The 72,089-nt window shown below is 33.7% G+C and overlaps 2 protein-coding genes, 1 long non-coding RNA gene and 1 pseudogene across 3 annotated transcripts; 3 read left to right on the top strand and 1 right to left on the bottom strand.

Annotated features, from left to right (window-relative positions):
* Positions 1-4,106: 4,106 nt before the first annotated feature.
* LOC120164848 lies at positions 4,107-5,333 on the bottom strand. Its single transcript, XM_039174490.1, has one exon. It carries the CDS (start codon positions 5,331-5,333, stop codon positions 4,107-4,109), a length of 1,227 nt encoding a protein of 408 aa, XP_039030421.1.
* Positions 5,334-46,549: 41,216 nt separating this feature from the next.
* On the top strand, positions 46,550-47,201 carry LOC120164828 (snakin-2-like). Its single transcript, XM_039174476.1, has 3 exons — positions 46,550-46,686; positions 46,772-46,814; positions 46,906-47,201. The coding sequence occupies exons 1-3, from the start codon at positions 46,609-46,611 to the stop codon at positions 47,085-47,087; spliced, it is 303 nt and encodes a 100-aa protein (XP_039030407.1). The 5' UTR covers positions 46,550-46,608; the 3' UTR covers positions 47,088-47,201.
* Positions 47,202-48,413: 1,212 nt separating this feature from the next.
* Positions 48,414-48,874, top strand: LOC120164829 (annotated as a pseudogene).
* Positions 48,875-50,048: 1,174 nt separating this feature from the next.
* Positions 50,049-66,217, top strand: LOC120164830. Its single transcript, XR_005519765.1, has 3 exons — positions 50,049-50,362; positions 50,487-50,537; positions 65,910-66,217. It is a non-coding gene; the product is annotated as an uncharacterized LOC120164830 (long non-coding RNA).
* The last annotated feature ends 5,872 nt before the right edge of the window (positions 66,218-72,089 follow it).

The raw sequence follows: 72,089 nt of genomic DNA, 5'->3' as shown, positions 1-72,089 counted from the left end.
ATATATATATATATATATATATTATTCAACTATTATGGGTTGATGGTCGAAATAATTAAAGCATATAAACGAAATTAAAACAAATAATTTCATGTTTGAATGAGTTAAAGTTTGTTTTATTTCAAAATCAGATCTTTTTAGATCATTAATTGAGTTTTTTAAATCATATTATTTAAATTTATTTTATTTTAGAATTATATCTAAATTAAATTAACAAACTTAAACTCAATTTTAAAATTGTGAATATTTTTAAAAGGTTATAAATTTCACTATTACTTAAAATTTATAGAATTTTTATATTTCAACAAATGATGAGTGAACTTAATTAGAGATGGATAAGGGGAGTGTTGGGGATGATGCGTCCTTAAAAATCTTTTAATTTAATCAATTAAAAAATAATATATGTTTATAATACTGTTTATTCATTGATAATACACACACAATATAAATATAATTGCTGGAAAACGAAATCTTCAAAAAAACTCTTTTATTATTAAAATCATTCAAAAAAATTTGATTTCGGTTAAAAAGTTTTATAGGAATCTCATATTTTTTAAGGTTTGGTTCGGTACTTCACTTTGAAATGATAATATTCCCAGAGACAAAGAGAAAAAAAAAAGGAAAACGATATTACATATCGAGACTTAGAGGATGGGGAATTTATTTAGAAGGCGCGTGGAATTGATAATGCCCTGCCCGAGTAGACTCATATTCTTATTTTTAAAACCTTGTTTTTTTTCCAATGTGAGCAGAATCCCCCAGTCTTGTTAGGATGAGCCAAGTTGAGTCAGGTTTTTGTTCTACCTGAATTGATCTGAGAATAAAGAGTTTTTCACCTGATACCTGATCCGATCAAAATAAGTTTTCACTCGACTCAAACCCAACTCGATATATAACTTAAAAACTCGATTTGACCCGAAATAATAAAAAAATATTTTTATTCAATAAAATCATTGACCTAATTGAAAAAAATAATACATAGAGGGGTATTATTGTAATTATTCCTAAATATATAAGGTAAAATTAAATATTTTTTCGAGTCAGGTAGGGTCAGGTATTTTTCACCCTAAACCCAAACCCGACCCGACCCAAACACCACATAAAAAACCCGACTCAAATCTTTTTCTTTTTTAAAGAAATCCGACCCGATCAAACCGAGTCGAGTTGAAACTCCTCGAGTTCAGGTCTAATCCCCATCATGCTAAGATCGCCACTCGTGCGTGAGTCCAAGGCCCACCCACCTTGGTGTCACGGACTTAGCCTAGTTGGTTCGGTTGCTAATCCGTGTGGCACTCGAAAGGGACGCTTCCCAACCAAGTCAGCCTTAATCTCGTAGATCTGATCAAGCATAAACAAACATCGCGTTAGATCTTTATAGCCACATGGTCCTTCGACCAATAATCCGAGCCCGTGGGGCATAGCGGATGCACACCTCAACCCCCGGACTTCTCCGAGAGAAAAATGTTTTATTAATAAAAGAAACATCGGGTTACAGAAGACTCACCCACACCACCGATTAGGCCGTAGGGGCGGCCCTCGATGGTGTTCACAAGACACGTACCTTTACCTGTGGATCAGCCCAAACTCTACTGGCTGTCCACCCCCTACATATATGCAAAAACAAAATAACAGAAATGCTACCTATAGACGTTGAAATGCTCGAACAGGGGACAGTAAGTCATACCCTCACTCCCTACCTAAAACATTAAAATGCTTGAAAAGAGGACAAGCTTATTCTACCCTGCCATTAGGCCCTATACATGGTTGGCCTTGGCGTACCTACCCGGTTGTGGCCCCATAAAAGGGACGGTCACGACAATCTCCCCACCTAATTTGTCGACGTCCTCGTCGACTGCTTGGCCTGAAACTCTTCAATCTTTTGCTTGAATGCCCTGAGATCATACTCTCTTTCCCAAGTGTTCTCTTCCTGATCAAAGCCTCCCCACTTGACTAGATACTCCCGTCTTTGCTTTCCACCCACCTTAACAATTCTCCCTGCTAGAATCTCGTCAACATGACGCTGTGAGGGTAGTTGTGTGCCGATTGACTCCCTGGCAGACATACTCTGATTATCGATATTGGGATCGGTGTGAAACGGCTTCAAATTGCTCACATGGAAGACAGGGTGAACTCTCATCCAAGTAGGAGGGTCAACTTTGTACAAAGCATTCCCCACCTTTGCTACTATTGAGACTGGACCCTGTACTTACGCACCAAGCGACGATCCTTGGCGTAAAAATCTAAGTTGTTCTGGCATCAACTTAACTAGCACCAAATCTCCAACCTGAAAGTGTAGGTCTCGCCTGTTACGATCTGCGCATTTCTTCATACGCTTCGTTGTTTTCTCTAAGTAAGCCTTGGCAATCTCCATATTCTGCTTCCACTCCCCCACAAAATTTGAGGCACGAGGGCATCTACCTTGAGAGGTCTCATCCACAGTGTGAGGAAGTCTTGGCTGCTGACCTGTCACCAGTTCAAAAGGGCTTTTATTAGTAGACGAACTCTTTTGTAAATTAAAACATAATTGCGCCACATCCAATAATGGAGGCCAGTTCTTCTGATTGGCCTGAATAAAGTGCCTCAGGTACTCCTCCAAGAGTCCATTAAATCGCTCAGTCTGACCATCTGTTTGAGGGTGGTAACTCGACGAAAAGTTGAGTTGTGTCCCCAATAACTGGAACAATCCTTTCCAAAATTTCCCAATAAATCTTCCATCTCGGTCACTGACTATGCTCTGAGGAATGCCCCAATATTTCACCACATGTTTGAACACCAACTTAGCAGTCTCTTCCACCGAACAATACTTTGATGCTGGTATAAAAGTGACGTACTTCGAGAACCTGTCCACTACCACCAAAATTGATCCAAGATCTCCTACTCGAGGCAAGCGTGATATAAAATCCAAGGAGATACTCTCCCAAGGTCGGGCGGGTACGGGTAGTGGCTCGAGCAACCCAGCAGTCCTCTGTCGATCTACCTTATCTTGTTGACAGATAAGACATGTCTTGGTGTAATCCATCACATCTTGGCGCATTTGAGGCCAATAATACCCTTGTCCCAACAAAGCAACAGTACGCCTCCAACCAGGATGCCCGGCCCATGGGGTATCATGACATTCCTTCAACAGCTTCTGTCGTAGATTTACAGCTCGAGGAACAAACATTCGTGGCCCCTTTGTCATCAATAAGCCATTTTCTATCCAAAAACATTTCAAAACACCCTTTTTAACCATCTCCATAAGGGCCTCCACTTGTGGATCTTGCTTGGAAAAGTTCACAAGGAGCTGACGAATTTCATTGGACACTCTACTAGCGGATATAGGGGCCACACATCGGAGTGCTTCCAAATCTGCCCTGCGACTCAAAGCGTCAGCAACCTGATTCTTTTTCCCCGCCTTATGCTCAAAGTTGAAGTCAAACTCGGCCAGAAACTCTTGCCATCTAGCTTGCTTTGCTGTTAGTTTCGGTTGTGTAAGGAAGTGGCTAACTGCTATATTATCGATCTTTACCACAAATTTGGAACCCAACAAATAATGCCTCCAAATCCTCAAGCAATGAATTACTGCGAGAAGTTCTTTCTCTGGAGCCGTATATCTCGCTTAAGTTTCATTTAGCTTTCTACTCTCAAATGCCACGGGATGTTTGTCCTGTAAGAGTACGCCTCCAATTGCATAGTCGGATGCGTCTGTCTCTACTTCTAGAGGTTTTTCCAGGTCTGGCAAGGTAAGCACTGGTTCACTGATTACAACCTTCTTTAAATCGTCAAAGGCCTCTTGACAGTCCTTGGACCAAACCCACTCGCAGCCTTTCTTTAGCAAATCGGTGAGTAACTTTACTCTACGAGAATAACCTTCTACGAATCGTCTATAATAATTGGCCAAACCAAGGAAAGATCTAAGCTCACTAACATTTTGTGGGGTCGGCCACTCTTGGATAGCCTTCACCTTCTCTTTATCCATACGAATGCGCCCTCGTTCAATGATGTGGCCCAAAAATTGGACTTGCGTTTGGGCGAAAGCACATTTCTCCTTCTTCACAAACAACCGATTTTACCGTAATCTCGTCAGCACCAACCGAAGATGCTCCAAGTGCTCTTCTATAGAATTGCTAAAAAATCATTATATCGTCCAAGTAGATGACTACGAATTTATCGAGATAGTCATGGAACACCTGGTTCATCAAAGTACAGAAAGTAGCGGGAGCATTGGTTAGTCCAAAAGGCATAACAAGAAATTCAAATGCTCCATACCGAGTTACACATGTCGTCTTTGGCTCATCCCCTTCGGCCACTCTCACTTGATGGTATCCCGACCTGAGATCCAACTTCGTGAAATACTTAGCATTACTCAGCTGGTCGAACAAATCGGCAATCAACGGAATGGGATATTTATTCCTGACAGTCACTTTGTTTAATGCTCTATAATCAACACATAATCTCAAACTCCCATCATGTTTTCTCTGGAATAACACAGGCTCCCCGAAAGGTGACTTCGAGGGTCGAATAAATCCTGCTTGGAGCAACTCATCCAATTGTTTCCTCAACTCTGCCAACTCCGGAGGACTCATCCGATATGGGCATTTCGCAGGAGGTTTTACTCCCGGAATTAATTCAATCTCATGGTCCACCAACCGTCTAGGGGGCAACTCTTTCGGCAATTCACCCGGCATTACATCCTCAAAGTCTCTCAGCACTTCTTGAACATTCCTGGGCACCATGCCAAGATTGTCATCCTCTTTGGAAATTGGAAAGACTAAAAAGGAGGGCTCCCCCTTTTTCACCCCTCTCTTAAATTGGATAGCGGACAATATCTTCTTCCCAGGACGAGGGAGAATCATAGCTGGTACCACACATGGCTGCTCCCCCATGAACATTAAACAACTTGATGCCGGAACAGGAATCACCTGGGCTGCCATCATAAAATCGAGCCCTAATACCACATCAAAATCATCCATATGGGAAACAGTGAAATCTACACTTCCTTCCCAAGACCCAAGCTTGATACTGACCCTCTTCACACCTCCACATATCATTGAAGCGGTAGAGTTAACTGCTTTCATTTGTCCCACCTCCTTGGTGACAATCAACTTACATCTCTCCGCTTCCTCAGGAGAGATAAACGTATCTGTGGCCCCTGTGTCGACTAGAGCTTTAGAGGTTTTCCCATTTACTGAGATGTCCACATACATCAATCCCCTCTCTGGTTCTTTCCTCAAGTTACTCAACTGAGACTGTAATGCAGTTATGAATCGGATGGAGCCCATTCTAGCCGGCTCAGGCTCAGTATCTCCCATCGGAGCGTTCACTCTTTCTCCGTCCTTTGTTGTTGCAACCATGGCATTAAAAGCACTTCGTTATGGACACTCTGCAACCCGATAGGGTCCATTGTAAAGAAAACACCTTAACAAGGGTCTATTCCCTCCATTGCTCGATCCAGGACCAGTAGGGACTTTATTTTGAGCTGGGTCCCTTCCAGGGACTCTTCTATTTGCTCCCCAACTCGATGTCTTCTCCCCTCGAGCCAACTTGTTCCCACTAACCTGTTGGGTGTTAGCTCCACTCACAGAAGGCGTCTTGCGCTTTCCAGGATGATCGTTATAATCATTAAGGCACTCGGCAGCAGCTATCGTTACTGTCAAATCTTGAACCTTCTGTCTCTGCAACTCGAGTCTAGCCCATGGCTTGAGCCCTTCAAGAAAATGAAACAACTTATCTCTTTCTGAAATATCCTTTATATCCAACATCAAGGTTGAGAACTCTCTCACATACTCCCGTATAGTCCCAGTGTGGGATAATTCCCTTAGCTTCTTACGAGCGTTGTAATCAACATTCTTGGGGAGGAATGAGGTCTTCAACTCATTCTTTAACGCATCCCAAGTCGTAATGGAGCACACTCCATCTTTGAACTTGGACCGCCACCATAACTTGGCGTCACCACCTAGATACATCGAAGCCATTGCCACCTTATCTTCCTCAGACTCCGTGCGCATAGCTCGAAAATACTGCTATATGTCAAATAAGAAATTCTCAAGCTCTTTAGCATCCCTCGCTCCATCAAAGCGTTGAGGATCAGGGATCTTGGCTCGTACGCCCACTCTTTCAATAGGGTTTGCGGTCAAACTAGCTACTGCTGCCTGAAGCACACTGACTTGAGCCTTCAGCTCATTATACCCAAGTTGTATCACGCCTATGGCATATCTTACCTCATTGCCCAAATCAGTCACTGTCTCGAGCAAATCTTCTTGGGTCTCCTCTACTCTCCTCATACGATCACCAGATATCATATGAGCTCTAAGGGCAGCTAGTGCAGCTTCGATCTCTTCTAGGTTCCGTCGATCAACCGAACCAGTCTCTTGCACAATTGGCTCGGTAGCTTCCTGCTCTACACCTCTGTGAGAGCTTGTCGATCCGCCATTTCGTGTGCGAACCATTCTCGGTGCAACCGGCTCAGTAACTTCCTGCTCTACACCTCTGTGAGAGCTTGTTGCTGCGCCATTTCGTGTGCGAACCATTCTTTGTAACTCGCTGGCACCTATATGCCTGCAACACAAATAAGCACAATCGTGCCTAAATTAGGAAGGAAAAGAGCACCGCTGTACTGAATCCATAGCACCTCTGTGCTAGAATTAACGATTGAGCACCTCTGTGCTTCAATCGAGAGCTGACACCTCTGTGTAGCCAAAAGTGATTGAGCACCTCTATGCTTCAATCGAGAACTGACACCTCTGTGCAGTTAAAAAAAATGACTGAGCACCTCTGTGCTTCAGCCGGGAGCTGACACCTCTGTGTAGCTAAGATGATTGAGCACATCTGTGCTTCAATCGAGGACTGACAACTCTGTGCAGCCAACTATGACTGAGCACCTCTGTGCTTCAATCTAAATTCTGGCACCTCTGTGCATTGGAATGATTGAGCACCTCTGTGCTACAATCTAAAATCAAGCACCTCCGTGCTTTTACAAATGACCGAGCACCTCCGTGCTGCGGCCTGAGACGAAGCACCTCTGTGCTAGGTTTAGCACTTGCGCACAGCTGTGCCACAAGCAGGTAACAAGCACTATCATGCTTTACTCAACAAAATGAGCACCTCCGTGCTTTTAGTAAATGAACACGCACCTCTGTGCTCTGATACCAAGTGTCACAGACTTAGCCTAGTTGGCTCGGTTGCTAATCCGTTGTGGCACTCGAAAGGGACGCTTCCCAACCAAGTCAGCCTTAATCTTGTAGATCTGATCAAGCATAAACAAACATCGCGTTAGATCTTTATAGCCACATGGTCCTTCGACCAATAATCCGAGCCCGTGGGGCATAGCAGATGCACACCTCAACCCCCGGACTTCTCCGAGAGAAAAATGTTTTATTAATAAAAGAAACATCGGGTTACAAAAGACTCACCCACACCACTGATTAGGCCGTAGGGGCGGCCCTCGATGGTGTTCACAAGACACGTACCTTTACCTGTGGATCAACCCAAACTCTGCCGGCTGTCCACCCCCTACATATATGCAAAAACAAAATAACAGAAATGCTACCTATAGACGTTGAAATGTTCGAACAGGGGACAGTAAGTCATACCCCCACTCCCTACCTAAAACATTAAAATGCTTGAAAAGATGACAAGCTTATTCTACCCTGCCACTAGGCCCTATACATGGTTGGCCTTGGCGTACTTACCCGGTTGTGGCCCCATAAAAGGGACAGTCACGAAATAATCTCCATCATGCTAAGATCGCCACTCGTGCGTGAGTCCAAGGCCCACCCACCTTGGCTCGCTCATTTACCAACTCCGAACCCTTGGCCTCGCTCCATTTCCCTACTGTTTGTAAATTATTTTCTTTATCCAGTTTACTTAACATTTATCCGCCTGGATAAACTTCACAATACCTTGATTTACATATTTCTTTTTAAATTTCTCAGGAATTCAGATAAGATTGAATTAAAATATTTTAATTATTGTATGATATTAAATATGACTTTTTTTGTTGTTGATAAATCCGTATACAGAAAACATTAAGATTTAATGAGAAAGATAAAGGAATTGGTGGGCCTAACACCAGTTACACCAAGGCCAGCCTATCCATCAAAGCTGATTGGTTCGTAAGGAGGAAAAGAGGCTCGTCAACAAACCCCTTTCTTTTCTCTTTTGTTTGATAAATTAGCTAGTAGGGATCTAACCCGACCCAAACTCAAAATTTTATATCATTTATCCGACCCGTCCACCTGACTCGAATCAGAACTGATTTTTTGAGATAAAATCCGAACTCTATCTGATCTGACCCGAAATATTATTTTTATTCAATAAAACAATGATTTAATTAAAAAAATAAAATAAAAAGGGGCATTATTGTAATTATTTATAAATATATAAGATAAAATTATATTTTTTTTGAGTCAGATATTTTTCATCTTAAACCCGAATTCGAATCCACCCAAATTCGATTTTTTTTAAAAACTCGCCCCGATCGAGTTGGATCGAAACTCATCAAATTCGAGTCTCACGTCCATCCCTATTAGGTAGTGGGGAATCGAAATTATTAGGTGGTGAATGAGTAGTTAAACAAATCGCTAAACCGGGACATTAAGTTAACGAAAAAATCATTATATGGAAATAATTTTTTAAATTGTATTATCACGTTTGATTATTATTTGGTAATAACTCATTATTCATAGTTGCAGTTTTTAGTTAAAATAATGCGGATGTTATTACTCTTAATATTACATAATTTTCACCGCTTTTGATAAAAATATTTTAAAAATAATGAATTCTTTTCCTATGAATATTTTTATTTCTCTTTATAATGTGTTTTACTCAAAATTATAAGCATAATAATAATACTATATAAATCGTTTAATTTAGTAAAATATTATTAAATTTGAATAATTAAAATTATTTTTATTTTTTAATATTTGATATATTTATCATTTATAATTTTATGAGGGAAAATGATATTATTGTAAAAAATATAATAATTTAAAATAACATTTAATTTTGAGTTATTAGAAATGAATTTTATACACATAAAAATAATATATTTATCCAATTGATTCCACAATATTATTTTTTATATTATATTATATTTAATATAAATAAATATGATACTTATGAAAATTATTTAAAAATATAAATTTATACTAATTATATTAATCATATGCTAAATTTATTTTTTTTCTCAAAAGCTAGTGTACCAATTAAAATATTTGTATGAATTTTTAGTAAAATATTTATAATTTAATATCAAAGTTTAACTTATTGAAAATATATATATCATAAGGACATTTTAGTAAAATATGCATTCAAGTAATCTTATATTCTTCAAACCAATCATTATAATTTACATTCCTACAAAACAAATCGAATAAAATAATATAACATTCCCAAGAAAATATAATATTCTAATAATCTTATTTCCAAAAAAATAATTTTACATTTCTCAAACCATTCTTAAAAATAAGGGTAAATTATACCATTCTTACTAAATTTTATTTTATCTCCTATTTTTCTCACTACACTTTTAATTTTTTTTAATTTACACATTAAACTTTCGAATTACTCCTATTTTGATTACTTTGAATTATTTTGTTATTATTTTCTTATGACATGGCATTTTTTATTATTTAAAATAAAAATAATTTAAAATATAAAAAAACAAAATGTGTCCTCTATTGTTCACCCGTGTTAGACGCCGTCATCGGTTATTGTAAATGGTGACTGTTCAATCCTAAATTTTATGGGTTGCTTCGTCTCGATACTGTTAGGATAGAAGGGGCTGAATTTGATCAACCAAAAATTGCACAAAGGGGAAAATTGGCTAAAACTTGTTTAGGGAGTAAGGAGAAATAAAAGATAAAAAGTTTTACATTGCGATTTATAGTGGTTCGACTTCTCAACTAAGTTTACCTCCACTACCTTAGCTCCTCACCAAGGATTTTCTAACATATTCACTAATTTATTTTTCCTTTTTACAGGATCAAGAGATAACTTTTACACTCCCTAGTTTTTCGCTTGGCTAAACTAGAACCAATTCCCTTTACAAAAGGTAAAAAGAAGTGAACAAATAAAACCACTTAAAGGTATGGTGTTTACAAATTAAATCTCACAAGACAAAAATATTTTCAGAAGAAAGTAAAATAGGAATGACAAACTCTTCTCTTGTGTTTGATTGCTTGGATAGGTGTTTTAACCCTTCTTTAAGTGTCTTGAACTTGTATTTATATGTTGGAATGAAGTTGTGGTCGTTTTTAGCCGTTGGGAGTCTTTTAGAGTTGTTGGGGATGTTTTTCTCTGCAAAATAAAAATGCCCATTACAGAGGGTATCAGTACTCTTATAGGGAGGATCGGTACTACCTTTGTTATTTTTAAATAAAACTAGTTGTTAATAGCCGTTGAGCCTGATGGTATCGATACTAAGTCTATGGTATCGATATTAAGCCTATGGTATTGATACAACTATGTAAAGTAGTATCGGTACCTCTTTGGGTATCAATACCATTTTTGCATTCTGGAATTTGAGCAAAGATGATAGTATCGATACTACTTAGTGAATATCGATACTTCCCTTATATTTGGTATCGGTACCATATAAACAATATCGGTACTGTTCAAGAGGTATTGATACTGTAAGAACAGTATCGGTACTGCTTGTCCAGAAAAACATTTTGTGCTCAATTCCAAGTTAAATGAACTTTGAATTATTTTTGAAAACTTTGAATAAATTCAATTCAAGTCGAAAAACATTTTGCCTTAATAAAATATTTAATGAAAAAAATATCAATTGTTGGAAAATGTATGAAAGTGTTCAGCTCCCCTTTTTCATTAAGAAATTGAATTTTTCAAACCCATACTTCTCTCCCCTTTTGTTATATCAAAAATAATTCAACTTTAAAGTTCAAAAATAACTTTGGAGAGTAAATGATAAATTTGTCATTAAAAGTATTTGAAAAATCAAAGCCCCCCCTCAAAAATAACATTCCAAGAAAATTTGACTTTAAAAGCTACACTTAAATAAAATTGAATTTCAACAAAGAATAACAAATATGTTAGTAGCACATGAAATTCAATATATCCAAGTCTAAAATACTTTATGCAATACCAAATGTTGAAATTAAGTGCATATGCATAAAACTTTCCAAAAATGTTGTGTATTTGAAAATTTTGATATTAATGTTAGAGAGGTATCATTTGCATTTTAAATTACATGCATAACATTTAAATTTAGGTAAAAAAATTAAATTTGTAAAATCAAAGTATTTGAAAGTAGATATCAATTGTTAGAGAGATATCTTTTGCATTTAAAACCAATCTTGACCAAAATTCATTATAATGAACAAATATTTATAAAAAATTATTAAACTTTAAAGTGTCCATCATAACACCTTTTTATCATACATTAGATAGAAAACATACAATCATTTAAAATCAAAACTCATGCATGCTTAAACCTAAATGAGAAACCAAATAATCAAAAACAAAAGCATTAAGCTTAGAGGTTACTCATTCATTTTCAAGTGTGGCTAAAGCATTTGAGTATCTTCATTTTCATCACCATTGCTCCCACACACCTATAAGAGACATTTAAGTAGATTTTGATATCCAGATTTATTTGGATCCTTGGACATTAGTTTTAATTCCCCTTATTCCCTTGGTAACCTATACTTGTCTAATTTTAAAAGATTTTCCTTTCTTTATGGGACAAGTATGTTCCAAATGACCATAAAAATGGCAATGTGAGCATTTTGCCATTTTTAGACATAATGAGTTGTTTTTAGAAATTAATTTTTATTCTTTCGTGAAGCTTTCAAGCTTAACTTTCAAATCAAAAGTTTCTTTTTCTAAATCATTGATTTTGACTTTTGAAAGCTCTAAATCATTTTTCAAAATCAACTTTTGCTTTCAAAACCAAATCATTTTCAACTTTAAGTTTTGAAATTAATTTCTTATATTTGGAATTCATGGTCTCAAATTCCAAATACAACTCATTATAAGTATCTTGTAACTTATCAAAATAATATGAATTTGATTCATTTGAGTTAGAAGATACCATTGAATCTTCTCCGATGGCCATGAGGCATAGGTTGACAACTTCATCTTCATCATTGGAGTCATCTTCATCACTCGAAGATGCCACAAATGCATTTTTCTTGCTTGATCCTTTCTTCTTTAGGAGGGGACAATCATACTTGACATGCCCCGTTCTTTGACAATTAAGCACACCGGGGTACTCTTCTTCTTACTCGATTCATGCTTCACTTCCTTGGAAGTCATGAATCTTTTGAAGAGCTTGACCAGCTTTTCTTCTTCACCATCGTATTCATCCACATCTTCATTTGAATATTGATAGCTCTCATTAGTGGATTTGAAGGCAATGTCTACCTCATTCTTCTTCTTGTTTTGCTTCTCTTCATCTTTTTCCTCTTCCTCTTCATTCACCATCAACTCAGGTGTGAGAAAAAAACCAATTAGCTCATCAAGAGTAAGAGACTTTATATTCTTAGTGTAAAACCCCAAGTTTTGTCTAGTGACTAAAATATAAGTTTTGAAAGTTTAGTTGCTAAAGTATAAACTTTAAAAAGTTTAAGGACCAAAAATGTAATTTTAAAAGTTATATATTTTAGTATGTAAATGAAAAGTTTCGATTAAAACAGAGATTTTAGTGAGAATCATATTTTTGATACGGGAATTATGTTAAAAGCTAGGAAGTAGTAAAGTTCAGTATTGAAATCGGATAATCGGATCAAGTCAAAATTTTACGAAAATTTGAAGGATGATAGAAAATGGTTGGAAATATTATTTTATATTTTATATCAGAAAATTTGGGTCAGAACAGTGTAATTTTTTAGATTTGTCCGAACAATGGAGTTTAGGGACTAAATTAAAATTTTTGGAAATTTGAAGGGTAAACTTGGAAAGGAAAGATTTGGATTTTTTAATGGGTAAGGTGATGTCATGGATGGTGTCATGTAATGGTAAAGTCGTAGTTGTGAGTATTTTTAAGGGTAAAACCATCATTTTTACAAAATGAATATTTTATTCATTTTAACCCTTTTAATACAAGTGTAAAGTGTTTTAGGTTTTGCTGGAGAAAAACGTGAAAGGCTCTCATCTTCCTCCCCATGACCGTGAACTTCATTAGGTAAGAGGAAAAATTTTAATTTTTAATTTTTTATTTTTCGAGCTATTTTCTTGAGAATTAGACTTCGGTGTTGTTAGTAAAAATGTTCTACGTTCAATTCACTACGTTTTGACATGAATATCACTAGGGTTTATGTTCAAGTTCATCTTGAGTTGATGAAGGGGATGTTGATTTCTTGTGTTTTAGAGGTTATGAAGAGTTAAGTGATTTTAAAGAATTGGTTGTAAGAATTGATGAAAAACTTAAGGATGAAGTTAATGAAAACAGTTTAGATTTTGTATCTAACAGTGAGTTTGAAAATTCACCAGAAATTATATAAAACTTATTTGGAGGTTAATTTTATATATTTATGTTTATATATCAATATAGTTTTGTTTAAAACAAACATGGATCAATTTCAAGGCGTTTAAAAAAAGATATGAATTTTTAACCGATGAAAAGTCAGAAAAACGGGCAGCAGATTATGCACAAAACAGATTCTGTCGATCAACTTTGAAAATTCACCATAAATTGTAAAGAATGAATTAGAATAAGTTATTTATATGGATAGATTCGTATTCAAGTATAGTTTTCAACAGAAGAAATGGAATTAAGTTCTAGCGTGTATATCAGTACAAAATATTGATTCTTTAAAGGTAGTGCAAGTTATCTGAATATGGAAATTTTAGAATTTAAGTTGAAATAGATTAGAAGATGAAGAGTAATTTTTGGGTGAGTTAGAATAATTCTGGAAATTCTGGAAAGTGTGCTGATTTTGGAGTTTAAATATTAAGTTGGGATTAAATTTCAAGTTTATCAAGTTGAAATTGAAAAAGTCTAAGAAAGTAGGATGAAATTGTAAGCTTTTGAGTGTTGAAGTATTGATTTGAACTTTTATTTTTGTTGCTGGAAATTTTATATATTTAATGGGAAATGATCATAATAGTGAAGAGCTATTATGAAATTAAAGGAAAAGTTGAGTTTAATTCTAGAAAGAATTTAGAATATGTGGTTTGATTTTATAATTGGTAAAAGTTGAAGATCATGTTGGGACTAATTATTTGTGAAATTGAATAAGTGTTTCGAGAAGTTTGAAGTTATAATGGAGTTATGTGTTAGGTTGATATCGATTTAGTTATCCATTTTATTTTGTAGATTTTCAAATGTCAAAATGAGCTTATGTTAGAACGATACTAATATGTAATTTAAAAATTTTGTGTTATAATTTGGTATTGTCATATTACAATAAAACTAGCAATCCGAACGATCTGAAAGGAAAGGACAAAGCTTGTGACTAGTATTATCGTATACAAGCTCTGTAGTGAGACAAATGTGAATGCAGTTTATTTATTTAATTGTTTTGATCGAGAATGACTTGCGATAAGTCAACCTCACATTATTTATTTCAAATATATGAATTATGTTTTGACTATGGAATTATATCTGTGATATTGTTAATAAGTTTTATGAATGATTTTGGGTATGAACTGCCCATGTCATATTTTATGAATGTGAATTAAATATATTGTTGATTCTGATATTGTGTTTATCAAATGATTACGAAATGAAATGAAAGCCCACTATATGTTATATTGAGAGTTAAAGGTACAATTGGCATGCCATGAGGTGGAGTGATAATATGTTCTGATCCTGATATATTGTGGTGTACCGGAGTGTACACTAGTATATATATTCTGATCTGAATGCACTTGGTGTGCATCTTGTTATTTCCGATGTGATAGCATTGTGTGTGCTTATCTGTTCCGACTCTGATGATCTGATATATGTATTGCGCACACTCGTCTGACTCATATTCTCTTAAAATATACTCTAGGCTATAAAAATAAAATAAGAAAGTTCTGAAAAGTGTTTGACTACAAAGGAATATGGATTGATTATTCTGTCTGATCTGATTTATTATGGTATTGTGAAAATTATCAGATGATTCTTTTCAGGTTTATGATAAAGTCTAGCATGAGATATTTGGTGTGAACATTTTGAAAAATTTAGTATGTTTTATTTTAATGATTTTATATATTTCGATATTTTATTTATTTGTTCTCACCATTAGTATTATTGCCTCACTAAGTTATACTTAGCGCGTAATGATTTTCTTGCGTTGGTTCTAATAAGGATAAGTATGATCAGTAAGGAGCTATCCGAAAATCATTTTGGAAAGATATACATATCATCAGTATCAGTAAGACATCTATGATGTTTTCTTTTGACTTATAGTGGAATGTATAATTATGTCAGTGATTTCTATTTATCGTATTTATTTTTAATATTCTATAATAGTAAACTAGAACTATTTTAGTTTATTTTACTTAGTTTAGTTTTATCAGTATCTATGCATGAAAAGAATATATTATGATATTATGTTTTTAAAAGATTTCACAAAAAAACATGGTTTAGTAAAATTACTGATTTACAAATGAATTTATTTTCGTGCGACAAATAAATAAATTAAAGGTTGATATATACTTTAAAATATATTTTTAAAGTTAGAATATGAGTGTTTTCAAATTAAACAAATTTTTAGGTAATTTAAGTTCAGTAAATATTTTTAAGTTGAAGTGACATCTTTGACTCGTATATCGAGATGATACGGGTTAAGGGTGTTATATTTATTGGTATCAGAGCTACAGTTTTAGCCGATTCTCGGCTTAAACCGAGTCTATAATATATCAGAAATATGTACATGCCATTGGGATGTCAAAATTACTGATCTGGTATGGTCTGATGATTTTATTTATGATGATACTCCTTACTAAAGTAAATTTGTGGTTTTGTTTATATGTCGGGTTCGGAAGACATAAGATAGGCCACTGAACAAGACGTTCCCTCGGAAACTGTTAGTGGGAGTAGTAACGAGGTAGAGCACATACCTCACGTCAGGGAGAGCATGTACATCAGGGAGTACCCGCTCCAGATCAGGGAACGTTCTTACAAGTTCTGGAGGTTATACTGGCTCGATATCAACCAGCAACAACACCTCCTCTTCCTCTTCCTCTTCCTCCGCCTCCACCTCTTCCCCCAGTTCTGAGAATATCGGTTTCGAAAGAATTAAAAAGTTTAGGAGTTTCATAATTTAAAGGTGAAGCAAATGAAGGCCCAGTAGAAGCAGATATGTGGCTGAATGATGTGAAAATAATGTTGGATAGTCTTCACTGTTTCGAGGATGAAAGATTGGAGGGAGTAGTTTCACTATTACGAGGCAAGGATTGTATATGATAGACGAGCGTTACGACACGTGTTCCTCTAGATTAGATCATATGTCGATTTTTCTTAGAAGCATTTCAGAGTAAATATATTTGAGAGCAATTTTATTACTCAGATGAAGTAGGATTTATTTAATCTGATTCAGGGTGGTAAATATGTGTACGAGTATGAATGTAAGTTTAATAAACTTGCTCGATATGCCTCAGAGATGGTTCACACTGAAAGAGACATATGTCAGAAATTTATTCGAGGTCTCTGTCCCAGACTCAGGGAACTTTTGTTGGCTGCGAACTTGACCACTTTTCAGGAAGTGGTGAACAAAGCAAAAGATTTGGAAATGGCGTAAAATGAGAATTATCTGATAGAGTAGAGACGACAGTCTAAAAGATCAGGAGCATCATCCTTTTTTCAGTCTAAAAGAGGTCGAGGTTCCGGTTATCGATATCAAAATAATTCTGAAAGTGGTGCTTCTAGTCATAAAGGATCTGAGGCAAAAGAAAAAGGCCGAAAGACTCAGATGATAGCTTCAGGAGCCAGTAGATCAGCTCGATCACAGGATCAGATGTTGCCATGCCAGTATTGTAGTAAAAATCACCCTGGAGTTTGTAGAATAAAGACTGAAACATGTTTCCGTTTTGGAGATACCAATTACTTTGTCAGAGATTTCCCTTTAGCTGAGGAGAGAACAATACAGAAAAAAAGGTCTATAGCAGTATCTCAGAGAGGCGGTAGAGGCAGAGGTAGAGGGAGGGGATATTCTGAGCCAGTCTCCCAGTCCGACGTTCGTGCTCTAGCGAGAATTTTTATAACATCAAGACTAATGAGGTATGTAACGACCCAGAGATCATAGCAGGTACTTTCTATCTTTATGATGAGCCTGTATTTGTTTTGATTGATCGGGGTTCTACGCATTCCTATGTTAGTTTAGAATTAGTTAAAAATAAGAATATTCTGTTAGAACCCATCAATAGTGATATGATAGCTATAAATCCACTGAGCCATAGTGCTAGAGTCACACAGATTAGTAGAAATTGTCCGCTAAAGATTCAAGAAGTTATATTCCCAACGAATCATTTGGAGTTATCATTTGACGAGTTTGAGATTATATTGGGCATGGATTGGTTATCTCGACATTATGGTTGGGTAGATTGTCGCATGAAGCGATTATTTATAAATGATGCATAGGGTACTGAGATAATAGTAATTGAAGAAAAAGTAAGATCTTTCCCTAATGTTATATCAGCATTTAGGGCAATGAAAATGATTTAAAAAGGTTGCACAACTTTCTTAGCAAATGTGATCGATACCCGGACATCTAAAATTCTATTGGAGGATATTCTGACAGTTCGAGAATTTCCAGATGTATTTCCTGATAATTTACTCGGATTACCCTCCTGATCGAGAAGTGGACTTTAAAATTGAAGTTTTCTCGGGTACTTCTCCTATTTCAATGGTTCCATATAAGATGACTCTAACGAAACTCAGAGAATTTAAGGCACAATTACATGATCTATTAGATCGAGGTTTTATTAGACCGAGTGTATCTCCGTGGGGTGCACCAGTACTTTTTGTTAAAAACAAAGATGGCTCGATGTGATTATGTATAAATTATCGTAAACTAAATAAGGTGACGGTGAAGAATAAATACCCTCTTCCAAGGATCGATGATCTATTTGATCAGCTCAATGGTGCTTCAGTATTTTCGAAGATCGGTCTTCGGTTAGGGTATCATCAGTTAAAGATAAAGGAGGAAGATATTCCGAAAACGACTTTCAGAACTCGATATGGTCATTATGAGTTTGTTGTGATGCCTTTTGGATTAACTAATGCTCCAATAACATTTATAGATTTGATGAATCTAGTCTTTTAGTTGTATTTGGATCAATTTATGGTTGTGTTCATTGATGATATTTTGGTGTATTCTAAAACTAAGGAGGAGCATGACGCAAATCTCCGTATCGTACTACAGACGTTGCGAGATAAAAAGTTATATGCTAAATTGTCAAAATGTGAATTTTGGTTGTCAGAGGTCGCCTTTCTGGGTCACGGGATTTCAGAAGAAGGAATTAGAGTAGATCCCAAGAAAGTGCAAGCGGTAGTGGAGTGGAAACCTCTGAAAAATGTTTCTGAAGTTCGAAGTTTCTTGGGGTTAGCTGGATATTATCGGATATTTGTGAAGAATTTTTCAATAATTGTATCTCCACTTACCAAGCTAGTTCGAAAGGATGTACCATTTATCTGGACTAAAAAATGTCAAGAAAGTTCTGATATGCTTAAAAAGATTCTGAAATAGGCCCCGATGTTAGTGCAGTCAGAGTCAGGAAAGGATTATGTAATATACAGTGGTGCGTCTCATGGTGGTTTGGGATGTTTTCTAATGCAAGAAGGTAAAGTGGTAGCCTATGCTTCAAGGCAGTTAAAGGTACACGAACGAAATTATCCAATACATGATTTGGAGTTAGCAGCTATGGTGTTTGCTTTGAAGATATGGCGTCATTATTTGTATGGTGAACGATGCTACATATATACATATCATAAGAGTTTAAAATATTTGCTCACTCAGAAAGAATTAAATCTAAGGCAAATGAGATGGATTGAGCTTCTCAGAGACTATGATGTGATTATTGATTTCCATCCTGGAAAGGCTAATGTGGTAGCTGATGCACTTAGCCGAAAAACCTTTGCTGCTATGAGAACGTGAGATGCACAACTATCAATGGAAGAAAATGGTGCATTAATTATAGAATTACGATTGAGACCTGCCTTATTGGATCGCACCAAAGATCTACATAATAAAGATAAAAAGTGTTTGAATAGAATGGAGTAGTGAAGAAATGAGAAATGAAAGACTTTGAAATTAAGCCCGATGGATGTTTATATTATCATAATCGGATTTGTGTGCCAGATGACGAAGAATTGAAGAAATATCTTCTTACCGAAGCTCATTATAGTCCTCTGACTATGCATCCAGGAGGAAATAAAATGTATCAAGATTTGAAGAGTCGATATTGGTGGACAGGTATGAAAAGAGTTTTCACTGAGTTTGTTTCTAAATGTCTAACCTGTCAGCAGGTAAAAGCAAAACACCAGGTACCTTCGGGGTTGTTGCAACCTATCTTTATTCCTTAGTGGAAATGGGAACGAGTTACCATGGATTTTGTGACAGGTTTACCTTTGACACCTAGTAAGAAAGATTCGATTTGGGTGATTTTGGATAGATTGATAAAGACATCGCACTTTATTCTAGTTCGAAAAGATTATTCTATGAACAAATATGTTGAATTATATGTCAGAGAAATAGTACAAATTCATAGAGTACCCATTTTGATAGTTTCCGATAGAGATCCAAGATTCACTTCGAGATTTTGGAAGTCTTTACATGAGGCATTACAAACCAGACTAAATTTCAGCACATCTTATCATCTTCAGACTGATGGTTAATCTGAGCGAACTATTCAGATACTTGAAGACATGCTAAGGACGTGTGTTATTGATTTCAAATGATCATGGGAAAAGTATTTACCTTTAGCAGAGTTTGCTTATAACAACAGTTATCAATCAAGTATCAAAATGGCTCCTTTTGAAGCATTGTATGGAAGAAAATGCCGAACACCACTGAATTGGTTTGAACTAAAAGATCGAGATGTAATGGGTCCAGATCTGATTAAGGAGGTCGAAGACAAAGTGAAGATCGTCCAAGATAATCTCAAGATAGCTACAGATAGAAAGAAATCTTATATTGATTTAAAGAGAGAAGAGATTGAATATCAAGAATGTGATAAAGTATTTCTTAAAGTGTCACATTGGAAAAAAATTCTGAGATTTGGACAGAAAGGGAAATTGAGTCCAAGATTCATTGGGCCATACGAGGTTATAAAGATAGTTAGACCAGTAGCTTATCAGTTGGTGTTACCTCCAGAGATGGACAAGATTCATAATGTTTCATGTATCGATGCTTCGAAGATATTGATCAGATCCTTCACATGTGATTACATCGGAGCAAATTGAGATTCAGCCTGACTTATCATACGAAGAGGAGCCAGTAAAGATTCTAGCACATGGAGTCAAAGAACTGGGAAATAAGACGATTCCACTGGTAAAAGTTATCTGGCGGAACCATAAAGTTGAGAAAGCAACTTGGGAACGAGGAAAATATATGAAGGAAAAGTTTTCTCATCTATTTAATGCAGGTATATAGATACGTATAGAAAATTTGAGGACGAATTTTATTTAAGGGAGAGGAATTGTAATACCCCAAATTTTATCTAGTGACTAAAATATAAGTTTTAAAAGACTAGTGGCTAAAGTATAAACATTAATAAGTTTAAGGACCAAAATTGTAATTTTTAAAAGTTTTATATTTTAGCCTGTAAATGAACAGTTTGGATTAAAACATGGATTTTAGTGAGAATCATATTTTTAATACGAGAATTATATTAAAAGCTATGAAGCAGTAAAATTCGGTATTGAAATCGGATAATTGGATCGAGCCGAAATTTTACAAAAATTTGAAGGATGTTAGAAAATGGTTGGAAATAGTATTTTATATTTTATATTTTATATCATAGAAATTTGGCTCAGAACAGTGTAATTTTTTAGATTTGTTCGAATAGTGGAGTTTAGGGACTAAATTGAAATTTTTGGAAATTGGAAGGGTAAACTTGGAAAGGTAAGATTTGGATTTTTTTAATGGATAAGGTGATGTCATGGATGGTGTCATGTAATGGCAAAGTGGTAGTTGTGAGTATTTATTAAGGGTAAAACCATCATTTTTGCAAAATGAATATTTTATTCATTTTTAACCCTTTTAATACAAGTGTAAAGTGTTTTATTTTTTGATGGAGAAAAACGTGAAAGACTCTCATCTTCCTCCCCACGACCATGAACTTCATTAGGTAAGAGGAAAAAAATTTATTTTTATTTTTCGAGCTATTTTCTTGAGAATTAGACTTCGGTGTAGTTAGGAAAAATGTTATACGTTCAATTCGCTACGTTTTAACATGAATATCACTAGGGTTTATGTTCAAGTTCATCTTGAGTTTATGAAGGGGATGTTGATTTCTTATGTTTTAGGGGTTATGAAGAGTTAAGTGATTTTAAAGAATTGGTTGTAAGAATTGATGAAGAACTTAAGGATGAAGTTAATGAAAACAATTTAGATTTTGAATCTGGCAGTGAGTTTGAAAATTCACCAGAAATTCTATAAATATTATTTGGAGGTTATTTTTATATATTTATGTTCTTATATCAATATATAGTTTTGTTTAAAACAAACGGAAATCAATTTCAAGGTGTATACAAAAAGATATGAATTTTTAACCGAGGAAAAGTCAGAAAAACGGGCAGCAGATTCTGCACAAAACAGATTCTGTCGGTCAACTTTGAAAAATCACCATAAATTGTACAGAATGAATTAGAAGTTATTTATATGGATAGATTCATATTCGAGTCTAGTTTTCAACAGAAGAAACGGAATTAAATTCCAGCGTGTATATCAGTACAAAATACTGATTCTTTAAAGGTAGTGCAAGTTGTCTGAATATGGAAATTTTAGAATTTAAGTTGAAATGGATTAGAAGATGAAGAGTAATTTTTGGGTGAGTTAGAATAATTCTGGAAATTCTGGAAAGTGTGCTGATTTTGGAGTTTAAATAACAAGTTGGGATTGAATTTCAAGTTTATCAAGTTGTAAGGTTGAAATTGAAAAAGTCTAAGAAAGTAGGATGAAATTGTAAGCTTTTGAGTGTTGAAGTATTGATTTGAATTTTTATTTTAGTTGCTGGAAATTTTATATATTTAATGGGAAATGATCATAATAGTGAAGAGCTATTATGAAATTAAAGGAAAAGTTGAGTTTAATTCTAGAAAAAATTTAAAATATGTGGTTCGATTTTATAATTGGTAAAAGTTGAAGATCATGTTGGGAATAATTATTTGTTTAATTGAATAAGTGTTTCGAGAAGTTTGAAGTTATAATGGAGTTATGAGTTAGGTTGATATCGATTTAGTTATTGATTTTATTTTATATATTTTCAAATGTCAAAATGAGCTTATGTTAGAACGATATTTAATATGTAGTTTAAACATTTTGTGTTATAATTTGGTATTGTCATATTAGAATAAAAATAGCAATCCGAACGATCTGAAAGGAAAGGACAAAGCTTGTGACTAGTATTATCGTATACAAGTTCTGTAATGAGGCAAAGAAGAGTGCAATTTATTTATTTATTTATTTTGATCGATGATGACTTGCGATAAGTCAACATCACATTATTTATTTCAAATATATGAATTATGTTTTGACTATGGAATTGTACCCGTAATATTGTTAATAAGTTTTATGAATGATTTTGGGTATGAACTACCCATGTCATATTTTACGAATGTAAATTAAATATATTTCTGATTCTGATATGATGTTTATCAAATGATTATGAAATGAAATGAAAGCCCACTGTATCTTATATTGAGAGTCAAAGGTACAATTGGCATGCCATGAGGTGGAGTGATTATATGTTCTGATTCTGATATATTGTGGTGTACCGGAGTGTACACTAGTATATATATTCTGATCTAAATGCACTTGGTGTGCATATTTTTATTTCCGATGTGATAACACTGTGTGTGCTTATCTGTTCTGACTCTGATGATATGAGATCTGTATTGTGCACACTCGTCTGACTCACGTACCTTATATTCTCTTAAAATATACTTTGGGCTGTAAAAATGAAATAAAAAAGTTCTGAAAAGTGTTTGACTACAAAGGAATATGGATTGATTATTCTGTCTGATCTTATTTATTATGGTCTTGTGAAAATTATCAGATGATTCTTTTCAGGTTTATGATAAAGTCTAGCATGAGATATCTGGTGCGAACATTCTAAAAATTTTAGTATGTTTTATTTTAATGATTTTTTATATTTCGATATTTTATTTATTTGTTCTCACCTTTAGTATTATTGCCTCACTAAGTTATACTTAGCGTGTGATGATTTTCATGCGTGGGTTCTAATAAGGATAAGTACGATCAGTAAGGAGTTATCGGAGCATCATTTTGGAAAGATATACATATCATCAATATCAGTAAGACATCTATAATATTTTCTTTTGACTTATAGTGACATGTATAATTATGTCAGTGATTTCTATTTATCGTATTTATTTTTAATAATCTGTAATAGTAAACTAGAACTATTTTAGTTTATTTTACTTGGTTTAGTTTTATTAGTATATATGCATGAAAAGAATATATTACGATATTATGTTTTTAAAAGATTTCACAAAAAGACATGGTTTAGTAAAATTACTGATTTACAAATGAATTTATTTTCGTGCGACAAATAAATAAATTAAAGGTTGATATATACTTTAAAATATATTTTTAAAGTTAGAATGTGAGTGTTTTCAAATTAAACAAATTTTTAGGTAATTTCAGTTCAGTAAATGTTTTTAAGTTGATGTGACATCTTTGACTTGTATATCGAGACGTATTGTAACACCCCCAACCCGTTATCCAACCCGGATACGAGTTTGAGGTGTCACATTACTTTACAAACTTTGACTTTTAAATAAAACCAAAGAAATTTTAAACTTTCCTTAAAATAACATTGTTACTTTACATAAGTTGACCAAAACAAGACACAACTGATCAGAGCATTTGTAGCTAACATATATCTTACATGCCAACACACTACATACAACAAAATATATACTGTGACTTTACTTCTGATCTGGTCGTTGAGTGGAGATATCTTGCTCTGCAAATTTTTATTCTTGATCCTCTTGCTCTTCAGAACCTACGTGTAAAAACACTTACACGCTAAGTCGTAGACTTAGTGAGGCATAATTACATAATAAATAATTACTAAAAATATAAACATGCAATCTACTATCCAATTGCAATTATACTATCATATCATCATTTATCATACCACATATGAAATAATGTAAATTATAATAATAACATATTAAAATATAATCATACATATACTCTTTATGTCATGTTTAAGCCCATATACACTATTGAGAACTCAAGGTATATGAGTACAATGAGGTTGTGCACACATACGCTGTCACCACAGCTCAATGATTATCCCGAATGACCTATCCAGAGGTCATAAAAAACCTTGGCAAATGTCCATAGGTCCCGAAGAACCTAGGTAAACTGTCCATATGTTCCTTAGAACATAGGTATATTGTCCATATGTCCCAAAAGACATAGGTAATTCTGTCCATATGTTCCGTAGAACATAAGTAAACCCTCGACTCTTGGCATGCCAACTATACCCCTAGCTCTCATATCACATAACATGGGCATTATCATTTATAACATTTCATATCATTTTTTCTTTCTCTTCTATCACATACCACATATATGTGTAACCATATATTTCATATCATATCACATGTATCACATATTTCATATTCATGTAATCCAATAGATCATGTCATATAGCTTATATCATTTCTCATATTCATATATATAGTTCACTTTCACATATCACATTTTCCTTTTCTCCTATTTTTCACATCATGTCTCTTATAACCACATATGTCTATCTTATCTCATATTATATAATTCTTTAGCTTTTATCTTATATCACATGTTTATATCATATAACCTATGTAATCACATATACTATTTATACTAATTCACATAGCTTATTTCACTAACATGTATTCACACAATTCATGTAACATATGAAATAATATATATATATATATATATATATATATATCACATACACTCATGTATATAAGCTATAATTTGGAAAATAAACTTACCACAATTCACATAGTATATCCCATAAACATGTAACTTTTCATGCATGTTCATTTCAAGCATATCACATAATGCATATGGTATAAATTCATATCATGTTTCATAATATTAAATGAATCATGTATCAAGATATTAAATCTAGACTTATCGCAAGTCTAGAACTGAATATACTAACATAATCATGCTATGCATATGTACTCACCTTAGCCTTTTTTGAATTGAATAAATTCTAACCCTTCGATTACTTTGAAGCAAAGTCACGCTCAATATCTACATAATTATACATTGATGCATATCAGTATTCCACTTGATATACGTTAATCGTTTATTCCTTAGACCAAAAGAAAGGCTAATTTCATCTCTTAATGAAGGTATGTATCAATACACCCTACAGTGTATCGATGCATTCCTTAACGTGTGCATCGATGCACTACCAATGCATCGGTGCACAATTTACATTCGATATTTTCTTCTTAATGGAGTGTATCGATGCACTACCTGTGCATCGATGGACTCATTGCATTCGATGTTTAATTATTTGAGAGTGCATCTGTACACATTGAAGATGTACCGATGCACACAACCCATAATTTCCATTTTCAACACGAAATTCACTCTCTTTTAAACTCAACTCTTATTATTTCACTTCCTTTAATATCCTTAACTTGCATACATATACTTACACTCATCACTACTCAATAACCACTTCTTTAAACCCAAAATTCAATCCTCCACATAGAATTCAAGAATCTCACTCAAATTTCAACTTGTTCCAAATCTAATTCTAACTCTTCATCTTCCTTAATTAGGTTGATGACAAGTCAAATTCAACTTCTTATTCCAATTATGAACTCTATTTCTAATTTTCATTCAAGAACTACAAATCTTTAAATCCTCCTACACTCTTCATCTTGTTGTTTTAAAGCAAATTAAGCTTTCCTTAAACTTACTTAGCATCTAATAATCAAAACCAAACTTAAATTTCAGCACATAATCAGCTCAAGAGAAAACTCACCTTTGTTGGCTTCACACGTGAAGAAGAAGAGAAAGGAAGAGAACTCTGGAAACCTCTAAACTTTGTTTTTTTCCTTCCACGTGTATCTATATATACCATTCATAAATATTTTTATTTGCAAATAACCATACTATCCTTTCATTCCTCCTCCTTTTCAATTTGATCCTACACCACATTTCTTATATAAGTCTTTAAACCCTTCAATTATTCTAATTAAATTACCAAATTTTGAAACCTTACAATTTAGTCACTAACCCAGTATTGAGAATGTTACACGTGTACGGGTTAAGAGTGTTACACTTAACCTCAATGACCATTGTATTCCTCGATTGTCAAGACTTTGAAAAATAGTAAATCATCTTCCTCACAAGTTTCTCATTAAGGATTGCTTCTCCAAATCAAGGAAACTCTATTCGTCATAGATCTGATGTCTTCATCAGGTTTCATCTTGAAATTCTCGTAGCTATGGTTGAAAAGATTTATCTTGGTTTCCATCACTTCGTCGGTTCCTTCATGAGTGACTTGGAGTTTATTCCATATCTCATTTGTATTTAAACAAAAGAAGACTCTTCTACATTCATTCGGGCCTAATGCAAAAAAGAGGATGTGCATAACCTTAGTATTGAGTTGGAACTTCTTCTTCTCTCCATCAATCCAATCATCCATCTCACCGGGTGGAGTGGAGTAACCCTTCATGATTGAGTTTCAATCTCCTAAATCATTTGCTTGAATGAAGAGCATCATCGTATTCTTCCAATAGGCATAATTTGCTCCATTGAAGTAGGGTGGCTTGTTGACCTATTAAGAATCTTCCATGTAATAAGCACTGGAGGTTGAAGCTATCTCTTTGTCGGTTGCTTCGGGTATCGGTAGAGCTTCTTCGAGGATCGTTTCAAGGATGTGAAGCATTCTAACGAGTCAAGCTCTAATACTAATTGTTAGGATCGAAGAGGCTCAATTTGATCAATAAAAAATTGCACAAGGGGGAGGAAATTGACAAAAACTTATTTAGGGAGTAAAGAGAAATAAAAGATAGAAAGTTTTTCATAACAATTTATAGTGGTTCAACTTCTCAACTAAATCTACATTCACTACCTTAACTCTTCACAAAGGATTTGTAGACACCCGTTTTTGATCGGGATTAAAAATATATATTATATTGATTATTATTATTATTATTATTATATTAATATATTATTATTAATAATATTAATAATTTATAATTATATATTTTGTAGCTCAAGTCCACTACAACAAAAGTAATCCCGGAGCCCAATGCAAATCCAATAAAAATCCAACAGCCCCAAAATAATTACAAGTAAATCAGTTTAAAAACAGGAGCTGTTCCATCCATGTGCATGAGCGGCAGCCAATCACGCCAACATCTCAAGCTATCACCATTATTGGAGCCAATCTGCAACAATAGCCAACTATTATCTCCAAAGTCAAAGAATCATTCATCCACCACCGAAAGATCAAGCAAATGTCAAAAGCAAGTTACCTACTTTCACTATTCCTACCAAATAAAGCAATGAAGAAAAAAAAGGAAAGAAAGACAAACGGATTTGGTGAAGAAAAATGGTAACATGTGAGTTTTCTGCTACCTAGAAAAGGGAGAGGAAACGGGGGCTCTAGAGGAAAGAAAAAACAAAAAAAACTCATAATACAGGGAGGGAGAAGTAAGCGATAATACGGAAACAAAGGAGGGATTCGAAAGCAATGGTGTAAATCCTATCTTTACACATTCGAAAAATCAGAGAACATTTGTAAGAGGATATTGGATCCTCTTTTTTCCGAGAAGCAATAGAAAGCAAATAACATTTCATTGGTATTTTCCATCTTTCTTTCAATGCTTTATGTCTGCCTTTATTTCGAAACAAATAGAAAATAAGAGATAGGAAAGAATTTCATTTTGTTACCTTCTTCGCTTGCTATCCCATCCTTACCAGAGTATATGTCACCGGGAGTAACGAGTTTATCCGATTTGTGAGTTCGGATTAACGTCAGGGGAAGGATTTGGGAGTCCTTAGGTTCCTATAATTTTACAGGTTAGTCTTGGGGTTATTTAAAGATGTAGAAAGTAAAAAAAAGGTTTTAATCGGCTTACCTTTATTCTCGCCTGTGTTCGTCACCGGAATAGAGAGTTTTAGAACTCTCGGTTTGAGAAGGGGAAGGAGGGTTTGAGTGAGTCTTAGGTATATTATAGGCTTACCTTGTTGATGTGGTAGTCGTAGCGAGTAGTCACCGGGGAAGTTGCTTGTGCCGAGAGTCAAAGCCCTTAGGACTCTCGGTGGAAAACGAATGGGAAAGAAAGAAGAGGATGAACCATGGGTTCTGTGAAGAAGATAGAAAGAGGTTGAGATAATGCGGCTATAGGGTTTAGTTTATGTTTAAAATAATATATGTATTAATTAATTAAAATGGCAATGATTCAGTGTTCATCAACCCGTGCTTTTATGAACAAGGGTAAATAAGTTAGAAGATCCCTCTTATTTTGTCTCCATTTCACCTTAGTCATGCCTTCATTTATTTTTCCTTTTAATTTTGGTTTACTTTTTTTGGGAATTTTATTTTAGTCTTATTCGAACCTTTAATATTTATTTGAAAATTTTTCATATGAGCCCTTGATTTTTTTATCATGCTCTTTGTTTTTTTTTTAATTCGTTTTAGTCATTCCATATTTTTATTTAACTTACTAGATCCATTACATTTATGCCTATTTTCATTTATTTATTTTCTTTTCAGCATTTATGTGTGTACCTTTTAATTTACCATTTATTGTATTACATTTTGTTTCACAGTTCGGCATTTAATTAATTTAGCCTTTAATTTTGTGTGTAAATCATTAACTTTGTTTCTTTTTTGTTCATATTCTACGTTGATTAGTTTATTATCTCCATATTGTGTATTAATTTTGAAATAATTAGGTGTCAAAATGGAATGTTGTAATCTGCATTTCCTTTATAAAATCTGTCCTTTTATGTTTGCATGTATGCATGGAAATATTTTGTATGTCTTACACCATTTGTTTCCCTATTAGCTTGCATTTCCCCCTTAATTTCAGTGTTTATTTGTTTGGTCATGATGTGCATTTCTTTTTACTATGATTTATTAGTATGTTTTCCATATTTTGTTGTAATACACTTAGTCTTTATATGCATTCCTTTAGTTCGCATGTTCACATCATAACTCATAAATAGGTGTACAAATAGTTTGCCATAACGATGTATAATAGTTTGCATGACATATATTTTTTATTATTAATTTTTGCATGTTAAGTATAATATAGTATAATAAAGATTTTTTTTATGAAAAACAATATCTCTTTTATATATATATATAAATATATAATGATTTCTTTATTTTATTTTATTTACCTTTTATATGTATATTAAATATAATTTGAACAAAACATTGAAATAATCTTTTGAATGGATGATCCATAAAAAATGCGCCTTAACTAACAAGGAGTGTGTTTTTTAGGATTGTCTGTATAAAACAATTTTCTTCTTGAATTTTTTGTTCTATTAAGGGATCAAAAATTAAATTAAAATTGAACTTGTAAAATTTATTGCAAAGACGTTAATTAATCGATTAGGTACCGATTTAGGGCATTGTGGGGGTGCTAATCTTTCCCCACATGTAATCGACTCCCATACTCATTTTCTGGTAATGCAGACTCCAATTTGTTGTTTTAATTAAAATTAATTTTTATTTAAAATGACAACGTTTTTTGGGTGCCCAATCACACCCTAATCAAGGATTGGTGGTGACTCCTCGAACCGTATTTATTTAAGAAATCCCAAAATTTTTAAAACGAGGGGTTTTTTAAAATCACATTGTTTTAATTAAATATTTATCATAAAGAGAATTATTAAAAATGACGTGGTTTTCAAAATCTCGCTCCCCACGTCAAAAATCGTTCGACAGCTTGGCGACTCCGCTGGGAACTTTTTTTAGAGAGTCAGGCCGATAGTCGATTAATTAATTATCTTTACAAATGAAAGTTATAAGTTCATTTTAATTTGGTTTTTGATCCTTTGTTTGTTTTAAATTTTTTGTTTGCATTTTAATTTGTAATTTGATTAACAAATAAATAGTTGTACTAACGTGTGATTTACATGTTTCAGTTTTCTGACATTCACTTTAGTCTGTTGTTTTTCTTGGATCAAGGCAAAGGATTATGGGTTTCCCCTTACTTTTGTTACAACCTTTCAATATTTAGAGCCTTCTTATTGTGCTCTGTCCTGTTAGGTAGGGGTGAAAGCTACGCTTACGTGAGAAAAACTATTTTTCTCCGCACGGGCTTTAGCTAGTAACCTCTGGGGTACATGCCTTATGTCTACGAGAGAACATTGAGTTTCCTCGCATGGATATAGGGAAATGTATCCCCTCGAATTGAACTTGATTCGTTTTAAGCCTATAATGGGTGAGAATTGAGGGTCTGGCAAGCCCAAGGGGGCACCAACAAAGGAAAATTCGAGGACCCTGTTAGTGTTACCAAAGCTCTACTGAACCTCTGTCCGTAGTTCTTCAGAAGTCACAGAGGGGAAACTCATTCTAACATTTTCCTCGAATTTATTTATTTTTGCAAAAAGTATGCGAACTAGAGATCATGTGGTTAGGTTTATTTTTCGAACAAGCATGTGAATTAGATACCATGCGGTTAGGATTTTTTTTTTCTTTTTTTTTTTGTGAATGACAAAACATGTGGGTAGATATCATGTTGGGTAGGATCTACTAAAGCATGATTGGGTAGCCAAAATGTGAGGGTATGTTTTATTTGATGTTTACGGTACCTACTACCTTGTTGTTTATCTTATGTGTACTAACCCGTTTTTGTTCTATGTCTGTTTTATTTTGATTTTATTGCATTTGCATCCTCATGTCATCAAGGGGTTTTAATTCGCAAGTGATTGACTAACAAGAAGGCTGACCATATTGAGGCAAGAAATTCTCCACCGTGTAGTCAAAATCGGGAGATCCAGAGATGTTCAAACGATACATGAAGAAGGACCCCCGATGAATGAAGAGATCTGAAGCTGATTGAAGAAAAGGTGCAAAGGCCAAGATGTTCCCTCAGAAGATAGATATAGTCATACCAACGACGAGAAGACCCTTCACAAAGACATGAAGACCACTTCGCATTGGAGGTAAGAATGAAGATTTAAAGATTCAATTTAAGGACATTTGACGTCATCAAAAGATGATAAAATATGCCGATAATTTTGGGGGTGCAATACTAGATTCCATGAAGAGTACGGCTTAAGGAAATGAAGAGATAAAGAATCACAATTGTATTTTGACTACATGGTGTACTTACTGAATTCTTGTTGTCTAAATGAAAGGTTGTTCTATAAGTGGTCACTTTTGGGATTAACACCTCGTGCATTTGCATTCTTATTTTTGCATTTGCTTATTAATTTATTTATTTTGCTATTGTTATTTTTTGTCATTTTGTTATCTTATTTTTACTAACTTGTTTTTATGTTGTTTTTCTCTTTGTCTGCATTGCATGATCATGACATAATCAAAAGGTGTTGATTTATGAGTGGCCATTATAGTAGAAGGTTTTCATGATGGACAAGGGGTTTTGTGATCAAATAGACTATAACACAGATGAGAAATGGCATCCTAAGAAAGCTTCAAAAATAGTGGAAAGATATGCACCCGAAGATCACATAGCAGATGTCCAAGATGATGGATATGATAGATGCTTTGTCCAAAGGAAGAGAGACTTCTACAAAAGAAAAGAAAGAGCTCAATTAAGACAATCTCGAGGTGTCAAATACGCAAGGGACTACTTTAGAACCTGCTGATTCTAGCCAGTACAAGAAGCCACGCACAATCATTGTTCGTATCAACAAGCTATTTGGAAACACCAGGGAAATAGTGGCAACTCTAGAAATTCAGAAGGATGAAAAGAAGTCGTGCAGTCATAACTCGTTGGTGTGTGATAGTCTACTCCCAACATCAGAGGAAGTAAAACTGGAAGCTCCAGTTCAATCCAAGTCGAAAGGTGGCTCTCATTTTGATTCTATCCCAATATCATATAAGGAGTTATATGATGAACTGATAGAAGCCCGAGAAGTGGCTCCACATTATGTGAAACCTTTGCAACCTCCATATCCAAGTTCGTATGACGTCAATGTTCGTTGTGAATATAATGCTGGAGTTCTAGGACATTCTATTGAGAATTGTTCTACCTTCAAGCGTCGAGTCTAACATCTTCTAAATCATGGAGTATTGAAGTTCGAATTAAAAGATCAACCTAGTTTGATAACAGATTGTCCTGTTGAGTTTGAGCCAAAAGAGACCAAAGATAAGGGTATCAGTGAGGATGTCTAGGAGGAAAATTGTTTACCAAAGTACGAAGTTCAGATTCGTCATCTAGGAAGTGAAAATGATAAATTGAGTATAGAGATGGAAACCATGCAAGATGTTTTCCAAAGGATCGGTCAAGCTTTTAAATTTGCCGGCATATGAAATGTCCCAGAGTAGTGGATAGTAGGGGTCGCTAAATTGAAGAATGACGCTGAACAGTGGAAAAACAATTTCAAGATGCACGAAGATCAAGCAGAGAAGTTTTATCATGATCTACAGATTGCAGAGAAAATGCGCGATACATCTATCAATGATTTGGGTAGATATCAAGTTGAAAATCAGACGTTGAACATGTCCATTTCCAATATGGAAATTTCATATCAACGCCATAAGTGGGAGACTGACGCTGAGCTAGAAGTCACTAGAGCCAAGAATAAGAAGTTGATGAAGATGGTCGATGACTGTAGTGGTCTTATGAAGGAGTTTCATAACAACAATGACTTTCTTACAAGGAAAAGTCAACAGCATTATCTGCAACTCCGAGAATTGGCGCTCAAGATACAGAAAAAGGAAAAAGTCATGTAAGAAGTTATGACCCAAGCAAGCAGTGCGGCTCACAAATTGGTTGATTTAGTTGGCTTTGCAAGAGAATTGAAGTAAATTGACAACTCAACCCCTGAGCATGAGTGGAAGTTAAAATGGCTTTTGAAGGAGATAAAAAAACTAGGAATGGAAGCTGTCTATTATCTGTAAAAGTTTGTTTGATGTACCGAAACCTTTGTGTTCAATGAAATTTATTTTAAGATGGTCACTCTAGAATGACACCTTTTGTATTTGCATTTTGCATTTGCATTTTGCATTTGCATTTACATTGCATATGTTTATTTAAGCATTTTATATTCATTAATTATAAAAACATGAAAATAACTTATGGAAGATTATATGACAGTAATAACAAGATCATTCATTCATATTGTTCCTCATCTTCATTAACAAACAAATGGAAGCGATGGAGCAAGTTAATGAGAAATCACAAGATCAGTTGCAAGAACAGTTGGTCGAGTCACAACAAGATACGAGGAATCATGCATCGGGTTCTCTACAAGGCGTATAAAATCAAATGATTCAGGTATTGGTACCACAAGTGGCTGGTAAAGAGAAAATGGAGGATAAAGGAAATCAATATCATCAGATTGGTACATCAAGAGCGATAATTTGCCCTGTAGCATCTAACTCAGACCTAGGGATGAGCCTCGTCAATTTTGAGCAATTTGAAGACGAATTCAAGTGGTTGAATTAGGCCATTAAAGATATAAAGGTTGTTAATGCCTCTCACAAGGAGTTAGAAGCTAAGGAACTCAGTTTGGTCCCTGATTTGGTCATCCCACATGAATTTAGGGTGCCTAATTTTGAGAAATATGATGGCACCAGTTTCCCCCTAATTCATATGAAAATGTTTTGTAGAAAGATGGAATGGTACTTAGATGATGATAATCTGTTGATTCATTACTTCTATGATAGTCTTGCTGTTCCAGCTGTGGTATGTTACAATTGTTTAAACAAAGAGCAGATCAAGACATGGATCAACCTAGTTGATGCTTTTATGGGGCAATATCAATATGTTAAAGGCTTAGCCCCAAAACGCTATCGCCTTCACAAGATGAGGATGAAATCTACTAAGAGCTTTAAAGAATATGCCCTAATATGGATAGGAGTGGCAGCACAAGTTCAGCCTCCTTTGTCAGAAGAAGAAATATCATGTATGTTTCATGATTCTCTCCCTGCTCCTTTCTTTGAGTTAATATTGGGAAATTCGATGAATGACTTCAAGGATCTTATGATGGCTGAAGAGTTAATTGAAGATGCAATCAGCAAAGGAAACTTGAAAGTCACTTCCAAACGTCTAACTGATCAAAAGGGAAAGGATGATGAGATGAATGAATATCACATCCAGAACTCTTGCAACCGTAAAAGAAAGGGGGCAACAAAGTACTTGAGTAATCCGAAGAAAGTCTCAAGATCGAAAAATACTTTGAAAGTGTTACAAACTTCTATCTCGAATTTGTATCCCCATTTGGTTAAAGGTCAATACCTCACACCAAGGTCAGTGAAAGTGCAACCAGACCCTTCTGCTCACAGCTATGATAAAGTTAGTGTTTGTGATTTTCACTTGGGGGCATTGGGGCATTCTACGGGAAATTATAGGCCGCTGTTAAAGGAGATAGAGATGCTTATGGAAAAGGGGACATTGACTCAGGAATTGGTGAAACAATGGATGACGAGCTCGAGTGGGGCACCAGAGCCAAATGTATAACACCCGATCTAGTTAAAGGTTGCTGCATCAGAAGAATAATGGGACATCCTAATTATGCAAAAATCATTTTGTTCATCAAGAAATTTTTTGTCATTTGCAACATCTTGTTTGAACATGTTTTTGTCGTTTTTCTCAACTTTTTGAAAGGATTTTTAAATGAACTTACGTCATTTTCCAAAGGTCATGAGCAATGAATCAAGTTTTAATCTTGCAATTCTTTGAATATCAAATGAGTTAAAGGTTGTTTTGCTACTTCATTAATTATATGCTTTTGACAAGAGGCAAGATTATACCTTTTATATCCCATCTAAAAGCCGAAAGAACCGTTGTTGGGTTCCTTACCCAAAATAACACCGAGACTAAACATTGACATCACTTACCCAGCCTCAATAAATCCTGGGGGCATGACGAGGACCTTTCCTGCAAGAAAGACAAGATGAAGCGTAACAGATCAAGGGAATGCTAGGACCACACAAAAAAAGAAATAAAGAAAATCATTGAAATAATTCTATCATGCATTAATTATATTGTTTTCACGTAAATAAGGTTAATCCTGAATATATGTCCCCCTGGGGATACCTCTTTTACGAAGACTTTCATGTATGATATGATGAACAACTCTGTTTCATTTATCCCTTCAAATATATGTATATATACCCCTTGTTGTCCCTTTTTGAGCCTATATTATTTTTCTTCGAATTTAACCCAAACCAAGGATCACCCTCCACACTGGGGGGCAAAGGTGAATAACATATGCTCGCACGAGTGAAGATTATCAGTCCGAATTTTGCTATAGAAGCAAGTCATGACACCATGAGGCAGACCAAATACAAAGCGCTCCAAGATCAAATTGAGTTGACATCATGAAGAGAAAGAAGAGAAATATAGAAAGATAAAAAATTAGAAATGAAAAATGAAAATAAAAAAGGAAAGAAAACTCACCTAAAACTTCAAGACGAGCGGTTCAAACATCTCAAGTCTATCGTGAAACATTGAAGTAAAAAAGAAGAATAGAAGATGCACGAGCAGATTCAAATTAGGCAGAGCAAGGTTGAAGACTGCAAAACGAATTGATCATTGGTTCGATCACCCTTAAACACTTGTTTGAGCCTATTTATCCATTTCTTTCATAACCATGAGCCATGACCTACATTACATGCCTGAAAAGCCCCTTCTAATCATACATGGATTTCTAAGTGGAGAGACTATCTTCAGATTTCATTTTTCCCCTCAGGTTCAATTGTATTTGTAAATAGTTTTTTTTTCAAAAATAAAATCTTTAATGCATGATAGGAAAAAAATATAAAAGGAGGGTTCAAGACGTAAAATTTTAGATGACGTCTTGAAACCAAAGGAGAATTCGAGTTGAAAACCTAAAAAGGCAGTTTGAACACAAAGATTGCCAACTACTGTACAAAAGGGTGATCTAATACATCTCCTGATAAAGCATCACACAGTCCAAAGGCGCTCACGAATGCTGAAAACTAGTGAACATTTCCAGAAGAGAAGCAAAATGGTTGCCTCATCAGATCAATAAAACGCCATAATCAAGGATACAAGAAGCTAACCTGAAACACGTTTCCTTCCCAAGTTAGCCTAAGCCTTTTGTCAGCATTAATCTTTACTCTTTTCAAATGTATATAATTTTTGAAGGATAAAAAGAGAATTTGACTTATTTGATATTCATTGAACTCTTGTTTTACAAGTTGTTTTGATTGCGAGTATGAAGAAAATGACAGTATTTTTGAAATTTATTCATAAATTTTTTACATTCTCTAAAAATAAGAGAAATGATAAAAACATTTTCAAACAGGACAAGTTTCAAACGTGAAAAGTCCTTGCAGATGGTGAGGCTCATTATGCCTCTATTGGAAGAAAGAGAATAAGCGGTGCTAGAACATGAAGCATTCCACAACCTTGAAGCAAACGGTCCAAGAGATCAGAATGGATGAAGGAAGAAATTATAGTATTTCCTTGTGACGTTGTCAGTAACCCGTCAGGAAGAATAAGCGATGCCAGAACATGAAGCATTTTGTGATCGTAAAGCAGATGGTCTAAGAAATCAGAATAGATGAAGAACACTTTCTTGGGTTGTCATCAGTAACTCATCAAGAAATAGATGCTACCATATTTGAAAGGAGCACATATCTCAGCCCGAATGAAAATGCAAGACATTGTGTTAGAAGGGTTGATCACTTCTTAAGTAGCATGAAGAAAAGCCTTCAAACTATTTGACAACACTACTGTGTAGTGACACCAGAATGAGAACATTCAAGTTATGATATGTTGGGGCACGACTGAACCCACATCAGGTTGAGATGACAAGATTCAGACCGAGGAGGCATGAAGAATGAGCCTTACAATTTGAGGTGATGGGGTATTTTGAAGGCCCGTACCAATAAAAGACAATGTTGGGGCACGACTGAACCCACATCGTGTTGAGATGACAAGATTCAGACCAAGAAGGCATTGAGAATGAGCCTTACAATCTGAGTTGTTGGGGCACTAGTGAAGTCACGTTTCAGCTAGAGGTATTAATGTGGGGCATCTTTGGAAACCCATGATTATATGTGGATAGATCATTGAATTGAACAAATAATTCCAATGGGATAGGAACAGATGAAGAGTGAAAATGGTGAAACAGTGACAGTGGGGTTTATTGTATATGATTATTTTGTCCATCATCAGTTGCATTACTCTTGTGATTTCCGCTGAGTTTTGGTATCCTTGTAATACCATACAAAAACTCTGAGCGCTATGCAAAAGAGCTTCTCCGGTTGAAAGATATGGGTAGAAGCTGCAATAAAAAATGAATATGTTGTCAAATGATATGATGATGAATCAATGTTGCGATCATGTGTTGTTCCATTACCCTGGATGAAGGTTATCTTATGCAACTCCAAGGTTAAAATGAGAAATGATGTGGTGACATGAAGAATTAGGATAGAACCTCCTTGGGATGTGCTGTAAGAGTCAAATCAGAAAGGATGCTGATATCCCATTGATCTTTATGAAGTTTGGCGTAGTCATATACATAGTCTCCAAAAATGGGGAAACAGGATCATGTTTATGACCATAGCAAGAAGTTGAGAGAGAACAATTTCTCTGAAATGAAGAAAGTAAACAAAGACGGCAAGAAGATAAAAGAAGATCAGAGGGCTCTTCCAAAATGCAAATTGAAAATTATGAGTTTCTACACGAGGTATATGAAGCAAACCCAGGAAAAGAATGATCAAGTATAAGAAGACTGAGTTCACCACTTTGAGGGCAAATGAAGATTAAATCGACATTTATGCATTCATGAGAACATCATTTGCATAAAAGATAATGCATTACACTGATACATTTAATTGCATTAGTGTTTCATGCATAAACACATGATTTTGACAGGTCTTCCATTGAAAAGAGAAGATGCAGGATGTTAAAATCCCAAGTTAAAATGAAGATTTCAAGCCTCAAAGGCAAGGAGTTACGTTTAAAGAGGCATACCCTGAAGAACAGAGAGGTCTAATCCACATAAGAAGCATTGCTTTGAAGTGAAGACCATCAGATGTAGAAGAAAAACAAAGATTTTCGTGTATGAAGAGAGACTTGCACACATGAGATTGGAGCAAAGTCAATCTTAAGCCTTCACCGAAAATGAGGGAAGCAAATCAATTTATAAGCCTTCACTGAAGAATAGTAAAGCACCACCTTGAGCCTTACAGAAGAATAGTGAAGCAAACTCATCAGTAAGTCTTTCGAGCATGATGCTTAAATCCTTCGGGTCATCTGTAAGCCTTTAGAGCAAGATGATAAGTCCTTCGGGCCATCCATAAGACCTTCAGGTAGGATGTTTTCACATGAATTTGGAAATAAAAAATGATGTTTTAAGAAGATGGAATTTTTGAAAACGAAGAATGCGATTTTCAAAATTTCACAATTTATAAGTCCTTCGGGCCATCAGTAAGTCTTTCGAGCATGATGCTTAAATCCTTCGGGTCATCTGTAAGCCTTTAGAGCAAGATGACAAGTCCTTCGGGCCATCCATAAAACCTTCGGGTAGGATGTTTTCACATGAATTTGAAAATGAAAAATGATGTTTTAAGAAGATGGAATTTTTGAAAACGAAGAATGCGATTTTCAAAATTTCACAATTTATAAGTCCTTCGAGCCATCAGTAAGTCTTTTGAGCATGATGCTTAAATCCTTCGGGTCATCTGTAAGCCTTTAGAGCAAGATGACAAGTCCTTCGGGTCATCCATAAAATCTTCAGGTATGATGTTTTCACATGAATTTGAAAATGAAAAATGATGTTTTAAGAAGATGAAATTTTTGAAAACGAAGAATGCGATTTTCAAAATTTCACAATTTATAAGTCTTTTGGGCCATCAGTAAGTCTTTCGAGCATGATGCTTAAATCATTCGGGTCATCTATAAGCCTTTAGAGCAAGATGATAAGTCCTTCGGGCCATCCATAAAACCTTCGGGTAGGATGTTTTCACATGAATTTGAAAATGAAAAAAATGATGTTTAAATCCTTCGAGCCATTAGTAAGCCTTTCGAGCATGATGCTTAAATCCTTCGGGTCATTTGTGAGTCTCTCGAGCAAGAGAGTAAATCCTTCGGGTCATCCATAAGACCTTCGGGCAGGATGTTTTTCACCAAGATGTTGGAGCAAACCATCAGATTATTAAATGTGGAAGGAAATCGAAAAGTTCTCAAGTACAAGGAAGACGATCAAGTGATTAAAAGGAAACGCTCGTGAAGAGTCATTAACCGATTCAAGGTCCTAGAAAGGAAGAGGTTCAAATGGCAGTCAAGTCAAGGAAGACTCTGGCATTTAGTTGCGGCAAGACAAGCTCGCACAAGAGAAATGGATTCGAAAGGATTCTCTTAAATTCTAAATTTTTGAGTATAATATTTTTCAAATATTCAAGCATATATTCATGATTGATAATGTTTGATTTTCAGGTTCGACCTTCGAAGCAAATCAAACTTAAGCCTTCACAAAAGAGTAGTGAAGCAAATCATCTATAAGCCTTCATAAAGAAGTAGTGAAGCAAGAAGAAGATGTTCGAGTTCCATACTCCCTATATAAAGGGGGAGCGAACCCGTTTGAAAAAGATGTCCGAGTTTTATACTCCCTAGAGAAAGAGGGAGCGAACCCATTTGAAGAAGATGTCCGAGTTCTATACTTCCTGAAGAAAGAGGGAGCTAACCCGTTTGAAGAAGATGTCCGAGTTTTATACTTCCTGAAGAAAGAGGGAGTGAACCCGTAAGAAGAAGATGTTCGAGTTCCATGCTTCCTAGAGAATGAGGGAGCGAACCCGTTTGTTGAAGATTGTTCGAGTCTTATACTCTCTGAAGAAATAGGAAACATACACGATTGTTGAAGATTGTTCGAGTCTTATACTCTCTGAAGAATTAGAGAGTAGACACGATTGTTGAAAATTGTTCGAGTCTTATACTCTCTGAAGAAATAGAGAACAAACACGAATGTTGAAAATTGTTCGAGTCTTATACTCTCTGAAGAAATAGGGAGCAGACACATTTGTTGAAGATTTGTTCAAGTCCTAAACTCTCTGAAGGAATAGGAAGCGGATACGTTTGTTGAAGATCTAGTTCTATACTCCCTAAAGAAAGAGGGAGCGAACCCGTTTTCAAAAGATTTCTCGAGTTCTATACTCCCTGAAGCAATAGGGAGCGAACCCGTTGGTCGAATATTATTCAAAGAAGAGGGAGCAGATCCCTCAGCAAGTTTTAAAACACGAAGATGGAACTAGACAAAAACTGGTTGTCATTTTTGTCTTTACCCTATTCTTGTTAACATAAGAATACGCAAAGAGGGACAGTTGTAGACACCCGTTTTTGACCGAGATTAAAAATATATATTATATTGATTATTATTATTATTATTATTATATTAATATATTATTATTAATAATACTAATAATTTATAATTACATATTTTGTAGCTCAAGCCCACTACAACAAAAGCAATCCCGGTGCCCAATGCAAATCCAATAAAAATCCAACAGCCCCAAAATAATTACAAGTAAATCAGTTTAAGCACAGGAGCTGTTCCCATCCATGTGCATGAGTGGCAGCCAATCACGCCAACATCTCAAGCTATCACCATTGTTGGAGCCAATCTGCAACAATAGCCAACTATTATCTCCAAAGTCAAAGAATCATTCATCCACCACCGAAAGATCAAGCAAATGTCAAAAGCAAGTTACCTACTTTCACTATTCCTACCAAATAAAGCAATGAAGAAAAAAAAGGAAAGAAAGATAAACGGATTTGATGAAGAAAAATGGTAACATGTGAGTTTTTTGCTACCTAGAAAAGGGAGAGGAAACGGGGGCTCTAGAGGAAAGAAAAAACAAAAAAATCTCATAATATAGGGAGGGAGAAGTAAGCGATAATACGGAAACAAAGGAGGGATTCGAAAGCAATGGTGTAAATCCTATCTTTACACATTCGAAAAATCAGAGAACATTTGTAAGAGGATATTGGATCCTCCTTTTTCCGAGAAGAAAGCAAATAACATTTCATTGGTATTTTCCATCTTTCTTTCAATGCTTTATGTCTGCCTTTATTTCGAAACAAATAGAAAATAAGAGATAGGAAAGAATTTCATTTTATTATCTTCTTCGCTTGCTATCCCATCGTTACCAGAGTATATGTCACCGGGAGTAACGAGTTTATCCGATTTGTGAGTTCGGATTAACGTCAGGGGAAGGATTTGGGAGTCCTTAGGTTCCTATAATTTTACAGGTTAGTCTTGGGGTTATTTAAAGATGTAGAACGTAAAAAAAAAGGTTTTCATCGGCTTACCTTTATTCTCGCCTGTGTTCGTCACCGGAATAGAGAGTTTTAGAACTCTCGGTTTGAGAAGGGGAAGGAGGGTTTGAGTGAGTCTTAGGTATATTATAGGCTTACCTTGTTGATGTGGTAGTCGTAGCGAGTAGTCACCGGGGAAGTTGCTTGTGCCGAGAGTCAAAGCCCTTAGGACTCTCGGTGGAAAACGAATGGGAAAGAAAGAAGAGGAGGAACCATGGGTTCTGTGAAGAAGATAGAAAGAGGTTGAGATAATGCGGCTATAGGGTTTAGTTTATGTTTAAAATAATATATGTATTAATTAATTAAAATGGCAATGATTCAGTGTTCATTAACCCGTGCTTTTATGAACAAGGGTAAATAAGTTAGGCGATCCCTCTTATTTTGTCTCCATTTCACCTTAGTCATGCCTTCATTTATTTTTCCTTTTAATTTTGGTTTACATTTTTTGGTAATTTTATTTTAGTCCTATTCGAACCTTTAATATTTATTTGAAAAATTTTCATATGAGCCCTTGATTTTTTTATCCTGCTCTTTGTTTTATTTTTTAATTCGTTTTAGTCATTCCATATTTTTATTTAACTTACTAGATCCATTACATTTATGCCTATTTTCATTTATTTATTTTCTTTTCAGCATTTATGTGTGTACCTTTTAATTTACCATTTATTGTATTACATTTTGTTTCACAGTTCGGCATTTATGTAATTTAGCCTTTAATTTTGTGTGTAAATCATTAACTTTGTTTCTTTTTGTTCATATTCTACGTTGATTAGTTTATTATCTCCATATTGTGTATTAATTTTGAAATAATTAGGTGTCAAAATGGAATGTTGTAATCGTGCATTTCCTTTATAAAATCTGTCCTTTTATGTTTGCATGTATGCATGGAATATTTTGTATGTCTTACACCATTTGTTTCCCTATTAGCTTGCATTTCCCCCTTAATTTCAGTGTTTATTGTTTGGTCATGATGTGCATTTCTTTTTACTATGATTTATTAGTATGTTTTCCATATTTGTTGTAATACACTTAGTCTTTATATGCATTCCTTTAGTTCGCATGTTCACATCATAACTCTAAATAGGTGTACAAATAGTTTGCCATAACGATGGATAATAGTTTGCATGACATATATTTTATATTATTAATTTTTGCATGTTAAGTATATAGTATAATAAAGATTTTTTTATGAAAAACAATATCTCTTTTATATATATATAAATATATAATGATTTCTTTATTTTATTTTATTTACCTTTTATATGTATATTAAATATAATTTGAACAAAACATTGAAATAATCTTTTGAATGGATGATCCATAAAAAATGCGCCTTAACTAACAAAGAGTGTGTTTTTTAGGATTGTCTGTATAAAACAATTTTCTTCTTGAATTTTTTGTTCTATTAAGGGATCAAAAATTAAATTAAAATTGAACTTGTAAAATTTATTGTAAAGACGTTAATTAATCGATTAGGTACCGATTTAGGGCATTGTGGGGGTGCTAATCCTTCACCACATGTAATCGACTCCCGTACTCATTTTCTGGTAATGCAGACTCCAATTTGTTGTTTTAATTAAAATTAATTTTTATTTAAAATGACAAAACGTTTTTTGGGTGCCCAATCACACCCTAATCAAGGATTGGTGGCGACTCCTCGAACCGTATTTATTTAAGAAATCCCAAAATTTTCGAAACGAGGGGTTTTTTAAAATCACATTGTTTTAATTAAAAATTTATCATAAAGAGAATTATTAAAAATGACGTGGTTTTCAAAATCTCGCTCCCCACGTCAAAAATTGTTTCGACAGGATTTTCTAACAAATTCACTAATTTGTTCTTTCTTTTTACAGGATCAAGAGATAACCTTTACACTCCTTAGTTTTCCACTTTGCTAAACTAGAACCAATCCCATTTACAAAAGGTAAAAATAAGTGAACAAATAAAACCTATTAAAGGTAGGGTGTTTACAAATTAAAGATCACAAGAACAAAATATTTACAAGAGAAAGTAAAATATAGATGAAAAACTCTTCTCTTGTGTTTGATTGCTTGGATAGGTGTTCTAACCCTTGTCTTAAACTTGTATTTATATGTTGGCATGATGTTGTGCTCGTTTCTAGCTGTTGGGAGTCTTTTAGAGCCGCTGGGGACGTTTTTCTCTGCAAAATAAAAATGTCCAGTACAGAGTGTATCGGTACTCCATAGGGAGTATCGGTACTACCTTTGTTATTTTTAAATAAAACTAGTCATTACTAGTCATTGGGCTTGATGGTATCGATACTAAGCCTTTGGGTATCGATACCATTTTTGCATTATGGAATTTGAGCAAAACTGGAAGTATCGTAGTATCGATACTATCTAGTGAGTATCGATACTTCCCTTACCTTTGGTATCAGTACCATATGAACAATATCGGTACTGTTCATGAGGTATCGATACTGTAAGAACAATATCGGTATTGTTTGACCAGAAAAATATTTTGTGCTCAATTCCAAGTTAAATGGACTTTGAATTATTTTTGAAAACTTTAAATAAATTGAATTCAAGTCAAAAAAACATTTTGCCTTAATTGTTATATCAAAATATAGTTCAACAGATACCCTGAGTCAGAATTCAACTTCTATTTTGTTAGAACTTGCTCCGAAGTCCACGAATTGAAGATCGAAAGTGAGGATGTCGAAATGTTTCAATCGAGATTCATGGGTTTTATGACATTTTCCGATAAAATAACTATCAAATATAAGCTCATGGGTCGAGGCAAACCGACCTATGAAATTTAGAATCGAACGACCATCATCTACGATGATCGATGACTACCGATAATGGCGTCCAACATCGACAAACAGTGGAAGATCACATTATGTTTTTATTTTTATTTTAAATTAATTTTATATTAAATAATAATAAAAATATCATATCATATAAAACTAAAACTAATTCAAAAATTCAATAAATAAATTAAAAATAAAAATTAAAAAATAAAAAATAATACTCAATAAATAATGATGTATTTTAAGTCGAAAAATAATACTACTAAACCTAAGCATTATAAAGATCGAGTTGATGACAGCTCCGGTTGCCCAAAAAAAAGGATATGGAATTCATTCCAACACTTCCTAGCCCATGGATAAGTATTAATCACTACAACTCTGATACAGCTGTCCAATTGATTAGGCTCAGCATTATCATTGTTAAACGACACTTAACTTGCCAAGTAGGCAATTAAATCAATGCTCGATGCCTCCAAATGCAGTAACATCACTCCTTTCCCAGAGTTGTTAGCTCAATCCCTTTCGCTTCTCGTTTTGGCTGCATCCATTCATGTGATTAGACAGCCTGAATGGAAATATATACACATGAAACCGACTTTTACAGGATTCACTGTTTTACAACTCGTGTCGAAAATTCACTGATTCGGAAAAAAACTATAAAAAATGTAAAAAATTAATTAAAGTTACTTTCCTAATATCTTAATCTAAATTTTATACTATACCAAAAGATACTGAAGTTATAGTATTAGTATGCATGCGATGTCCTTGGAAAATAAGTATAATCAGTTAACAATTTCTTTTGAATAGAATTAGTTAACAAAATTATACTAATGTTTATAGATCATTATTTACAAATAATTTCTCACCTGGGTCACAATAATGTTACTTTAAGAAATCAACTTGAGTTTGTATCTTTTTTTGACATAACTTCCAGTTTATCTATATCTTTGTTACCATATTCAATATGCTCTGGTTAATCATACGAATTATCATACACCAATTGCCTTCACAAAGTTAAAATGTTCTATATTTTAACAATGTGCGCTAATAATTTGTGATGGATGCATGGCATTGAGAAAAGCATAAACATGCTAAATTAATCCAAGAAAAGGAGAAAAATAGCCGATGATTTGTCATGGATGCCATTGAATTTGCATCAAACGGCAAACTATTAGCTGGCGATGGAGGTGGTTGAATTATTGCTATATTTAAGTTGTAAAACAAGTTTGCTTTACATTCCCGCGCCTCTAATACTTGATATGGATACTCTATGAAGGAGATTACATGTGGTTTGTATTTTGACGATTTTATTTTTTGCGCATTGAAAAGTCACACGTGTGTCAGTCAGGAATAAGTCAAAGATGGGTTGTACTTGATTTGCCAATGAATACTGGATTCATATACAACTCTACAGCAGGACATATGTTTTTTACAGCCGAGAATGAAGATATTATCAGAACAATCCAAGTTTACATGTCTACTTATTAAACCCATAAAAAGCTTCCTTGGCAGAGCTGGTAAGATAATAATGAGAAGCAATTCAGAAAATTTGCCTTACTTTATTTTTCCAGATGGTTCCACTGGGGCTTTTCCTCCACCAGATATTCCCCGACAATCCACCGTTTCACGTTTCCTTTTTCTACTATGTTACAATGCACATTTAGGGATAGATATACTATTTAAATTTAATGAATTTTGATTTAATTTGATTCTATTAAAATATATTTTTTAAAATATTAAAGTTTACGTTTATTTTCAGATTGGTTTGAATTTAAATTTTAAGTGAAAAATATATAATCAGATCTAATTCAAAAAATAATATAATTATACTTTATATATTTAAAGATAATTATAATAATATTTTTTATATTATTTTGTCAGTCAAATTTCTATTTTTATTAAATAAAATAAATAATTTTTTCATAAATATATTTTTTCAGATCAAATTAAATTAAAATCAGAATTTATCACATAAAAAATTCAAATTCAGATAAAATAAAATCATCCTAAACTTAATCAAATTACATTAAAAATTAAAAGTGTATACTTTTTGAATGAGGTCAAATTAACTAGAAACCCGTGCACATCCACTAACCCTCTTTCCATGGTATTACTCCTTTGCTCTCTCCCTTAACAATTTTTTTTGGCTATAAATACGAGAAATTCTCCTCTTGTTTTCCGCACATAACAGTAAGATATAGACACGAGAAACCAAACACAAGTCTCTCCATTTTTTGTTTCGGTCATGGCTATCTCCAAGGCTTTGATTGCCTCACTTCTCATTTCTCTTCTCCTTGTCCAACTTGTCGGTGCTGATCAACTGGTAAAGCTTGACCACTTTTTTTTCTTGAATGATTGCTAGATGAGAAGTAACCTTAATTTAAGCTACACGTTGATGTGAAACACAGGTCACAAGTGCTAGCAAGGGAACCGCTCCCCCAACGGAAATCGGTAAATATCATCGATCCTCGGTGGTATCGAGAAATTGGACTGAGACACTTCATTGACATATCGATTTGTGTTTGTTTGTTTGTTTTTTCAGACTGCGGTGGGGCGTGTGCGGCGAGGTGCCGGTTATCATCGAGGCCACACCTATGCAATAGGGCTTGCGGGACATGCTGCGCACGCTGCAACTGTGTTCCACCGGGTACCGCCGGGAACCAAGAAATGTGCCCTTGCTATGCTAGCTTGACCACCCACGGTGGCAGACGCAAGTGCCCTTGAGTTTTTAATCAATTTGGAATTTCTCCTTTCAGCTTTGTGGTGAAATAAACGAATTGCATGGTGTAAGAATAAATAAATTAAAAGTGTGTCATTCGTGAAGCACAACTCATTTAGTTAGTGGTTTCTTTCCTTTCTTTTTGCGACGTTATATGACTAATGATTTGTTAGCTTGAATTTTAATGTGTTATATTTTAACGAATAATAATGAAGTTTGTAATCATATTTGGTGAATAGTATTTTGATTTTTAATGCATGTACGTGTGTTCTAAATGGGTTTGGTAGGGCAAATGATCAGCCTTGGAAAAAGAAGACAACCTGTGTCCTAAAAAACAAACGATTATATGCCTGGTTCTTAAAGGATGAGTTGTAAAAGCATACTAAATTGATTATATTTTAAAGAGGAGTGTTTATGCTCAGTTTAACCCTTTATATAATCATTGTTTAAAAGAATCTTCTATTTCAAGATTGAATTCAAACAAACTTCATTTACATCTCGATCAATATTGGTCCTAGATGCTCTTAATTATCTCGATCAATATGATCCTAGGTGCTCTTAATTTGTATCGTGGAAGACGTAAATTTTCTCGACATATCAGCGGGGCAAAGCGTCATGGGAAATTTTAAAAACAAATTAAATATGGAAATCGAATTGGATGTTGATCATATAGTCCATATTGGGAAAATAAATATGATTAAATATCTTTCATTCATTTATTTATTGGACAGTAAAAATGAAATGAGGAAAAATGGCAGATAACTTAATCCATATCTCTGCTCATTAGTCATTATTGATTATTCTGACAATTAAACATCAACGTACTTTACCTTAGGGTAGAATCCAGCACATGTATCTAGAATATTACCTCTCTAGCCCTAGAGATGGCATGAGACTTGAGGGTTTGATTTGAGCTGATTAGATTGAGTTTTTTTTTTAAAAATAAATTCGAATTTAGGTTTAGTCAGATTTTTTTAAATGTGATGTTTGAGTCATGTTAGAATTAAATTTAGAGTAAAAATATCTAACCTGATTAGATATAAAAAAAATATAATTTTACTTATATAATTACAACAATACTCCTATATATATTTTATTTTTTTCAATTAAATTATTATTTTTATTGAATAAAAATAATATTTTTATTATTATTTTGGGTGAATTCAGATTTTATCTCAAAAAATCAAGTTAGATTCAAGTCAAGTCATTGATATAAAATTTTTAAATTGAGCCGAAATCCGGCCCAAGTCCAACCCATGCCCATCCTGTCTAGCTCGCTTAAATAGCATAGCAGGTCAGCCCCTGTTGATCATACATTTTGTTTCCAAGTAATGGCCGTCTCCAGGACTCTTTTACATCTGCTTCTTGTTTCTCTTTTTGCTGTTACTTTATCTTGCTCAGTCGCCTGATCCAATGGTAAAATCCCATTTCTATATAATGTTGTTCTTAATATTCCTATATACCATGTAAGATTCTGGCCCATTTTTATGTATTGCAGGTGATCAAGAACACGGCAGAAGAACATTCCATGACTGATGAGGAAATAGGTAACAATTAGTAATTTCATTTTTTTGTTTCAATGTTATAAATGATGTTTATGCTTGGTTTAGATTGTGACGAAGCTTGTGGGGAGAGATGCAAGTTATCGTCGAGGCCGAACCTTTGAAAGAGAGCATGTGGTACGTGCTGCGATCGGTGCCATTGTGTCCCTCCGGGGACCTCCGGCAACTATGATGTGTGCCCATGCCACCGTGACATGACCACCCACGGCGGCAGGCATAAATGCCCTTAATAAACCTTATAATCTGGTTTAATTACGAGTTAAAGTAAAATTTTATTGTAGGATTTTCGAAGTAACTAAATAATATTTTAATTGCAGTGTAAAAGATATATGTGGTCCAAAGTAATATGTAATTTAGTAATGAATGCATTGCAAATCCTACAAGATTGAATAAGAGCATCCTAATGGTTTTTATACTCACCTTTACTGTACTTTTACAACTTTTTAGTTTCTTTATGATTAGTTATCTTTTTAGTTTTCAACAAACGATCAATATCATGAAAAAAAATCACAATAAAAAATATTCTTTCATGTTATAATCCCTTAAAATTTATTAAGGTCAGTGTTGATTAATTTTAACAATTTAGAATTCCTTACCACACTACTGAAAGGAATTTTTTTGTGATATGATCCAAATTATATGATTCACATTTTCCAATTTCTTTATTTTTTAAAGAATTAATTTTATTTAAAATAAGAAATATCCAAATTATAATAAAGATTTACCATCACAATTATAAATTTAGCATGTAATTAGAAATTTTTCTATAATCATTGAAACAAAACTGTCAACTTAAGATAGCATAAAGACCATAAAGAAAAGATTAAAACTCTAATCAAGAAACTCGAACAAAGATAGATACAAATACACCTGATCACATCAACAAACGAACCACAAAAGTAGATCGAGCTATTGAAAGACATCCGACAAACCACAAATCAAACTCAAGTAATGTGAAAACCACAAACTACAAAAGGAGATCGAAAGTCTAAAATGGGAAAGATCAACATGATATTATATATACGCCATCTTAATTAGTCACGAAAATTTCAAATCAATCATTAAAAAAATAAATAAAGAAATGGTGAAGCCACTGGAATACATGCCAATAGGCAGAAGAAAACTGTAATTGTCGAGAAGAATTGAGATTTCATAGAGTTGAAAACGTACTTGGAAAAGAATAAGAGAGGTTAATTCTTTCAAATCCTTTTTCATATTCTTGGTAATCTGTTACATTCTGTATTTATTTACAACGGTTATGACAACCCAATGGGAATACTATTCTGGGCCAATGCTAACCCAAACCCATTTACTAACCCTTTGACCCATTTAACCAATACGGTACCGCTTAACTGCAACACGATTAATAACGTCTCTTCTCAGATTTCCCTAACCCATTCTAATCCCAAATCTTAAAGAACGAACCTTAATCCCCAATCCCTCTCAATCCTCCTCACCATCAGTCACGAGCTCCGCCCTCTATTCATAACAATACCCCCGCTACAATTGAGCATTGTCCGCAATGTTCAAAATCAGAAAACTGGGACTTCAAGACGGTGTAATCCTCCAAGTTGGCGTCTTCGGCTCCGAGATTTGTTTACTGAATCAGCAACTGAGTCGCCGCCTGATTGTTTCTCTTAACAATTCGTTTGTCCAAGACCAAAGCTGGGTAAACTCCCAACTAGTCATCGTCTCCAAGTTCTGATGGATGTAGAGAGGTAACAGTGTTATGACGAATTCGTTTTTTTCAATAGGCTGACATGGAATAGAAGATTAATCCTGGAAGTCTGTGACAGCTGTAATCTGTAAACAACTAATCCAATTCGTTCTAATACTTTGTAGGGTCTATAAAAGCAAACATATAGCTTCAGATTCTTCCTCAAAGCCACTGTGGTTTGTCTATAGGGTTAAAGCTTAAGGTAAACCTCGTCCCCAACTTGAAATTCTATTTCTGAACGTCGTTTGTCTGCAATTTGTTTCATTATGTGTTGTGCTTTAGTTAGATTCTCCTGTAGGGTTTTGTAAATTTGCTCTCTAGTTCGTAAAATTTGTTGAACACCATGAACTTGAGAGTCCCCAGTCTAGCTCACCATGGGTGCTGATACCCATAAAAAGCCTCGAATGGGGTCGTTCCCAAGGCAGTATGGTGGTTAGTATTTTACCACCATTCTGCTTGGTGCAACCAATTAGCCCACGTTTTTGGTTTCTAAAAACAGTAACTCCTGAGATACTGCTTGGGACATTGGTTTAAGCGTTCAGTTTGATCATCTGTCTCTGGGTGATAAGAAATGTTAAACAGTGTTGTAGTCCTCAACTGCCTCATGAGTTCTTTCCAAAACACACTGGTAAAAATAAGATCTCTGTCAGGAATTGCAACCTATGGCTGACCATGCAACTTGTAGGCTTGGTTAAGATACGTTTTAGCAACCTATGTTGGAGTATATGGGTAAGATAACCCAATAAAGTGCCCACACTTTGTAAATTTATCAATCACCGCAAAATACAGTTGAATTTATTATAAGTAGGCAAACATTCTATAAAATCCATAGTAATAACTTTCCAGGCTTGTTGTGGAATTGGAAGTGGTTGCAGTAATAGCCCTGGCTTAAGGACATGCTCATTTTTAACCCTCTAACATTTTTCACACTGTTTAACATGATCTTGAATTGTCGTTTTCATGGAAGGCCAATAAAAATAGGAGTGCAAATGTTTGTAAGTTTCATTAATTCCTGAATGACCTTCCTTTGGAGAGTCATGAAACCCGATTAGCAAATGCTCTCTACCAATATAGATTTTCTCTTTGAACCCTTCATATACTGCCAGTCTTGCCAAGCCTAATAATTAACTGCAAGGGCTGGAATAATTTTCTAGTCTAATTCATCACTAGAATAACTCCCTTCTATATCATGTACCCATTGTGGAATAATTACCAATGCTAAAATTTGGCATAGGGTAGAGTGTTCCTCATGGCTTCTAGATAATGCATCTGCTACCATGTTGTGTTTTCCTTTTCTGTAGTGTATCACATAATCAAGCCCCAATAGTTTTGTTAGTCCTTTTTTTCTGAATGACAATAGTAAGCTTTTGTTCCAATAAGTGTTTTAAAGGTTCATGATCAATATTAATAACAAATGGTCTCCTTTCTAAGTAATGCCTCCATTTGGAGACTACCATCAAAATAACTGTTGAGTTAATCGATCGATGAAATAGGCCAAGAGGGGGTGAATTGACAATAAAAGTTTCGGTGGAAGCTTTTACAGAAAATTGAAAATATTTGCACAACAATTTAGAGTGGTTCGACTTTCTCAACCAAAGTCTACATCCACTACCTTAGCTATCCACACTAAGGATTTTTCACAAATTCACATCAAAGAGTAACCTTACAAATCTCTCAAGAATTATACCCTAAATTCTTGAGAACACTCTCTCCCAAAGAAAACAATATAAATTTTGCAAACTTACAAGAAAATCCTCACAAAGAAGGATGTTTGTACAATTCTAGAACAAAGAAAGAACACTCAAGAATAATACAATTGAGCATAATAAGTGTCCTTGAAAGAAAAAATGAATATTGAATTAAATAGGCTTGAAAATGCTTCAAACTTGAGGTTTGATGCATTCTCTTTGATTCTCTCTTGATTCTTGATAATTATTGTTGATCAATGGCTCCTAAGCTTGTTTAAATACTCTTTGGATCATTTCTGAACGTTGGGGATCATTAGTAGAGTTAATAGAGCCGTTAGTGTGTGAAAACAATTAATAAAACAGCTTGTAGCGTGGGGGGTATCGATACCTCCTGGGGGTATCAGTACCCTTCGAGCAATCTGTTATTTCAAGGAGCCAAATCTTACATAGGGGTATCGGTACCCTCTTGGGGGTATCGGTACCCTCTAGGCAATCTAGTTTTTCGGTTTAAGATTTATTAAGAAAATATTTTTGGCTCGATTAAGGCTCGAAATACTTTGTAAAATTGTTTAAAAGCTTAAAACACATTTTCACACTTGAGTAAGGATTGAAATTGTCATTTGAAAAACTTGGAGTAATATTTTGATATTCGAATAGTTTGATCGAATATATATTTGAAGATGATTAGAAAATCTTGAAATCCAATAACATTTAATTTGTTATATCGAAACATCAAAATGTTTTCAACAATCTCCCCTTTTTGATATAATAAAACATTTTAGTAATTTTAAGATTTTCTAATTGAAAATCATTTTTGAAATCAAGTTTTGAAATTAAGTTTTGAAATTACCCTTTGAAATTACTTTCCCTTACTCTAATACCTTGAAAATAAATTACTCCCATTACTCTAATACTTCTCCCCCTTTTGTTAAATCAAAAAGATATTAAAACAGATTTAAACAAGATTTTTGAAAGTTAAGCCAATTGATAGATTAAAGAAAGCGTAAGCTGCTAAGATCACAATCAAGAGAATGTTAGCCATTAGTTCCATAATTCAATATTAAAAATAATGTGAAATGGTAAATTGGTCATATTGCAACTATAATGTAATTTATGCAAAAACATAAACCAAACCAAATAAATATAAGCTTTCAAAGTTTAAGCATTCAACATCCATAACAAATTCAAACATTCAATCCAAAAACATAAAAATGTTTAACAATTCAAAGTTCTAATTCTAAGGTTAATCTTGAGCAAAATCGAAACTAGGCAAGGTCTACTCCATTGGAGGATCGATAGGAGATAGATGTGTCCATATATTAGCCACATCTCATGTAAGCGCATCGAGTCTATCGTCTATAGCATTGAATCGAGTATTCATTGCTTCACGGTTAGCTCGAATCTCTTGTTGATTCTCCAATTGTTGAGTCCCCATAACCGATAAATGGGACTCTATGGATGTAAATCGTGAATCCATTGATGCATACCAGAAGTCGAATGTCTCCATAAAAGATTAAAAATATGGAGGCATTCGATCCTCTTGTTGTGCTTGTTCCTCGTGCTGCTCCGACTCTGTAACATCCTAACTCATACCCGACCCGAATACGAGTTTGAGATGTCACATTGACTTTTTAAAATGATTTCCTTATAAAATAACTGAACTTATATTAAGAAAAATAATAATACTGTTAAATTAGGTTTCTTTATAAAAAATTGAAAAAATACGTATTTATGAACAATACTATATGGTATGAACAGTGAAAAATTTCGAATATCAATTTTGTATTGATGCACTGCTACAGTAACTTTCGTATAACGTTCATAAAACTCGTAAAAATTTAACCGTATTATTATACATTTGCCATTTACATATAAACATTTAAAACATTACAAAACTCTATCATATGATTTTACAAACCGATTAGAACATATCGGATTTAAACCTTTGTTTACATGCCAACTACTATCCTTATTACAAAATACATAATATACATTTCTTTTCTGATCTGATCTTTGGAAAGGAGGAACTAACCTATCTTGCATAACTTTTATCAATTTTATTTTTCTCGGAACCTACGCGTGAAACAATCACACGCTAAGTCGTTGACTTAGTGAGGCATATAAAACATATAATAGAAATTATAGAACATTTCTATACACATCATGGATCACATATATCCTTTCACAACATAACACACATAGTATTATACCAATTAATTTATTTACTCTCTTTAAAGCCATTGTATGAGCCCATGTATACTTTTGAGAAATTAAGGTATGCGAGTACATTGAGGTTGTGCATCACTATGCTGTTACCACAGCTCGTATAAATATCCCGAAAGACCTATCTAGAGATCATAAATAACCTCGACAACTGTCTATAGGTCCCGAAGAACCTAGATAAACTGTCCATATGTTCCTTAGAACATAGGTATAATGTCCATATGTCCTGAAAGACATAAGTAATTCTGTCCATATGTTCCGTAGAACATAGGTAAACCCTCGACTCTTGGCATGTCAACTATACCACTAGCTCTCATATTACATAACATGGGCATTATCATTTATAACAGTTCACATCACTTATTCATATAATTTATCTTATAAACACATATATCTTCTTTTCTGTCACATATCACGTGCATATAATCACGTAGTTTACTTTCATGTAATTCATGTCACTTTTCATATGATTTTATAATTATATGTCACTTAGCTTATAATACTTCTCTTGTGTTCATATGACATGTAAATCATTGTCATCTCTTGTTCTCATATGCTTCACATACATCATATATATCACATTCATATAGGCTCATGATTTTATCACCTTTCATGTTATTTCACCTATACACTTTTATATCACATAAACCCATATCTTCTTATCCCATAACTTCTTATTATATCATTCACCTCATATAACTTATTGTCACATAATCTCCTTTTACCTTATCAATAAATACTACTTATTTTATCTCACCTTTCCATTTATTTACATAAACCAAAGAGCATTTACAAGAACATATCCACTCACATAATTAAGCATACATACATTTCATGTCATTCATTTCATTCTCTATATCCTTAGCACATAGCTTATTTTATTTCTCATGTTCCGGTAGTTCATTATCACCTACTGCATATACATGTAAGCATGTAGATCATGTCACATATAATAACATGTACCTATTTCCATGTATTCATACACACATAAGAATCATATAGTGTATCTCATAGACATCATTTCCATACCTTTATCACATAGAACATATAACTTTTCCTGCATATTCATGTCACATAATGTATATGGTATGAACTCATATCATGTTTCATAATATGAAATGAATCCTATATCAAAATATTAAATCTAGACTTATCACAAGTCTAGAACTGAATATACTACTAAAATCATGCTATGCATATTCACTTAACTTTGCTTGCTTTGATTCAATCCTAACTCTTCGATTGTTTCGTAACTCGTTTAGGCTCAATATCTACATAAACATAATTTCCGAAACAATTATCAAAAGTCTAAACCTTATAACTTGGTATTAATAACTTAGGCTAATTTAATAAACCAAAATTTCATTTTTCCTTTAGGGGTGTATCGATGCATTATGGGTGCATCGGTACACAAAATAGATTCGAAATTCCTATGCATCGGTGCACCCCTTAATGCATCGACGCATCTTCAAATTTTGTCTTATTGCATCGGTACACACTCATAGTGCATCGATGCACCTGCCCAAAATAGGTTATTTCATCCGAAAATCATCAACACTTCACCCAAATTTTCATGTATAAAACCCTTATTATCCTACTAAATTCATCTATAATAACTTTAACCAATTCCTATCATTCCAACATTTTATAATCTCTCATATTCTATGCAAATTTTAAGGCTAAAAATCATTCCAAATTTTACATGTTATCCAAACTTTATTCTAACACTATAACTTCTTATTCACCCTTATGACAAGTCAAATTTAGTTTCAAATTCAACTTATCAACTCTTTTTCGGAAATTCACTTAAAAACCCATTTTCTTTAATCTTTCATAACTTCTTAATCTTTTGATTTTAAGACAACTTAAACTTTCCTTAAGCTTAGTTATCATCTAATGATAAAAACCCAAGCTTTAAATCAACAAATAATCAAATAATTAGAAAACTTACCTTTGCAAGCTTGGCTCCCTTTCTCTCGTATGATGAAGAAGATGAAGATGAAGTGGAGAAAAATATCTCCTTATCCTTATCCCCACATGCCTATATATCATTTTATTATCATTTCCAAGTCAAATGACCATTTTGTCTTTTAATTCTTTTAAAAATTACTAACAATCCTTCAAGAAATACTTTCAAATAAATCATTGAACTTTTCCACTTTAATCACCAAATTCTGAAATTTTACAATTTAGTCACTATCCCGGTATTGAGGATGTTACAAATCTCCCATCCTTTTAAGAAAATCCGTCCTCGAATTTTCATTGTATATACTAATAAGAACATATCTTTTAATGTTCTTACGTTGCTTTCACAACTTTATCCCTTCGAAATTTATAATTAATGATTTGCCTTCAATTTCCAAAGAACCCAATCCATTTCTGTCTTTTCTTTTCTTCAATTTTGCATTTTCCTTTGACATTTCTAAAATCCATATAATGTTACTCATCACGTAGACAGTAACATTCATTTTCATCACTCAACATCATAAATCCATCTTTAATTATCTTATAACAATAACCAAACTCTTATTCCATCATCATTTGATCGAGAACACCACCTTAAATCTTCTTCGTTTGTGATTAAACATATACTTTACGGAATCAAACAATCTTTTCACATTATCCTGCACATTTTTCGTACTTCTATATCGAACTTATTATTTTCACTTCCATATAACCTTTATCATACTTAACCCTTTAATTTCCTTTTTCTATTTATTTTCCTTATCCCTTTACTCCGTCATAAATCAAAATCTCCTTGTAACATATATCATATATTTTTTTCAGACTCGTACTCTTCTCATATCACTTATACTTATCACTGATTATCAATCTTCATCGCATCTTTGTAACTTTGATAATTCCCTTTATTTATATAGAACCACTTCCTTTACCATCTCTTGTACTAATAATTCCTTCCTTAATCTTATACAATTACTTATTTTTTTGTTTACATCATATCTATAGGATCAGAATACACAACCAAATTCGGATTCATCATACTTGATTAACTTAATCTTATATTTTTTCTAAATCTTACAACTCTATCACCTTTACTATTACAGTTAATAAACATCAACTGTTAAATCTAGGGCACAAGCCCTAATCATCCAATCATATACCTTCTTTTCTGTCGAAATTATCCTCCACGGTATCGTACTCAAATTTTCAAACTCAGACTTTTACTCACACAGTATTATTCCTCTGTTTAAGAATCAAACGTTGCAACTTTCTTTGTCTTATAAACTTAGTGAGGCAATTAAAACAGTAAACAGTGCAATACAATTCATGCATGATTTTCAATGTCAAAATCAAAATGCCATTTAATCATGTTACTAGCATATCCAATATTTTACCATGATCATCATAATATAACATTTCTTATCAATCTACTTACCATTCATCTCATAAGCTCGTAAGCTTATTTTACCAATATACTTGCATTTTTTTTCATAAGCTCGTAAGCTTATTTTACCAATATGCTTTTCATTATTCCATAAGCTCATAAGCTTATTTTACCAATATACTTGTCATTATTCCATAAGCTCGTAATATTATTTTACCAATATACTTGCCATTAATCTCATTTATCAATCATTATTGGGATCCATACATTCCATAGGAAATTCATACAATTTCCTTTTAACATTAGCACTCTCAGTACTCTATCTGGAAAATCATACGCTTAGTATGCTTCCCCTTTCATTTTAGCACACGAAGTGCCCTATTAAAAAATTCATACCATTAGTATGATTTTGTTATCATTTTAGCACATGAAATGCCTTATGTGAAAATCCATGCCATTAGTATGATTTCTTTATCTTTGTAGCACATAAAATTGCCCTATCTGGAAATCCATATTTTCAATATGATTTCCATATCATTTAGCACTCGGTATAATTCCCTTATCATTTTAGCACACAAAGTGCCATTCGGTAATCACTATACATACATCAATAAATTATATTATTTTAACTATTACCACATGTATGTACATAATTAAATGCACTCACCTTCATACTTTATAATTTCTAAAATATGTGTCTCACTATTGTTTACAATAAGTCCTTTTATACTTGACTTGCATCAAACGCAAATCAATCTTGATCTGTATAAATCACAAATTCATAATAATACATATGTTAGTATTGTACTGACATAAACATATCCCATAACAACTCCATAATACACTTGAACTCATTTTCTATCAAAATACTCAATACTTAATAATTCCTATTAACATTGGAACCAACTTTTCCAATTTTACTCAAAATGGTCTCTTACCATTTAACTTCAATTCCAAGCATCCAAAAATATATTCAACATTTAAACATTACTTTTTATCTTCTAATCCCTTTCCATTTAAATTCTAAAATTTTCATATTCAAACAATTCGCACTATCTTTAAAGAATCAATATTCTGTATTGATATACACATTGGAATTTAATCTCGTTTCTTCCGTTGAAAACTAGACTCGAATACGAATCTATCCATATAAAGAACTCCTTCTAATTCATTCTGTACAATTTATGGTGAATTTTCAAAGTTGACCAACATAATCTTTTTGTAGAATCTGCTGTCCAATTTTTTTCTGACCTTTCCTTGGTTAAAAATTAATATCTTTTTGTATACACTTTGAAATTGATCCCCGTTTTTTTAAACAAAACTAGATCGACATATGAACACAAATATATAAAAATAACCTCCAAATTATTTTTATATAATTTCTGGTGAATTTTCGAACACATTGCTAAATTAAAAAACTAAACTGTTTTCTTTAACTTCATCCTAAGGTTCTTCATCAATTCTGTTTTCTTTAACTTCATCCTAAGGTTCTTCATCAAATCTTACAACAAATTCTTTAAAATCACTTAACTCTTCATAACCCCTAAAATACAAGAATCAACATCTCATTCATCATTTCCAACCCATATATAATTTTTCTCATTCAAACAATCCATGACCGAAACTTAAAGAACAAGATCTAGAAAGATTAAAAATGTTCTAATCATCATACATGCTTGAATATGAATCTACTATATCACAAACATCAATATTCATCATCAATTTCGTGATCCCTTATATGAACACAAACCCTTAGATTTGAGATATTTGAAATCTAGCGAGATTATCATGCAATATTGGTACCAAAAGATAGCGTTTTTCGCATATAACAATTTTCTATTTTCAACATACTCAAAATCCTGAGTAAATTGATTGAAAATTGAGTTGAAGCTTTCTCTTACCTTAGGAGAAAACCCGTCTGTTTGGAGAAGAAGATGAGCATGTGAAATGAAATGTTAGATACATTTCATCTTAATTTACATTTAATCTAACTTTAAATGAATAAAATATTCATTCTCTTGAGATAAGACCAAATCACCCTTAATGAATCTTTTTATTCACCATAAAACCATAACAACTCATCCTTATCATATTTCAAAGTCAAAGCTAAATTATTTTGACTTTTATTTCTGAAATTTCCCCTGAATTTTTCAAATCTTGCGTTTTAGTTACTAAATTTCACTGTTTCGGTTAAATCTGAAAAATTGCACATTTCCAAACCAAATTTCTCTAATCCAAAATATTAAAATAATATTTACAACCATTTTATAACATCCGTCAAATTTTTTTAAATTCCAATTTGAACTGAATTTATCAATTCCTTACCGGCTTTAACCCTTTCTAATGATAAGTATGAGTTGTCATGATTTTATGGTGAATAAAAAGATTCATTAAGGGTAATTTGGTCTTATATCAAGAGAATGAATATTTTTTTCATTTAAAGTTAGATTAAATGTAAATTAAGATGAAATGTATTTAACATTTCATTTCACATGCTCATATTCTTCTCCAAACAGACGTGGGTTTTCTCCTAAGGTAAGAGAAAATTTTAACTCAATTTTCAAGCAATTTACTTAGGATTTTAAGTATGTTGAAAATAGAAAATTGTTATATGCGAAAAACACTATCTTTTGGTACCAATATTGCATGATAATCTCGTTAGATTTCAAATATCACAAATCTAAGGGTTTGTGTTCATATAAGGAATCACGAAATTGATGATGAATATTGATGTTTGTGAGATAGTAGATTCATATTCAAGCATGTATGATGATTAGAACATGTTTAATATTTCTAGAATTTGTTCTTTAAGTTTCGGCCATGGATTGAATGAGATGTTGATTCTTGTATTTTAGGGGTTATGAAGAGTTAAGTGATTTTAAAGAATTGATGAAGAACCTTAGGATGAAGTTAAAGAAAACAGTTTAGTTTTTGAATTTAGCAGTGGTTCAAAAATTCACCATAAATTATATAAAAAAATTTGGAGGTTATTTTTATATATTTGTGTTCATATATCGATCTAGTTTTGTTTAAAACAAACGCAGATCAATTTCAAGGTGTATACAAAAAGATATAAATTTTTAACTAAGGAAAGGTCAGAAAAAATCGGACAGAAGATTCTGCAAAACACATTCTGTTGGTCAACTTTGAAAATTCACCATAAATTGTACAAAATAAATTAGAAGGAGTTCTTTATATGAATAGATTCGTATTCGAGTCTAGTTTTCAACGGAAGAAACGAAATTAAATTCTAGTGTGTATATCAATACAAAATACTGATTCTTTAAAGGTAGTGCTAATTGTTTGAATATGAAAATTTTAGAATTTAAGTGGAAAGAGATTAGAAGATGAAGAGTAATGTTTAAATGTTGAATATATTTTTGGATGCTTGGAATTGAAGTTAAATGGTAAAAGACCATTTTGAATAAATTAGAAAAGTTGGTTCCAATGTTAATAAGAATTATTAAGTATTGAGTATTTTGATAGAAAATGAGTTCAAGTGTATTATGGAATTGTTATGTGATATGCTTATGTTAGTACAATACTAACATATGTATTATTATGAATTTGTGACTTATACAGATCAAGATTGATTTGCGTTTGATGTAAGTCAAGTATAAAAGAGCTTATTGTGAATAATAGTGAGACACATATTTTGGAAATTATAAAGTGTCAAGGTGAGTGCATTTAATTATGTATGTATAGAGATTACCGAATGACACTTTGTGTGCTAAAATGCTAAGGAAATTATACTGAGTGTATATTTTTCCATATGGAGCACTGAGTGTGCTAAATGATATAAAAATCATATTGAAAATATAGATTTCCAGATAGGGCATTTTATGTGTTAAAATGGTAAGGGAATCATACTGAGTGTATGGATTTCCATATAAAGCACTAAGGGTGCTACAAAGATAAAGAAATTATATTAATGGTATGAATTTTTGAATAGGGCACTTCGTGTGTCAAAATGAAAGGGGAAGCATACTAAGCGTATGATTTTCCAGATAGAGCACTGAGAGTGCTATTGTTAAAAGGAAATTGTATGAATTTCCTATGCAAATTATAGATTCTAATAATGATTTATAAATGAGGTTAATTATAAGTATATTAGTAAAATAAGCTTACGAGCTTATGGAAAAAAAGATAAGTATATTGGTAAAATAAGCTTACGAGCTTATGGAAAAAAATGTAAGTATATTGGTAAAATAAGCTTACGAGTTTATGGGATGAATAGTAAGTAAATTAATAAGAAATGTTATATTATGATGATCATGGTAAAATATTGGATATGCTAGTAACGTGATTAAATGACATTTTGATTTTGACATTGAAAATCATGCATGAATTGTATTGCACTGTTTATTGTTTTAATTGTCTCACTAAGTTTTCACTGTTCACGGGGTACTGTTCACTATTCATAAAAAAATATTTTGCTTAACTTTGTTATAATGAAACATAATTTATATGATATGATATTATTTTAGAGACTGCCAAGATGCCAGAGGAGTAGAGAGAGTCTACGGTGATACTAATCTATAAGAATAAAGGAGATCACCAACGTTGTGGCAACTACAGAGGTATTAAACTACTAAGCCATACCATGAAGCTATGGGAAAGGGTGATAGAGGCTAGGTTGAGACATGTTACTAAGGTTTCGGAAAACCAATTTGGTTTTATGCCAGGCAGATCTACTACGCAGGCGATTTATCTACTTCGACGGCTTATGGAGAAATATAGGGAAAAAATAGAGATCTTCACATGGCGTTCATTGATCTAGAGAAGGCGTATGATAGCGTTCCCCGCGATACGATCTGAAAGACCTTGGAAACGAGACGGATCCCATCTGCTTATATCCGGGCGATTCGTGATATGTACTGTAGATCTACTACATACGTCAGGACTACAGTTGGCGACACCGAGGCATTCCCGGTGGAAATCGGACTTCACCAGGGGTCGGCTCTTAGCCCATACATCTTCGCCTTGATTATGGATGACATCTATTGTGCTACACCAGACGGTATTCCATGGTGTATGTTTTTCGCTGACGACATTGTTCTAGTTGCTGAAACAAAAACTGAGCTAAATAGTAGACTAGCTACCTGGAAGGCTGCTTTGGAAGAAAAAAGTCTAAGGATCAATATTGAAAAGACGGAGTATTTATGTTCAAACTTCAGTGGAAACCAAAATGATGAAGATGTAAAAGTATGCATAGGACACGTTCTCCCCCCAAAGGATTGTTTCAAGTACCTAGGGTCTATGATACATAAAGATGGGGGTGTAGATGATGATGTTACACACCGTATAAAGACGGGTTGGCTAAAGTGGAGGGCTACTACTGGAGTTCTGTGTGATAAGAAGATGCCTCTAAAATTTAAGGGAAAATTTTATAAAATAGCAATAAGACCAGCGCTGCTATATGGATCAGAATGTTGGGCAATCAAGAAGGATCATGTAAGGAGGATGGAGGCCGCAGAAATAAGAATGCTTCGATGGGCATGTGGTAGGATTTTGTGGGATATGACACTAAACTCTGCTATTAGGATGTCCTTGGGGGTGGTGTCTGTATCCGAAAAATTGAGGGAGGGAAGATTACGGTGGTTTGGGCATGTCATTCGGCGACAACCGTCGGATGCGGTCAGGAGGGTAGAGCCGATTACAGTCGACGGTGCCAGAAGGAGAGGGCGACCAAGGCGGAAGTGGGAAGACTGCTTGAGATCTGATTTGAAGGATTTAGCTCTTACCGAGGACATGACCTCTGATAGGAAAGTATGGAGACTTAAGACCAGGGTAATCGAGTAGTGCGGGTCTCATACATAGGGTGTATCATCTCTGTCTTCTTTTAATACATTTGTAGTAATTTCCATAACTTTTACTTTTTATATGTTTCATTCATTTGAATTTATGAAGGCTAAGAACTAGGGTAGCGGAGTAGTGTTATCTAAATGTTTTCAACAATAGCCAAATACTCTTTCTCATAGATTGAAAAATCCATATTCTTTGTTCCCAAAGCCTTATTGTGATAAGCAATAGGTCTCCTATCTTGAGATAACACTGCCCCAATTCCCTTTGAGCTAGCATCCGTTTTCAAAAAAGCTTCTTTTGCTGTCTCAGGCCACTGGAAGTTGTCTTTCTTGAGCATATTAGAAAGGGGCTTACTAATTGCTCCATATCCTTATATAAACTTTCTGTAATATCCTGTTAGGCCTAAGAAACCTCTTAAGGATATACTTTGTAGTAGGTAATTTTCATTTCTGTATGGCTTCAATCTTGGCAGAATCTGTTACTACCCAACCAACTGATATTACATGTCCCAATACTCAATTCTACTCCAAAGAAGCACTAATTTTTCCTAGCACAGAACTGATGTATTTATCAATCATGAAAGACCACCTGTAAATGCTGAACACGATATGCAAGAGTAGCATTGTAAGATATCATCAAAAAAATACTAAAATAATTTTTCTTAAATAGAGTGCAAAAACATCATTCATTAGTGCTTGAAATGTTTCTGGGGCATTAGTGAGCCCAAAGAGCATCACTTTAAATTCATAATGGCCCTGATGTATTCTAAAGGCTGTTTTAGGTACATCGTCCTCCTTAATTATGATTTGTCAGTAACCAGATCTTAAATTTATTTTTGAATAATATTCCATTTCCTATAATTCATCCAACAAGTCTTCAACAATAGGGATATAAAATTATCTTTAACAGTAATAATGTTTAATTGTCTGTAGTCTACACAAAATCTCCAATTACCATTTTTCTTTTTTACTAACAAGCATAGGAATGCAAAGGGGCTTTTGCTATGTTATATAATGAAAGAGGCTAACATGTTAGTGATTTGTTTTTCTACTTTTTTTTTTTTGATGGTATGGGAATCTATAAGGTCTTATATTGACTGGTTTAGAATTTGGATGTAATGGAATAGTCATGGTTTCTAGTTGGTGGTAAACCTTGAGGTTACTAAAAAATTGTAGAGTATGGCTGTAGCAGGGTTTGTATAACTGTAGGGACCTCACTGCCAATTTTTTCTTCTGCACCTAAATAGTTCGTCTCCCATATTAAATCTGTATCATTTGCTGTTAATTTTTGAAAATTTTCCCCTAAAATCATTCTAATAGCACAATCTTGCTGCCCTCATTGTAATGTGATTTCTTTGTCCTCCTTTATAAATGTCAATTTCATTGCATTAAAGTTCATTCATAATTGACTATATTTTTTAGTCAATCCACCCCTAATACCATATCACTGCCTCCTATTCCTAGAACTCTGAAATCATACTGGAAATTGTGTCCTTGCAGCTTCTACTCTAATTGTTTGCTCTTGGTTGTACTTTGTAGTTTTTCTCCCCTAGCCACAGTAATATATGCGGTGATTGAGTATGAACTAATTCTGTCCCTTCTTTAGCTTAACTTGGTGTAATAAAACTGTGAGTACTCCCACTATTCACCAATATGCTTAAAGGTTTTCCTCTAATATTACCATTGATTCTGAGTGTATTGTGGCTTGTGTTTCCATTAAGGGCATTTATTGATATTTCCAAGACAGTTTTGCTTTCCTTTAAGCTTCAATCAATTGTTGTGGTTCATGCACTCTCACTTTATGTTTTAGAAGAAGCTCTTCTTTTAGTCTACTAAGAAAACTAGAAATAAAGTGGTTTTCCCTCAAGTGAGGGTTCTGCTGTAACATAAGTGGTCGTAGCTCTTCAAATTGAGCTTGATACTTTGCAACTGTAGATTTTTGTGTCAGCTTATTAAATTCATCTACAATATAAGTAAAATTCATGTCACAAAATTGATGACAAATATCTGAAACAAATTCTTGCCATGTTATTCTATTCTTTTACATCATGTAACCATCATACCATGTTTCTGCTTAACCTGTTAAATACATGGCAGCAATGTCCAGTTTTTGATATTCAGGAATTACGAGTAAAGAAAAATACTTTTCATATTTTCTAATCCATCCTCTAGGTTTAGTGTCATTAAACATGGGCAATTCAATCTTAGGTTTAGTAACATGTATGTGTTGATTGTCAAATTCCATTGAAGATGACCCTTCCTTCATGTGCCAATTATTTTTATATTGTGTTTAGGCATGTTACAGGTGTGATGGGTGAGTGTAATGATGATTCTTGCAGGATAGGATTACTTACTATTTGTGGTCTTGATGATAATATACCAGGCTCTTATGGGTTAAAAGGATACCTTTCATTGTCATTATAATTGTCACCTGAGTAGCTTTCTTACCGTCTACCTTACTTTTATATTTCTGTTGACTGCTGGCAGGTGTGTATTCAATGCCATCCGCTGCCTTGGTCACCAACTCCAAGATTCGTTGCACATGTCCATGTGTTTCTTTAGTTCTTGATTCCAAGATCGATAGTCTTTTCTCCAAGGAGTTCTTATCTTCTGCCCATCAAGAAGGTAATTCTTCCTGGTTTTCAGAAGGTTATTCTTGAATAACAGTAGTAATTGATTCATTACTATCACCATTTTTTGTTTCATCTTCCTGGATTTCCCCATGGATCAATGTTTAGACTCTAGATACCAATTGTTATGATCGAGAAGAATTGAGATTTCAGAGAGTTGAGAAGATAGTTGGAAAAGAGTAAAGAGACGTTAATTCTTTCAAATCATTTTTCATATTCTTGGTTATCCGTTACATTCTGTATTTATTTACAACGGTTATGATAACTCAATATGAATATTATGCTAGGCCAATACTAACCCAAACCCATTTACTAACACCTTAATCCATTTTACCAACACAATACAATTTAACCACAACACGATTACTAATGTCTCCTCTCTCAGATTTCCTCAACCCATTCTAATCCCTAATCTCAAAGAATGAACCCTAATCCCCAATTTCTCTCGATCCTCCTCATAAACAATCACAAAAACGTATCATAAAGGCAGATGAAAACGTGTTATAGAAATAGACTTATTGAAAATTAAATAAAGAAAAAAGATAATAAAGAATCGAAGGTTGACCACTAATATTAAAGTTGACGTTGTTGTCGATCAACAAAGATAAAATAAAAGAGAAATGTGCGACACACGAATAAAAGAAAATTAGATTTTTTCAATGAGAGAGCGTTTCTATTTTCAAATTCATTATTTAATATAACAACTAAACTTAAACAAATAATGTTTTTCAAATATTTGCAACCCACAATCTAACTTGCCGTACATTTACACAAAAACAATGGTCTGATAACATTTTCAGCCATTGGGTACTTTTTTTTGAGTATTTTTTTAACATCGTTTTAGTTCTTTAAACTTTTTTTTTATCATTTTTGTTAAATTGAATCAAATGAAAGAAAAAGTTAAATCAGATCTACTAATGTTAATATAAGATATTTTGTCATTTTCTGTAATTCTTTTAAAAATAATTTAAAATTTAAAATTAAATAATATTAATGAATATATTTAAATTATTAAAAATGTAAAATTTATAAATTTATTAAAAAGACAATACATGATATTAACTTACCACATGTGATACTTTCTCTATCAATTAGTTGAATTAAAAAAAATCAAAATTCTAAGAATCAAAAGAGGTAATTTAAGATCAAGACTTAAAATGATTTCTTTAAAAAGAAACCAATGCAAAAGATATCATTAGGCCGAGAACAATACAGGCAGAAAGAAAACGAAGGCCTGGTATAACTGCTGCAATCTTTACCCAATTCCAAGTTTGCAAAATGAAGTCACTGGTGCCCAATGCTCAAATTGTCGTTCCTCCACATTCAACACTGACGAATCAAGCGATATCAATTATATTATGTTAGAATTCAAACTTGATATTTAATTCTTATGAGGTGGCAGCGCATATTAAGGTTTACAAAACTAGAAGACTCTTGAAGCAATTTGTAAATTGCTTATCATTTAAGGTGGAAAAAAATAAAAATACAAATGGCAGCAGCTATGATGTGTTGGCAGCAAAATTGAAGTACCCATGTTGCAACAAGAAAACTCTAGAGATTAAGAAAAGATGGGCGGCAAAACAAGGGATAAGGCAACCATGAAACTCCACCACGTTAGAGAAGAAAGGCAGTAATTAAGGGCGGCAAAAATAGACGGTTTATTAATTATTATATAAATGTATTTGGTTATTAGTATGTAATGTATATAATGTGCGAGTGAAAGAAAAAATATGACACTACACTAGCAACGTTTTTTGAGTAAACAACACTAATTTTTATTATATGGCGTTTATAATAAAAACTCCACAAAATAAAAACAATAGCAGCGTTTGAGTGAACACACCACAACAGACAGGTACCTTTAGTGAAAAAACGTCGCAATAAATCAATAAAGGGTGTTGTTTTTATAGAAACGCCGCTAAAAACATGTTCTTTAGTGGCATTTTAGTAATAAATGCCACAAAATGAGGATTACTCAATGACGTTTTTTAAATAAAACACCGTAGTGTTCAGAACCCCGAAGGACGACACTACACTAGCAACAGTTTTTGAGTAAACAACACTAATTTTTATTATATGTGGTTTATAATAAAAACTCCACAAAATGAAAACAACAGCGGTGTTTAAGTGAACACACCACATTAGACAGGTATCTTTAGTGTCGTTTTCGAAAAAACGTCGAAATAAATCAATAAAGGGTGTCATTTTATAGAAACGCCGCTACAAACATATACTTTAGTGGCGTTTTAGTAATAAACACCAAAATGAGGATTACTCAATGACGTTTTTTAAATAAAACGCCGCAGTGTTTAGAACCCCGAAGGGTTCCTTTTAACTTCTCTATCCTTACAGTAAAAAAAAAACTTTGCCTCTATCCTTTTTCGTTTTTCCTTGTACCAATACAAAGCCACACTGCTGTCAGAAATAACCCTTTTTTTTCGCGTTCCAGCCTCCGATTCTCCTTATGCTTTTGATGATTTGAAGCCCCACTTCTCTTATTTGTGTCTTCCGGTGTAGATATTTAACGTTCAAACCCCTGCATTCCTGGCATCTTAGTTTTGGAAACGTCGTTATTCTGATCTCGGGATCTCACCGATATAGAGGTGATGAACAGTCGTCGTAGTACAAGGTTTCCTACTCCAATCTTTCTCTATATCCTCTTTCAAGTTCTCTTTTCTATTCTCCAAACCAAAACCCTTGATTTCAAAACCTACCCAATTCCCCTTCATTTGATTATTAAGGGAATCTTATTTTTCTTAATCCAAACTCTGTCTTCTGTTTCATAAGGTGAAGTTTCTCTCATTGATTATCCCTTTTGATGAATTTCTATTTTAGATTCTAGATTTTAAACCTTTCATATTCACGGGTTGCACATGGTCCTACAGTATGTGTATTCTTTGATCTGAAAATTTAGGCCATAATTAACTTTTCTTGAGTCTTTTTTAGATATTCATATGTTTATTAGCATCCCACTTAAGGTATAATGTTAATTTCCTGTTTGTAAGCAACATGATGTTTCGTTTATTTTAAATTATGAGGGATCTATTTTGTTCTAAACGGTGTTGGTTATGAAGAACATATGGTTATGTTTTATTCCTTGTAATTGGACAGTATGGAAATCGGACTTTGCAAGTGTAATTTGGATGTTTACTCAAGTGATTATAAGGTTCCATTTGTAATTGATCAAATCTGGGATTTATGTACATAGTTCCTATTTTCTAGTTGCTCTATTTTTGAACCTAATCCGTTTCAACTTTGTGAAATTGATTACTTTCCCTTTCTTTGCCCTTCTTTATTACCATTTTGTTCCTTTGTATTGCAGCAACTCGAGTGGGGATCGGACAAGACCTACGAGTGTCAGTGTCATGTAAATAAAACTGGGAGTTGTACTTTCAAGGTAAACTGGGAGTTGTACTTTCAAGGTTCTTGCATTCCCTTGATTTTGTGCATGCATGTATTTTAATTTACATTCATAGGACAAAAGCAGTGGGTGAAGTTTTTTGAAGCTTGTAGAACATGTAATAAGATTTCTTTTTATCTGTTGCATACCAGAGCTCGTTCTAGTTCATATGATGGAATTGCATGATGGTATGGATCAATTACGATTTTACAAAGTCTTTATGGTAATACACGATGATACAAAATTATTATGATGTGGGAACTAGCATATCCTAAACATCTACTGGAAATGTATATTTGTTTTCGATTTCACTCTTGATTTGTTGTCCTGGATGCAATTGATCTCTCTAAATTCCAGTAATTTTTCTTTATCAATGGCCATAAGTCTCATGGTCTATCTTTTTCTGGGGTGGATGCACTGCATAGAAGCATAATGTGCATTGCAGATTAATTATTATTTCACAATGTTTTTTCCTTCAAGCTTTATTGTATTTTCCTGTGTCCTTTTGTGTTGAATTAGCTATCGTTTGGATGTGATTTCTCAGGGTATTGGGTATTTTGACATAGAAAAGTTAATTGTGTACCTCGTTTATCATTTGATTTTGCTGCACATATTCTAGAACTAATTAGCACATTTCCTTTTGCAGATTACTAATTTACATTCCCCAATTGTATACTCGAAGTCTGATGGAGTATTAATCAATTGAAGTTGTAGATTAAAGCTCAAAATTACCCCTTGAAGAATATTTATTTATTTTAGTGAACAATGTTTTTTTTAATTGAAAGAGAAAAAACCTAAACTAAATTCTAGTGAACAATGTTAAATTACATTACATTTAAATTTAATGTTTATAAATTTTAATTTATTTTATTGTTAAGTATTTTTCTATGTAATTTGTGTTGTAATTAAATTTTAAGCTTCTTGTTGATTAGATAATGCTACATGATATTAAATTTAGGCAAAGTAGAGTAGAAAATGATATATGCAAAATCAATTAATCATAGTGATGATTGTAAACAAATACCACTAGAACCACATTTTTACGACATTTTGTGAGCGAAAAGCCACTAATGGCGTATAAATTTGTTGGGTTTTTTTACCATAAACGCCACTATATATCATAACATATAACGGCATTTTAGAAAACAAATGCTATTATAGATAAGATAATTAGTGACATTTGTTTCCAAAACGTCACTATAAAGCTTAACCTTTTGCAATTTTTTTGTTCACAAATGTCGCTAATTTTTGTGGCGCTTGCTTTACCAACGTGTTTAACAACGCTTTTACAAGTGTCAAAAAAATTTAGCGGTGCTTAAAAACGCCGCGATAGGGCTTAAAAAACGTCGTTAATAACCTATTTTGCTATATTGCGAGAGATAGTGAGGTAGCTTAGCAAATCTTTAGTTGTGTGTGCTATTTGTAAACTAGCTAAAGCTAGTGACGGGGTAACGTCGTTGTATCATATTTTGTTTGTATCAATAATATTATGTGAGTTATAGTTTATCGAGTGCCCACCAATGCTTCCAACAAGTGGTATCCAGAGCTTGGTTCGAGCTTGGTTTTAATTTACATAGTGGAGAAGATGACCAATATGATCCAACCATAAATCCTAAGATTGACAAAGACAAACTATGGCAATTGGAGTATTCAAATGAAAGTGCTACTTGGTTCCCAAGATTGTTAGGACGTTGTCGAAGATGGTTATGCCGAACCAGAAAATGTAGTAGCAGAGGCAACCTTACTAATAAAGAGAAACAAGTACTGAAAGAATCCCATAAGAAAGATAAAAAAGCGTTGTTCTTTATTTTTCAAGGAGTAGAAGAATCTACCTTTGAAAAAATATCTAATGCGAATACCGCAAAACAAGCGTGAGAGATTTTACAAAAACCTCTTCAATGTGCAGAAAAAGCAAAAAAAGGTACATTTACAATCTCTTAGAGCTGAGTTTGAAATGTTGAAAATGAAAAATACAGAATGTATAGATGATTATGTTAGTCGTGTTAAAGTGGGGGTAAATGAAATGAAAAGGAATGGAGAATCACTCGATGAAGTTAAAGTGATGGAAAAAATTGTACAGTCGTTGATACGCAAATTTTACTATGTGGTTGTGCACTTGAAGAATCGAAAGATTTGTCCCAAATATCGATCGTTGTGCTTGTGGGTTCACTCCAAGCCCATGAGTAGAAGATGAAGCAAAATGAAGATACTGACAATTTAGAACAAGCTTTGTAAAGCAAGATGAATGTCAATGAAGGTGAAGCTACAACAACTATATACGAGGCCATGGTGGTTATCGTGGTAGATTTAGAGGTGGACGAGAAACTCGCGGACATGGTAGTCGTTTATATGGAACCACTCAATCAAGTGAAAACAACAAAAAATCAGGCCATGGACGAGGATTTAGAGGCCAAGTTCGAGGAAGAGGTCGATATCAATAGGGAAATAAATCCCAGGTACAATACCATAACTGGAAAAAGTTTGGTCATTTTAGTTATGGGTATCGATCGACTCCTAAACAAGAAGAAAGAAATCATATAGCAACAGTTGAATAAGAAAAAGATGAAAAATCCCATGTATTACTGGCTCATAAAGGAGATGGATAATTCAAGAAAAATATTTGGTATCTCGATAATT

The sequence above is a fragment of the Hibiscus syriacus genome, unplaced genomic scaffold, assembly GCF_006381635.1.
Source record: "Hibiscus syriacus cultivar Baekdansim isolate YM2019G1 unplaced genomic scaffold, ASM638163v2 tig00111543_pilon, whole genome shotgun sequence".
In the NCBI taxonomy this organism is placed as follows: domain Eukaryota; kingdom Viridiplantae; phylum Streptophyta; class Magnoliopsida; order Malvales; family Malvaceae; genus Hibiscus; species Hibiscus syriacus.
This window is presented reverse-complemented; position numbering and strand designations above follow the sequence as displayed.

Bases quoted from the DNA above. Each gene is read 5' to 3' on its own strand.
- LOC120164848 (XM_039174490.1), bottom strand. From the start codon at position 5,333: ATGGTTGCAACAACAAAGGACGGAGAAAGAGTGAACGCTCCGATGGGA.
- LOC120164828 (XM_039174476.1), top strand. From the start codon at position 46,609: ATGGCTATCTCCAAGGCTTTGATTGCCTCACTTCTCATTTCTCTTCTC. The intron at 46,687-46,771 runs GTAAAGCTTGAC...TGTGAAACACAG, and splicing joins TTGTCGGTGCTGATCAACTG to GTCACAAGTGCTAGCAAGGG. The intron at 46,815-46,905 runs GTAAATATCATC...TTGTTTTTTCAG, and splicing joins CGCTCCCCCAACGGAAATCG to ACTGCGGTGGGGCGTGTGCG.